The following is a 65,085-nucleotide window of genomic DNA, read 5'->3' as shown; positions in this document are numbered from 1 at the left end:
TAAGCTTCGCTTATGTTTTTCTTGTAAGAACTTAAGGTACGGAGTGTTTAGAATTCAGTCCTGCTTGACTTTGTTGTAAGGATTTTTTTGAAATGCATCACATGATTTTATAGGTTACTTTACTTGGTAATAAACTTTGAATCTCGGATTACCTTTTTTTAGAGCCCTTGAGACACCGTTTGGCATTGCGTTCCAAACGGTGTTTTGCCTTAATTTAAATTTTTTTTTTTTTGCTAAAATTGAGTTCGATTTGTACTTTTTAGATTGTTTTGATGTGCTGATGTCAAAAATGATTTTTTAAAAAATGAAAAAAATCATTCACATGTATTTCGACACGAAAAGCTATTTGAAAAGCAATCGCTACCACACTGCCAAACATGCTCTAAATCGACGACGGGCCATCTTAATTCTCTTGAGAGAGGCTCTGTACTTTTTTCTTTCAATAGTTTTTATAGTTTTGTTTTTTAAAATATTTTTTTATTTAAATATATATTAAAATAATATATTTTTTTATTTTTTAAAAATTATTTTTAATATTAACATATTAAAATAATACATACTCTGTAATGCACATACAGCATGTGATTAACCTGCATATAATAAAATGGGATTTTTCATTCTCAAGAACAGAGATAGACTCAAGATCGACCCATTGCTAGTGGGCTAGTAGTGAAAGTTTGAGATTTAAACTCATAAATATTTTGTTAATTAAATTTTTATATAATATATATAAAAATTAACTTAATTTAAAATTTTTATTATTAAATAAGTTCATGATATTATTTATATTATCTCTAATAAATATTTATCATCTTATCATCTAAAGGCATTTATTGGCCTGCGTTATGTTATTGTTTGGATTAAATTTTTCTTAAATATAAAAGTAAAATATTTAGGTTTTATTAATATTTTTTTTAATTATATGAGAGTTGACCTAGTGTGACCTGATAGACTTGACGAGTCCAAAGACAACCCAAACAACTAGTAAAAACATAGTTTGACTAAAAAAATTCAAGATAACATTTTTTTTTAAAAAAAAAAATTTAAGATGATAATATATTGAATTGATCTTAATTGATAGCCCTATAAAAAAATCAAAAGAAATTGTGAAGCTTAATTCCTAACTAATCTAATATTGAAAAATAAAATTAAAAAACAAAATAAATTGAAAATAAAAACAAAAAAACTAAGTCAATCTGTTAATTTACAACCTGGATCACAAAACCAAAATATCTCTATAGGAATCAAATTCAAGCAAATTATAAATCCTTATAACACTTCTAGATACTTGACTCATGTCTTTTTCGTTAGTTAATTTTTTTTTAAAATAAAACATTTATATACACAAGCATTTTCAACATGTTTTTGTAGTTAATTTTTTTAAAAATGAAAATCAAAATATATTACGCATACATGCAATCAAATAAAAACTAAGTATGTTAATAAAAAAAAAAGCATAAGCAATAACTAAAAGTAAAAATTAAAAAATTAAAAGACAAATAAATACCAAGATATTTAATCTCGCAAGCCAAGATATTTACCAGGTTGTGTTTGTTAAATTATTTGTTAAAATAATTTTTTTATTCAAGTAAACAATAATAAAAATAGAGATATAAATTAAATTGATTGGATAAAATAAAAGGGGGTAAATACTATGCAGCTGAACATATTATAAATATTATCTGAAAATATATATTTTTTTTAAAAATAAAGTTTATATATACAAAAGATAAATATATATATATATATATATATATATATATGAATCATAAAAACTCTTCAAAGTTTAAATGCATAACAAAAAAATAATTATAATTTAAAAAAGACTTTATAAACAAAATAAAAGAGAAGGAGTATTAATCTAAATATAAAAAACAACTTAGAGGAAAATATCATAGAAAAAAGCATTAATTTTTTTAAAAAATTAGAAAAATAAAAAAGAGGAAGCAAAGGCTAGAAACTGCTAAGCCTGGATAGCCAAACTAACCCACTTAGCTCATTTTGTTAAAGCTCATGCGTAAGCTTGTCTTGATAGGCCTACTTGACTGGGCCCTTATATTTTTTTGGTTGCAACTGGGGTAAACAACATTTCATCCACCTCAAGATTTTTAGAAGAAGAAAAATTAGACGACGTGACACTTGCTGAGGCAGATGATGTGTCGTTTGATTTGCCCAAAATTAGCCATGTGGTCGGAAAATCAGGACCTCAATTTTTTTGACCAAAAAACCCTTTTTTCAACCTAGTTTTAACCAAAAAAAAAAAAAAAACTTAGAAACCGTGATAAACCTATCCATGGCCTAAAAAACTAAAAAATCATCTTAAAATTTAAAATCAATCCGAAATAAAAAATCAAACTAAGCTCATATCTATTTTTTACGAAGATTAAAGGTAAAAAAAAACACCTAATATGAACTCTTATCATCAAATGGAACCATTTGACATAAACATCGACTGTTTTGATGGCCTAAATCAGTGTCAACGATATTTTTCTCTTTCTACAACTACAATTCGGCAACCTCTCTCTCTATTCTCTCAACCAATGACTAAAAAAATAAAAAATAAATAAACTTTTGTATCAAAATTGAATTTGAAAAGCATCGAGGCACTGAAATCATATAATTTGTGTTATTTTTAAAGTTAGAGGACCAATGTGTATATTTCTCGAAACTTCTAGGAACCACTCATGTTTGATGTCTTTTTTTATTTTAGTCTCTATTCTTCTAATTCTACTTTTGACTACGAAATTAGAAGTAATTGGTCTTAAATTAGGATTAAATCGCCTAAAATAAAACTTTGAGAGCCAAAATGAATTGTCAAAAAATAAACAATACCATCCATAATATTTTGTGAGGGGTTGAATAGTGTTGGTTGCACAATATTCACCTCACGCGTTTTAGTTTTTAAGTTAATTACCCACTATTTGTTCCAAACAAGTCTGTTAACGCAAATTATCACCTAAAATATTCTCTATCTCTTTTATTTTTTTACATTTTAAAAATGTTTTTAAAAAATAAAATTTCTTTATTTTTTCTTAAAATTATTTTTTTATCTTTTCAAATCATTTTAACATATTGATATAAAGAATAAATTTTTTAAAAAATAAAAATAATAATATTAATATTTTAATACATTTCCAAACAAAAAAAAAAATTTAAAAAATTATTATCACAACACCACACTACCTCGTAATTAGGATTATGCTCTAACAACTGAGCTATGCGAAGTTTCAAATTTAGCTCCTCTTACTTTGATCATGATAGTTGTGTTTCTCTCTCTTTTTTTCCTGAGTAATCAGCTGGACTCTAATCAAGAAAGCCTCCTTAACCTAAATTACCCAGTCGTAGTTAGTTTATACACATCTTCTATATAGCTTCGAACAATTTGTGCTTTACCATGCAGGTTTTATAGTATCAGGTTTCCCTTCAGTTTTGCCATGCTTACTTCATCAATTTATCTATGACACTTGTAAGCATGTACCGATATACACATGTAGAGAGGCTTCGACTTCTAACGGTTTAATTCAGTGATAAGTGATTCTCCTTTTGAATCATTTTGAAAGTTGGCATTAAATGATTTTAGGTGCAGCTTCAAGAGCTTGACAGAAGCAGTTAGCATTGCCTTTGTCTGCAGCTAATTATCATGCAATTACTTTGTTTCGATCGCTTGTCCATCCCTTGAAAATATAGCAATCCTTGAATGTGTTGTGCTACGAAGATTTCATGGTACCATCTAGTGTCCATCTATGAAAAATCTGGAGATAAGTCGGTGCAACTTTGTCAAAGAACCATCTCAATCCAATAACTTAAGCTGTTAGATGATGTTTCAGGATATAATTTATATTATTCTCTAACACACCCCCTCAAGTGAAAGCCTTTTGAGCTTGAAACTTGCACAGGCCCACATTATCTTGTGCTTAATTTTTATCAAATAAATGGGGATGGTGAGATTCGAACTCGTGATCACTTGGTCATCAAGACTCTGATACCATGTCAAAGAACCATCTCAACCCAATAACTTAAGCTGTTAGATGAGGTTCCAGGATATAATTTATATTATTCTCTAACAAACTTCGAGTACCCGATGGATCTCCACGTCCACAGAGCCTCTCTTAGTGCAGGGTTCAGCACCCTTTTTCATGTTACTGTTTCGGATGAACATCTTCGAGCTTTGTCAATGAAGTTAGATTCTACTTCGAGGTGGCGAGAAAGTATATTCTTCAAAGTTCTACCGCAGGATTTAATGTCTCTACAAGATGTAACTATCAAATTTCTTCGCTTTGATTCTTTCTCTAATGCGGATATCTGCAATCGCGTATTGAGAATTGTCAGATATGCTTAAGTAATACAAATGAGCTTCAAAATTATTTTTCTGATGCCTTCTTTTATTTCTCAGTTGCTAGATTACACACCTCCCCTCCTGTTAAAGAAATATGAGATGACCTTGGCAATCTTCATTTCCTTTTTGTTTCCCCGTAGTGAACACAAGTAGGATGGGCTCCGGGAGTTGGATGTCCAAATATATATCGTATCAGCTCTTGGGCAGTGGGCTAGAAAGGGTAAATGCAACTGTCGTCCACGATTCCTATGTTCTCAGCAATGAACAATTCCTTGTTTTTGGACTAGTAATCTTCCTGTCCAGTGTTATAACATACAGAATATGAACTTGTGATCATCATGGTTAGAATATTTCTCCAGAATGGCTAGCTGTTTTCATTCATCATATATCCAGAGACAGAGAGGTCTAAACTACCCCAGGAAATACAAAGCTACCTATTTAAAGCTTTTGTTTCAAACAAGCTCTGAAGGGCTATAAAAAGAGTGAAATACCAAGGTACCCAATTAAAGAACTACACATTAACAGAAGAAATGTCCACTTATGCACCACATTTTGTTTCCAGAAAAGGCGTTGCGGGAAATGTCTACCAGGGCCTTGAAACTATATGGTTCGGGCATGGGTTTCTCTTGTAAGACTTTTCTGTTCAGCTGAAAGTTCTCCTTCAGCAGTCCATGCATGAAATTACCATAATTAACCTAATAGTGATGAGTAAAAGAGAGCAGCAAAGATGCCAAAGGTCAGTATCCCACCATGGAGAAATTTCATTATGAGGAAAATATTCATGTTACACTACCCAAACATACAACAATGTGCTCCAAAATGATAAAGAAGTCAATTATACCTCAGTTTTTCCCAGATTGTGTTCTATTTATAAGAAATGAAAGTCAAAATCTAGAACAAGTAGATTAAAAGAAACCAGGATTCTCCCCCTCCCTTCTTTCAGACAAAAAACTTCACATTTGTTGGTTTTCTTTAGTACTTCATAATTGCAAACCAACTCATACCATAGAGATCAGTGTAACTGCTGACATTTGCATGATGATTTTCCACCAGATTTTCTCAAACTCCTAAGCATTTCAAATAATCCAATTCCAAGTAATGTTCTAAAGGCACAACATGACATGCCCCAAGCAAATTACTGCATTCTATATAAAACTCAACATCCCCACAAATCCTGTTACCCCAAAAAGTGCAAAGCTTTCTCAAACAATTAGGTCATTTCATCTCCCTTCCTAGTTCCTACATCAATGAATGGTAAGACTATTTCAAAGTTACATACCCTGAGAACAGAATCATCCAACATGTGTTAAAATTGACACAATAACAAGCCACCAGTTCCAATGTTGAAATTCAAATCTGATAAAGGAATTTCTTTCACATAGAGGTTTGCTTATTCTAATAACCACTAACGCATGGAAAAACAATATTTACAGGAGAAAACATAGCAACAAGTTCACAAGAGAACATGGAACATGTCAAACACAAGTGATAAAAAAAGTTAAGCAAAACACGGTAACCAACACCATTTCCCATTGTGATGAGCCTTGCACAAAAATAAAAACAAATATGCAGCTCAGCATGCATGTTTGGAAAACTTCATCCAAAGCCAATGAGAGCCATCTTGCCCCCTATTACCTACATGTAGTAGCTGCCACATCAACCACTAGAAAAGCAGAGTCCTTAAGGCTCAAGTTTTCTCCCAAACCACATCTCTTTTATATGCTTCACTGCACTTTCAACTCCCTCATCAACAAAAGAAGAACTCAAAACCACAGAAATTAGAAGGTTCTACATAAGCCAAATCTTAATTTACAAACTCTTCTCCCTTATTAATAGAAAGGATATCTGCCAATGCAATTTACTGATCCACCATAACAACAAATTTCACATTTATTACTTCCCAACCAACACTTATCAGCCTAGATTAAGCCTTCGAAACACCAAACCTTGTCCTTTCAACACATATCCGAAAAGAAAACATCAAGATAGAAACTTCTATTTATGTTCCAAAATTTGCCAACAGAAATATAAAAGAGACTAGAATTCATTTGAGTTCGCAGTTAAAAGCCTCAAAACATCAAGCTTTTTATATATAAAAAGGCAGATCAAGTCCTACATTTTCTAACATTTACATCTCATTGTTTCCAATGCAGACTGCCAATTAGTAAGTAAATCAAGAAAAACACAACTAAACAAAGAAAAATCATGAATTCACAAAAACACACCACCCCCATAAAAGAAATACCATTCAATGACAAAAGAAAAACCCACCAAAAAGATGTGTTAAAAAGAAAAAAGAATAACACCATGTTTGCGGGTGCTAGCATTGATGCGTTGGATCCAAAAAGAATGCATGTCTTTGTTACAGCTAGAATAATAACGGTCACAGGATTATTCTGTTGCTACTAGCAGAATGCATGGCACGTGAAAGTTAGTTAGAATCAGTTAATTGTTAATTTTTAGTAAGCATGTAATGAATGTCAAGCGGGTATAAAAGGGGGAGCAGTTGACGTGTACACCATGCAAAGTAATAATAAGAATTCATTCTTCTGAAATCTCAGCTTCTTCTTCTCTGTTTCTTCCATTTCTTCAGTCTTGTTAAGCCAAGCTTAATAATTGGTATCAGAGCATGGCAGAAGGCAACAAATTCAAGGCATAGAACGAAAATTACAAAAAGTTGGAGAATCAGCTACAGAGTCATCACCTAGAATGGCAAGAATCTATGGTTGAAAGTAAGGAACGTTGGCTGGAAGAAGGCACCAAGATTGATCAGCTGGTTTTACAGATGGAGACAATATCCACATAGTTCCAACAATTCATTGCTTCTCAACCAGCGAGAAAGGACATTGGAACTAGTTCTAGAGGCATTTTGACAACCCTATGCACTGATAAGGAAACAGGAATGTCAATTTCAGCCGAGAGAAACGCTCCAGGACATAGGAATCAATTTAGAGGTGAACAAATATTGGGGCAAGAACTTCATAAGATGGGATACAACATACCATTACCAAGGGTGGAGATGCCAACATTCAGAGGAGAGAATCCTCAGGGCTGGTGGCAAAAATACATAAAATACATCAAGCTGAACACGATACCTGCACATTAGTGGGTAGAAGTGCTCTCCTATTACTTAGAGGGCAAGGCAGACATCTGGTTCGAAGGATTAGTAAGGGAGAATGAATCTTGGATGGACTAGGAAGAATTTGCACAGATTCTTTACAGATGGTTTGGCAACAGAGAGGACAGTGTGGAAGAATTCAACAAACTAATCCAAGATAAAATTATGGATGACTATATAGAGCGATTTGAGGAGCTAAGATCATTGATGAGTGCTCTTAATCCATCCCTAACAGAATCCTATTACGTCTCTATCTTCATTAGTTGGCTGATGGAGGATATCAAACCAATGCTAAAAATCTTGAAACCTTCAAATGTGTTAATGGCATTTGAACAAGCTAGATGGCAGGAAGAGTCTAACAATACATTAACTAGGAGGTCCAGACCAGTGTAGCGTAGTAGTACTATATTCAACAATGGAAGAATGGCAAACAATGCTTCATCCACTATTTTTAGTCCAAATCAGATGGAAGGGGGAAGACCTCACTTAGATATCTTATTTGAGTAGAGGAAGAGGCTGGGGTAGTGTTTCAAGTGTGGGGATAAGTACACACCTGGGCATTGATGCAGTACTAAAGGCTTACATATGATCAAAGGGGTAGAGGAAGAAGAGGATGAGGAAATCAAGGAACTAGAAGACACAATGCATGATGAATGCAAAGAAAGGAGATTGATAGATGAATTTGGAATATCACTAAATGCATTGGCAGAAAATGATACCTATAATACTATTAGAATTAGGTGAAACTATCAAGGTAAGGACCTTATAATTCTCATAGATAATGGGAGTAACCACAGCTTCATTGATGAGAGAACAATTACGGAGTTAAATGTTACCAAAAGTAAAACCACGTTAATAGTAGTAACTGTGGTTAATGGAAATGTTATATTATGTGAGATACAGAGCCCTGATTTTACTTGGTTTATGCAGGGCTACGATTTCAAGGCCAACTTGAGGGTGCTAAAATTAGGCAGGCATATAGTGCTAGGTGTGGATTGGTTGAAGCAGTATTCTCCAGTGCTATTTGATTTCATCAAGTTGCGGTTATCATTAAAAAAAAATGACTGAATGATCGAGCTAAAAGGAATAGTTTAGAGTTCTGACTTACACATGATAACAGCAATTAAGGAGCAGAACAACTTCAAAGATGTGATTGTAGGGGTAATTGGTCAGTTTTTTGCTATAGACGTGGAAGGGGAAGAAAAGCCAACCAAAGCTGCTGTGGAGATTGAATCCTTGTTAAAGGAATTTGTAAGACTTTTTTAAGAGCCACAAACTTTACCACTAGTAAGGAAGTTTGATCATAAAATTCTACTGAAAGCAGGTTCCTAGGCTATCAACATTCCACCTTATAAAAGTTCATTCATCCAGAAGGGTGAGATCGAAAAGCTAGTCAAGGAAATGCTTGCCAATGAAGTGATACAGCACATTATTAGTCCTCTTGCCTCTCCAGTTTTGCTTGTCAAAAAGAAGGATAACACATGGAGATTCTGCATCAACTATCAACAACTTAATGAGGAGACCATTAACAAATTTCCTATTCCTCTTATAGATGATCTCCTTGATGAGCTGCATGGTTCTAGGTTCTTATCCAAACTAGACCTGCGATCAAGATATCACTAGGTCAAAATGCATGAGGAGGATATTGAGAAAACAGTGTTTAGCACGCATCATGGGCATTACGAGTTTAGAGCCATGCCTTTTGGACTCATAAATGCCCCGAGCACCTTCCAAACATTGATGAATAACATACTAGAACCCTTCTTGTGAAAATTTGTACTGGTCTTCTTTGATGACATCCTTATTTACAGCTCAACCTTTGACCTGCACCTTGCTCACCTCATGCAAGTGTTGGAAATGTTACATGCTAACTAATTATTCGCCAAGAAGTCCAAGTATGCATTCGGGGAACAACAGGTATATAATATTTGAGGCAGTGATTTCCATCAAAGGAGTGGCCACAGATAGGAAGAAGATTGAAGTTGTAGCCAATTAGCCTATTCCATAAACTTTGAAGGAATTAAAAGGGTTCCTTGGCTTGGCTGGTTATTACAGGAAATTCATCCTACATTTTGGAATCATTAGTAAACCTCTTACTAACCTGTTGAAGAAAAACAATTATGGATGGAATATACAAGCTTAACATGCATTCACAGTTTTGAAACAAGCCATATGTAAGGCCCCAGTCCTCACATTAACTGACTTCTCTAAGACATCTATGCTAGAGACCGATGCCTGTGACTATGGCTTGGGAGCTATACTAAGCCAGGAGGGTAAACCAGTAGCCTATTTTAGCAAATCCTTAAGTTCGAAGTACTTAAGATTATCCATCTATGAGAAGGAGTACTTGTCTATTCTTATGGCTGTGGAGAAGTGGAGGCACTATCTAGAATAAGAACAATTCATCATCTAAACTGGTCACGAAAGCCTGAAATATTTGTTGGAATAGAAAATTCACATTGTAATTCAAAAGAAGGGCTTAATGAAGCTACTAGGATTGAGGTAAAGATATTGTATAGGAAGGGAAGGGAGAACATTGTGGCTGACGCATTGTCTATAAAAAGCAGTTGTGAACTGTCTACTAAGGGTAATGAGACCCTGGAAGCTATCACCAATATACTTCCTGCATGGTATGAAGATGTTTATGCATCCTATGAGAAGGACTACAAGTTACAAGCCATTATTCTTAACAAACTAACAGGTGCAGCAGGGGAACCCGACTTTACTTACAAAGAGGGAATCCTGCGATACAAGGGCAGGATAGTGGTTAGGCAGAGAGGGCATCTTAAAGCTCAACTAGTAAAATACGTACATGATTCTTATGTTGGTGGGCATGCTGACATTTAGAATACCTACAAAAGGTTGAAGACAAACTTCCACTGGTATGGGATGAAGACTATAGTTAAAAGGTAGTGGAAGACTGTAATGTGTGTAAGCAAGCCAATGTGGAAAGAGTGGTATATCCAAGACTATTACAGCCCCTACCAGTTCTTGGAGGTATATAGGAGGTCGCTACCAAGAATTTCATAGAGGGGTTACCAAGTTCAGAAGGAAGAAATGCTATCTTAGTGGTGGTGGACAAGTTCATTAAATATGGACACTTCATTGCACTCACACATCTATTCACAACACAAGACATTGCATAATTGTTCCTAGATCATTTCTACAAATTCCATGGATTACCTACAGTTATTGTCACCGACAAGGACAGAATCTTCACCAGTGTGTTTTGGAAGGAACTTTTCAAGAAGTTGGGGGTTAGGATGTTGATGAGCACCACCTATCATCCACAAACAGATGGGTAGATCGAGAGAGTGAACCAATGTTTAGAAACAAATCTTCGATACATGACCATGCATCAGCCAAAAAATGGTTTTCAATGGCTATCATTGGCGCAATGGTGGTATAATTCTAGCCATCATTCAACCCTGGGCATGAGCCCTTTTCCAGGCACTGTATGGTTATGCTCCTCCTTAGAGGGAATGGTTGGCACAAAAACCTACTCTAGTAGGTGTAGTGGAATAGGTACTGCAGAAGAGGGCAAACATGGATCACACGCTGAAGAAGTAGCTGGAAACAACAAGGAATAAGATAAAGCAAATTGCTGATAAGAATAGAACAGAAAGGGAATTTGAAGAGGGTGATTGGGTTTTTCTTAAACTGTAGCCTTCTAGGCAAAACAATGTGGCCGTAAGAAAAAACCTTAAGCTCAATCCCAGGTACTATGGTCCCTTTTAGATCAACAAAAGGATTGGGATGGTGGCTTATGAGTTAAAGCTTCTAAAAGGAAGTTTAATTCATCCAGTAGTCCACGTGTCTTTACTGAGGAAGAAGATTGGAGATGCAACCATAGTATCGTCCAAGCTGCCAGTATCAGATAAGGAAGGGCGGATGCAAATCATGCCTTTATCCATATTGGACAGGAAGTTGATGAAAAAGGGTAATGGAGTAGCCACTGTAGTTTTGGTTTAATAGTCCAACCTCTATCCAGAAGATGCCAGTTCCCAGACTGCCAAGCAATTTTTGAAGCGTCTTAATTGAGCATTCTTGTAGACAAGAAAGCATTCAAGAAAGGAGTATTGTCACAGGATTATTCTGTTACTACTAACAGAATGCATGTCATGTTGAAGTTAGTTAGAATAAGTTAGTTGTTAATTGTTAGTAAGCATGTAATGCATGTCAAGCGGGTATAAAAGGGGGAGCAGTTGACGTATACACCACGCAAAGTAATAATAAGAATTCATTCTTTTAAAATCTCAGCTTCTTCTTTTCTGTTTCTTTCATTTCTTTAGTCTTGTTAAGCCAAGCTTAATAGTCCCTCTTCTTGTGGCGGTGATGGAGTAGGACTAAGAATTTAGAGAAGATGACTAACGGGATGAGAGAAGGTCGGTGAACCAGACGAAAGGAATAAAGAAAGAAAAAGGACTTGCTTAAAAGGACAGAATAATATCTCTTTTTTCATTACTTCATTCTTGCAAAGGCCCTTATATATAGGGACTGTAGAAGGCGAGAGTTAAGAGTCTTTTAGAAGCATGGTTGCGATTACTTTTCAAAGTACTTATCATACTAAAATGCATCAAAATGATATATATTTTTTTAAAATTATTTTTAAAATCAGCACATCAAAACAATTAAAAACATATATAAAAAATTAATTTTCAATAAAAAAAATTGAATTTTTTGGAAACGCGGGTTGGCCCGCATTTCTAACGCTCCATAATTCTAGTGCCTTCTTAGAAACAAGAATTACAATTATTAAAAAAGTGCGTGTATTAGGGTTGGTCAAATGGTGTATTTTGCTTGTAACAGTAATTTCTTCCTTTAGGTCAAACGGTGTGTTTTGCTTGTAACAATAATTTCTTCCTTTGTTGATTTCCCTTTGTTTAAATCTTCAAACTGAATTCACCTGTAACAAATCTCCCCCTTCAAAATCACCTTATCTAGAGTTGGAAATTTGAGTTTTACTTTGTTTATAAATTCCAATGTCGCATCAACAGGAGATAGCCCTTGCTAGTGGATTAAGATTTACGTTGCAGCTTATTAACCTCTCTTGACCATCTTGGGATCTAGGATTGCTTGGAGTTGTAGCACGGGTTCCCTAGGACCATCAGGTAAGCCATCATGTACCATTTTATTTCCCACACACCTCTTTAGTTAAGACACATGGAAAACAAGGTGGATTGTTGAAGAGGGAGGAAGACTTAGCTTGTATGCAACTTCCTTAATTCTCTCGATTACTGTATAGAGGCCATAATACTTAGCTGCTAATTTGCAATATTGGTGGTGATGGACCAATTTATACCTGTAGGATTGTAGTTTTAAGTAAACCGAATCACTTAGTTTAAGAACTATGTCACTTCTTTTTTTATTAGCTAGCTGCCTCTTTTTGTTCTGTGACTTGATTAAGTTTTACTGGAATGTTTATAGCATCTACCCTTTTTTGTTGAGGTAATGATCGACCTGTCTCTATTAGTGAACCGTTGGGAAAATATGGAATGTGAATGGGGGGAAACCATATAGAATTTCATAAGGAATAGATTGAGTTGCGGTGTGGAAGTTAGTATTGTACCACCATTCGCTCAAAGCCAGCCATTTACACCATTACGAAGGGATGTCCCCTATCATGCACCTAAAGTAGTTTTCTAGGCATTTGTTGATGATCTCGGTCTACCTATCTAATTGAGGATGATAGGAGGAGTGATAGAGGTTGACTCCTTGCAAACTAAATAGCTCCTTCCAAAATTGACTTAAAAAAATAGAGTCTCGATCGTGTAGTTTGTATATTGAATCCATGAAGGTCTGGGCTATTGAGATAGCAGTATAGGGGTGTGAAAGTGCCATAAAGTATGCATACTTGCTGAATCTATCAACCACCATGAATATAACTTATTTTCCTTCATATTTAAGTATGCTAGTTATGAAGTCCACGTTGATGTTTGTAACTGGGATAGGCAATGGTTGTAGTAATCCTAGGTTAGCTACATTCTCTTATTTGTATCTCTGACAGGTTGGGCATTCCCTTATATACTATTTGACTTGTTTTTGTTATTTCTTCCAATATAATATGATGGCAACCCTTGCTGCAGTGACTGTAGAACTAGAGTGTCCACCTAAAGATGTATCGTGGTAAGTAGTTATAAGCTACTTTTGGACTTCCAAGTTGTTCCCTACCACCAATTTTCCCTTTCTAAATAAATAATCATTACTCCACATGTAATGAAGATGTGTAGTAAGGTCCTTAGTTAAATCTTGAATGATTGATTTCACCTTGCTATTTGTCTCCTAAGACCTCTTGATTTATAATACTAAGTTAGTGGAAATTGTGGACAAGGCTAGAGCATTAAGTCTACTACTAGCAACTCTAGAGAGAGCACCAACTATTACAGTCTTCTTTCCCTTATGAAACTCAATTTCATAATCAAAATCAAGTAGTTTAGTCAGCCATAAATGTTGAGAGGAAGATGATATTTTCTAATCCAACAAGTATTTAAGACTAATATAGCCAGTTCTGATCTTGAAGGGCCTACCCTATAAATATTGTCTCCACTTGGTTACCGCTTGTAGGATTTTAAACATCTACCTCTCGTAGGTAGATAACACTTGTTGTCTAGGCCCTAAAGCTTTGCTGATGTAGGCAATAGGGTGCCCCTTATATATTAATATTGCCCTAATGCTCGGCCCTGATGCATTAGTCTCAATGATAAAAGGTTTGCTCAGGTCAAGTAGAGATAGGACTGGAGGGTTAACTATCATTTTTTTTAAGAGATTCAAAGGCCAAAGTGGCTTCCTGGTCCCAACCAACTGCATCTTTTTTTAAGAGATTGGTTAGGAGTTTGCATATAATGTCGTAGCCTTTTACAAACTTCCCATAGTAGCTTATGAGTCCCAAGAACCCTCTTAGTTGCTTAATATTATGTGGTAGTTGCCAATTCTTAATAGCCTGTAACTTCTCAGCATCCATAGCCATGCCTGTTTTAGAGACATGGTTCAGGTACTCCACCTTATCATCACTGAAGACATATTTGCTTTTGTTTGCCATTAGTTTGTTTGTCATGAGTAGGGTTAAAACAACATATAGATGTTCTAGGTGTTTCTTGTGGGATTTACTGTAAACTAAAATGTTGTCAAAAAACACTAAAACAAACCTCCTTAAATGAGATCTAAACACCTCATTCATTAAGCTCTAAAAGGGGCAGGAGAATTAGTGAGACCAAAAGGCATCATAAGGAATTCGTAGTGCCCATTTTATGTTCTGAATTTGTCTTGTGGACATCCTTAGAGCTCATCTTGATCTGATGATAGCCATATCATAAATCAATTTTTAAGAATACATTTGTCCCTGTTAACTCTTCTAGCAACTCATCAATCAAGGGTATAACGAATTTGTTCTTGATTGTCAACTTGTTGAAAGCTCTATAATCAACACAACCTTTAGGAGAAGTCTTTTTTCTTTACTAATGATGTGAATGGGCTTTGTCTTGGCTGGACTATGCTGGAATCCACCATTTTAGAGATCATTCTTTCCACTATATCCTTTTGTAGACTAGAGTACCTGTATAGTCTAAGGTTAACAAGTTGAGCCTCCTCATTCAATAGAATAGTATGGTCTTCAAGTTTAGTAGGGGGTAAACCAGTCAGAGGTGTGAACACATTCTAATAAAGGTGAAGTAGATTTTGGAGAGCTTCCCCCTCTTTTTTTGAGATTTTTTCCCTTTGATAATGTATTTGCCACAACAACAATCTTAGGATTGATTATCAAGCTACAAAGGCTAATACCCACTATACATCCCATATTATCCAGTAATCCACTCATTTGTCCAAATTGAATTGATTGCAACTTCATAAGCTTCTCTCCCCTTAGTGTTACTCTTTGTCCTTGTTAGTCAAAACTCATCCATATACTCATGTAGTTGCATGCAATGTCCCTTAAGGTGGCCATCCATTGAATATCTAAAACCATATCGCAAGCATCTAGCTCCATCACAAACACATCAGCCACACAGTGTAATCCTTGTATTTTCCACTTGAAATCCTTGCAAATTGAAGTCCATAACATTTTTTCCCAATTGACAGCATTACTTGTTACGAGTTTAATGGGAGTTAGTGCACACTGTAAATTGTTAGCCACCCATTTATTCATGATGTTATGATTGCTACCAGAGTCAATCATGATAAAGATGGGTAGCTTATGCATCCACCTTGTCACCTTGAGAGTATAGCAACCAATAACCCTTTCCAAGGCATTCATAGAGATGTGAGGATTGGTGATTTCAAGATTATCCTTCTTGTTGATAGCCTCTAACTCAATTTTTTCATCCTTCCCCTTATCTTCCACTATGCAAATAGAGTAGAGCTTTTGTTTTCCTGCACTTGTGTCCCAAAGTGAATTTGTCATCACATAAAAAACATAAGCCTTTAGCAGGGGCGGAGCCTTTTACAGGCTAAGGAGAGCTGTAGCCCAGGTTAAAAAAACTTAATAACCCACTTTTTCTTTTTATTTTTACACAGCAAACCTATGTCCCACTTTCCCTATCTTTTACACAGCAAACCTAGTGTCCTACTTTTCTTTGCAACACAAATTAATTAGCAGCCATCAACCGCCCACTTTACTTTCCCTACTAATACTAATTAATTTGCCACCACATTCCCTTGCAATACTAATTAATTAGTTATATTTTATATCAAATCTATCTAAATATATATAATTAATTGGTTCACATGTCTTCCAAATAACTTGGGGTTTTAGATATTTTTTCTTCTCAACAATATATAATTTTAGCTTGGATTTTGAAGAAGAATCTATATAGAGAGCTGCAAGAGTGTAAAATCATTAGGTAAGAATTTACAAGCCCTGACTTTTCATTTTAAATTCAATGTTTCACATTCATTACAGTAGATTGTTAGTGGGGTAAATAGTAGACTGTACCCTAGAAATGGATGTATGCTAACACACTAGTAATTTAGTACTAATAATTTACTGGTTATTTCAAAGTTAAGTTCTCCAAATCTCCCAGTAGTTTGCATCACTAGTTTATCCTTGTATATTTTGCATTTCATGAATATTATATTGTGGCATTAGTATCTTTTTATCTTACACTTGACTTTCCTAATCCCTTTTTTCTTGAATAGGTTATAAATTATAATGGAAAATCAAGGAAACAAGAGAGGAAAAACTATGTTTTCATTCTTTAAACCAAACGAACAACCTCCTTTCAAATCTCAAAGGGTTGAAATTGATGTTAATACTCTTGAACGAGATCCTGGGTTGCGAATTCCAGTGTGAAAACATCCTATTAATCAACAAGATGAAATTAAAAGAGCTTATATCAAAATGGGTCCATATCAACCTAAGTTAGTGGAGTATCCAAGGATTGAATCAGGGAGATAGTATCGTCGATTTCATTACACTTGGTTTAATCAATTTCCTTGGCTAGAGTACTCTCCATCAAAGGATGCAATATTTTATTTTTCCATGCTTTATCTTTGAAATCAAAGTGCCTCGTCATCTCACATTCACTACTGAAGGCTTTAGAAGTTGGAAGAGGGTTAATGATGGGGGTTAGATGTGCACTTTTGATGCATGTGAGAAGTCCCACTTCACCACATAATAATGCTGTGAAATCTGCTAAAGATTTAATGAAAGTAAGTAGATATATTGATAAAGTGTTGAATGCACAAATTGTTAAAGAAGTTCAGAAAAATCGGTTGAGACTTATGACAACAATTGAAAGTGTTCGATGGCTTAACTTACAACCATGTGCATTTAGAGGTCATGGTGAATCTTTAGCTTCTAATAATCAAGGTAATTTTTTAGAGATGATAAGACTAATAGGGAGACTGAATGTTGACATTGATGATGTTGTCTTAGAAAAAGCTTTGAAAAATACAAAGTATACCTTGCCGACTATTCAAAAAGAGATTTTGCATATTCTCATGAACAAAGTGAGGAAAAAGATTTGTGAAGAAATTAGAGATGTAAAGTTTTGTATTTTGGTTGACGAAGCCAAAGATGCATAAAATAAAGAACAAATGGCTATTGTTTTGAGATTTGTTGATATTCAGGGTTTTGTACGAGAGCGTTTTTTTAGTATTGTGCATATTTCAGATACTACTTCTTTAACACTTAAAAAAGAAATTTGTGATGTGCTCGCTCGATATAACTTGCATATTTTCAATATGCGAGGTCAAGGGTATGCTAGCAATATGCGTGGCGTATGGAATGGACTACGAGCTCTATTTCTTAGATATTGTCCTTACACATATTATGTACATTGCTTTGCTCACCGACTACAACTGGTATTAGTTACAGTAGCTGAAAATGAAATTTCTATTTGATTATTTTCCTCAAAATTAACAACCATTATCAACCTTATTTGTGCTTCTCCCAAATGTCATGCCGAGTTACATTATGCTCAGGCTATAGAAATTGCATATATGGTAGCTACTGGAGAACGTGAGACTGGTAGAGGGGCTAATCAAATTGATAATTTACATTGAAGTAGAAGTACTCACTGGAGCTCTTATTTTGATTCTATTTGCAGCTTAATAGATATGTATAGTGCAACTATTATTGTGATTAAAAGTATGGTTCAAGAAGGATCTTCTAATTCTATACGTGGAGAAGTTGGTGATTGTTTGATTGTGATGAAATCTTTTGAATTTATATTCATCTTATATTTGATGCATAAAATAATGGGGATTACTGATTTATTTTGTCCAGCTTTGCAGCAAAAATATCTTGACATCTTAAATGCAATGGATCTTATATCAACTAATGAAGCATTGCTTCAAACTTTGAGAGATGCTGGATTTGATCTTCTCCTTGCAAATGTGCAATTTATTTGCATAAAATATGAGATTGACATACCACATATGAATGCTTCGTATAAAAAGGCTATAGGTTGTTCATGTCAACAAGGTTCAGTTACAGCTTACTAGCATTATCATTATGATAATTTAACTCAACAATAGATTTTTAGTTGGAAGAATTAAATTCTAGATCAGTGATGTGACAATGGAACTCCTTGTACTTAGCTCTGCTTTAGAACATAAAGACAACTTTAATGATTAAATCATTTAAAGTTGATGTTATTTATAAGCTTGCTGAGAAATTTTATCCTGAAGATTTCAATGAACAAGAGATGTATTATTTGAGATCTCATCTAGAGCATTATCATATTGATGTGATTCATCATGAGAGCTTTCAGAGCATGTCTATCATTTCTGAATTATGTCGAGGATTAGCTTAAACATATAAGTTGCAACACTATCATTTGATTGACAGGTTGATTCGTCTTGTTTTAACTTTGTTTGTTTTCACTGCCACCACAGAGCGAGCATTTTCAACTATGAAACATGTTAAAATTATACCTCGCAATAAAATAAAAGAGGAGTTCTTAGCAGATTTTATGATGATTTACATCGAACGAGAGCTTGTTGAAGATATTGATTCAGATTCGATCATAGATGAATTCTATTCTATAAAACATCAAAGGATGCAGCTTTGATAGTATAATTTATTTTTATTTTTATTTTGAATTTTATGTACTTTAAATTTTATTTTTTTATGTATTTTATGTTATGTATTTGAATTAAAATTGTATTGTTAACTTGACAAATTTATATATCCGAGTGAATGATTGATCTTAATAAATAATTTATGTGTATTTGTATCATAGCCCAAGACATGAAAAATTCTTGGCTCCGCCCCTGGCCCTTAGCCCTTCTCTCTTTCATTTTTGTGCTCTTGAGTGTTCTAGTGGGTCTCGTATTAGAATTAACAGGGAACCAAGTTTGAAGAGTAGGTAGTAACCCTGAAAGCTGAGAGGTCGGTAATGAGAGGTTTTGAGAGTTATAGGGTTTGTAATGGGTCTGTTGTTGGGGTGTCCTCTTATGGTTGTTGCTGTTAAAGGATATGGTGGGTTTTTTGCTAGTGTGTTTATGGGATTTCTTGTAAAGATTAGTATTTTCTTGCAAACAAGATAGGTTATAGGCTTGTTTAAGGGATTTTGGTTGAAACATCTTAACCAAGTTCTTTATCTCTGTCTCAAGCCCACCCAAAAAGGAAACCAAAGCATACCTTTCATCTATCTCTGCACAATTATAGTATATCAAAGTCCTTGATGTAAGTTTCCAAGTAGCCTTCCTGTTTCAGATCCTTAAGCTTCTCTAAGGGGTTCTTATGGTTGCCAAAACCTTTCATAGATTGCTCCGACATATTCATCCTATGTCACTAGTCTACCACCATTGCTATGCATGAAGTTTTGATATCAATATAATGCCATGCTATCCAAATAATAGGATGATAGCTTAAGTTTTTTGAATTCATGAATTTCTTCTATCTTGAAGTATTGGTTGTATTTATACAACCATTTGTGAATGTCTTCCCCTTCAAAAGATGGGAAATCACGCATTGGCTTATAGAACTTGTAATGTCCACCATAGTGCCAATCACAATCGTGGCTAGGCCTTCCTGATTGGTGTGTAATTGCTTATGGTTATTATTGGTCTCTCCTACAAGTAACTACAGTCTTTACAACAAGGTAATCTGCTCATGGAAATGTTCGAGATTGGCTCTTCCAGCCTTAGTAGTCGGGTGTCATTAATTGATTGATGTTGTCGTTACTGTTCCAACATCCTTGTCATCTTATCATTCCATTAAGCTTGCTCCCTGTTGGAATTTTCCATCACGCTTTGTAGTTTCTTTGAATCTTGGGACCTAGTGTTAGGAGCCATTGCTCTGGTCTGAAGAAACATAGATCTGATACCACTTGGAGCAGGATTAAGAATTTAGAGAAGACGACTAACAAAATGAGGAAATAAAAAGGACAAAATAATATTTCTCTTTTTTCATTACTTCATTCTATTGCAACGACCCTTACATGTAGGCACTGTAGAAGGTGGGAGTAAATTATATTGCCTTCATAGAAACAAGAATTACAATTATTAAAACGACGCATATATTATGGTAGGACACATGATGTGTTTTGCTTGTAACAATAACTTCTTTTTTTATTGATTTCCCTTTATTTAAATCTTCAAACCAAATCCATCTGTAACAAGCAATCTCTATAAAAACACTGTAAGGCCTTCTCAACTCTTTCTCTAGCTATCCTTATACAATTATTTGCTTTTCCTCTGAACCTTTTTGCTAGTTTTAATATTTCATTCTTCTTTATTTTTTCTTCTCTTCTCTTCTTACTTGTGTTGTTGCTGATTATGATGTTGGAAATGGGTGGTTTTTCTCATCGTGTTTGTGGGGTTGTAGTTTAGCCGTTGTTTTTAAGGGTGTTTTTTTTTTTTTTTTTTTAGTGGCTTAAACTTGTAAGTTTCAACCATAGTTTAAAACCTGGTTTGGCCCTACGGGTAAATCTAGGGCTGGATTCAGACCGAATTTAAAAAAAATAAGAAAATTCAAAAACCAGGGTGACCTGGCAGGTTGACCTGATTGATCCAACAAGACCCAGTAAAAGACCTAGTTACAACCCATTGATTATTTTTTTTTTTAACCAAAACATCTTTTTGATTTATAACAAAAATTAAGATATACCCGATCAAAACCCAGTAACCTTGGCAAAATCCATGACCCGGGCGGGTCTGATTGATCACTAGGCCGAGTTTAAAAACTCTGGTTTCTAGGGGTGATCATTTTCGGTTCGGTTCGGTTTTTACATAAAAAAATTAACCAAATCAACATTATTAATTTTAAAATTTTAAAACTGAAACCGGTTTGAACTTACCGGTTTCGGTTCGGTTCGGTTTTTGTTGTTCAAAAACCGGTAAACCGAAAGCAAATCTTGGTTTCTATTGTTCAAAAAAAACAGATCTGCCCACAAACTCCAAGCAAATTATAACATAATAAAATAAAAAACAACCCACAATATGTAGAGATAAACTTGAATGGAGTTAGAATCTTAATCATCAAAAAGCCATCTCTTTTTTTATCTGCCCATCTACCCGTGTAGTTTGATTAAATAAAATGTTGATGCAGGGGTGAACTTAAAGAGATAAGAGATAGAGAGAAAGGAAAGGGAAGGGGGCCTACGGGGAGAGATGAGAACCAAAGAGAAAAAAAGAGAAAAAAGGGAGGGGACTCTGAGAAGATGATGAGAGGTAGAGAAAAGTGAGGGGGATTATGAGAGGGAGAGAAAAGGGGGCTGTTAGAAGATGATGAGAGGGGGGAGGGAGGTGCAGTAAGAAGATGATGAGAGGGGGGCGGCGTTTGCTGAAAGTTAGTTTAGGTTTAGGGTTTTTTCTATTTATACTTGCTTTTTTTTTTTTAAGTGCTGGTATGGTTGAACCGGTTCGGTTCGGTTGAATTGGTTTCGGACTTTAGAAACCGAAACCGAACCGAACCGGGATTTTTTTGTGATTTTTTAATCGGTTAATCCGGTTTTTTTTTGTTCGGTTTTTTCTGTTATTTTTTTACCAGTTTTTCTAGTTTAATCGGTTTATCAGTTTTTTTACTCGCCTCTACTGGTTTCAACAACTTCCTTAAACAAAATGTACAGCTAAGATTAAAATATAACCATGTAAAAATTACAAGGACTTATAACTGAAGTGCCTTTAGAAACCAGTTTGATTCAGCCATGTAGCTGCAGTTAAGGATGTTCACGGTTCGGTTCGGTTTAGACTCAAAAAACCAATTGAACTGGATTATTATCTGATTGTAAAAAATTAACTGCACCGGACCGGAAACCGGTTCAAACCGGATTGGACCGGTTTGGTTAAAACCTGGTTTTTTTAGGAAAAAACCGGGAAACCTAATCCCATCATATATGAGTTTTTTTTGTCCGTTTTTTTTTTTTTTTAAATTGGTTTGGCCTTACATTAAATTAAGCTTTAAAATTCAAAGCCAACTGATGTTCAGCTTAATCCTGCGTAGTTTTATTATGTTTCTCTTCTATACATGGTTGACTTTTAATATGAATTGACTAACTTTTAATATGAAATCTGGACATGAATTAAAATTCCACAGAGATGCATATTGGCTGACTTTTAATATGCTTTCCAAAGTGCTAAATCAATGCAATGTAAGATGCATGATTAAATTTAAACACCTTAAATTAAAAGTCCGTTCGCACTAGAAAAGTTAACATTAACAAGCAGATACATTAGCAACCAACAATAAATTATCTAAAACATCTGGCATAGTTTGAACTTTGAAGAAAAAAACCCAGCAGGCAGCAACATCAGCATGGCAGCATCTAAAAATTCTAGCACCGGAAGCATCCAAAATTTTCAGCAAGGATAATGACATAATGCTATAAAAAACCACTAGCAAATTAGCAACATATTAGAGTTCAACTATTGAAAGAATTAAGTATGCAAAATTTTAAAGGGAATTAACAAGGCAAAGTAAATTAATTACCCAAAACAATTATATTCCAAGATTGCACCAAGCCACCAATAATACTTACAAACAATCAGTTGAGATTTTTAAACTTTCACCAAATTCTACAAAAAACATAAATTAAAATGTTAGATTAAACATGTGTAAATAAACAATATTTTAAAATAACTATATTTAAATTTATAAGAGAAATTACCTAACTCAATCATCTCAGAATTTTCAATATAATCCATGAAGGTTCTAATGTCGATTGGAATTGGTGCTAAACTCAACCAATTCTGACAACAAACAAGTGTTTGCACTGTCGATGGAGATAAAGAGCTTCGAAATGGATCTAATATACGACCACCAGTATTGAATGCTGCTTTAGAAACAAATGTAGATACCGGGATGGCTAACACATGTTGTGCCACCTTTGAAAGAATATTGTATTTTGTAGCATTAGACTTCCACCAACCCAAAATATCTAATTTAAAATCGTTCAGATCCTCACAATCATCACCCAAATACCTCTCAACCTCTTTTTTTTTTTTTGACATCGCCTTCTTCCTCTAAATGTTTTTTGAATTGAGAAGGTAAGTCATCCAACATATCATCATTTACCACCATTAAATCAACATTAACATTTTCATTTATACTAGTTCCAACACTATTAACAACCTCAACATTCTCATCAACATTCAAGTAATGCTCAAACAACCTTAGCAAAGTGTCTTTAACCTTAATTGTAAAATTTTCAGCCTCTTCAACATCATACAATCTTCCAAAACAAAATCTCACATACTTCAATTTGAAATGTGGATCTAACACAACAGCCACATATAACAAAAATTTTTGTGCATCTTGATCCCCCCAATACGTTTTATACTTTGCCATCATATTCTTTGCCATTTTACTTACATAAACATCTTCACTTCTACACAGTTGAGATATGCTTGTGTGCATGGAAATCAATTCATGAAAGAAAGAATTAGATGTCACATACAACGAGCCTTAAAATTTCAATGTAACTGTGTAAAATAATTTCAAGAACTTGACAAAAGATCTAGCCTTTTCCCAATCTTCTAAAGCAGGAGGACCTAAGTTTTTTTGTTTTCCTTTTGAATCAACCTCAAAGTAACTCAAATACCTAGGATCGGTTTCTTCTAACCTCATAAAAATCACATCAAATTTAACAGCCGCATCTAGCATCATATATGTAGAGTTCCATCTAGTTGCAAATCCAAGCAAATAGATTTTTTTACTCCCAATTTTCAACCTCTCTGCACATTGGTTAAAAACAAGTTGTTTAGAAGGAGAAGATCTAACAAACCTTACTGCATTCCTAATTTTAACCATTGAATCATCAATATCTTTCAACCCCGCACATACAATAAGATTAACAATATGTGCACAACATCTAACATGCATGCAGTCATTTGACAATATATTAGTTGCCCACCCAATTGTTACTCTTTTCAGATATTTTATTGTCAAATTATTTGAACTTGCATTGTCTACAGTAACTATTAAAATCTTATCAATTCCCCATTCCAATAAACAACTCTCAATCGCTTGGCCAATGGTTTCACCTTTATGATTAGAAACTTGACAAAAGTTTAGAATTCTTTTATTCAAGTTCCAACCTTCATCAATCCAATGAGCAGTCAAACACATATAATTAATATTTTGGATTGATGTCCAAGTATCAGTTGTTAAACATAAACGTTGATCCTTAAGAGCTTTCTTTAATTTCTCCTTCTCAACTAAATAAATCTTCAAACAATCTCTCCAAATCGTCAAACGAGAAGGAACATCAAATCTAGGCTGCATTACTTTACAAAATGATTTAAATCCTTGGTTTTCTATGAAGTTAAAAGGTAGCTCATCAAGTATAATCATTTTTCCAAGGGCTTTTCTACACTCTTCATAATTATAGCTCACTGCCATAACAGTCACCAAATTTCCCTCTCCATTATCACCCCCCTCTATTTTAGGCTTAGGTTCTAAAACTAGAGTTTTTTGTTTTCGATCAATGACAAAAGGAAATTTTTTGCATACACCTAGATGACTCCACATGTTACTAGTTCCATTAAGCATAGTATGACATGCATAGTCTTTTCCACAATACTTACATACAGCCCTAGGAGTTTTAGAATTACCATCTAGTTTTTTAAAGTGATCCCAAATTTAGGATGTTTTTCTTTTATTACATCTAGAAGGTGGATTACCTTCTTCAGTGTTGATGTTTATAATGGAGGTAGTGACTGGAACTGGAATAGGCAAAGAATTTGGTCCTGAACTTGAAGGATTTGTCTCATTTGATGTAGGATTTTCCATATTATCCATCTGAAATTAAGAAAACAACAACATAAATCAACATTTGATTGCAATTAAGAATCAAGTAGAAGTTGAGAATCATGTTAGGTTCATATAATTGCAAAAAAACATCTATCACCTCTCTATTCTAAAAAACTTGCATGCTGTAATGGACCAATTTCTATTCTAAAAATGAAGGAAAGAGCAAGCAAAACCCTGAAAGTCAGTGGCATTTACATGTGCTGATCCAACACATTTTACTCAATCAAGGCCTTGGTTCCATTAACTTATTCGGATTTTCATTGAATTATTTCACTCCCCCATATGGATTCTCACGCAATCTCTCTCTTATATAATTATTAGCACTTAACAGGACTAAACATTTACACAAGTATCAAGTATGTATGCAACACCTAATTACCAAATTCTAATAGTGGAGTGGAGGGAGTTGTGGAGTTCCCATAAAAAACCAAACATTTATACAAGTATGTATGTTTGGATCATACATGAACCGTATATATCTAAACCAAACCCCTCTACTAATTCCCATTAAAAAAGAATTGACTTGTCGATAATACAAACATCAAATTATTCCAAGCAGGGCAGGATTCAAAGTTTTTGTTGAATGCATGTACATGATCCACCAGAAACAGAAAGTGATGCAGGTTCATTTAAACTCAAAGAAGACAACCCAGTGAAAAATTTGAATCAAGTATGAGTCATTCAAATCTAAAAATCAGAAAGTGATGCAGGTTTATACTATATGACATCGAACTATCGAAAAATCAGCTAACTTCCAAATCCAAAATCATTTAACAGCACAAAAACATAAATCTAATCTAGAATGAATAATTAATACAACAAGTTAATTGCTAAGCATCAAACACATTAACAGTTAACACTACAGAATGAAAGTACTAGGAATATAAGGGGAAAAAACCTAAAAGCCAATTTCCTTTTCGTTTTTCTTTTCAAAACCTTATACTGTTCTTTCCACTTTCCAGATAAATAAGGCAGTCATCAAATTCCCCTAGAAAATATTCATAATATGCTAAGATTTTCAAGGAATAACCATAGAAAGTGGTTACAATTTTCAAATATTACTAGAATTTATGTAAATTAATGTGAAATCTGCACTCTTGTTATGCAGTACTGAGATTGATCGTGGCTAGAAGGCTTAACAAAGCAAAATATCAACAGATTCAAAACAATCAAAATAAACTGATACATATTAAAGTTAACAATGCTTAACAAAGCAATTAAGAACTCAATATCAACAGATTCAACAAAAATCAACAGAAAGAAGAAAAAGGCCGGGGAAGGAGGGGCAAACCTGAAGAAATATGTAAAAACCCTAGCTGCAAAAGGATAGAAAAAGAAGAAGTAGAGGTCAGAGATCTCGAATGGAACAAATGTTACAATACAACTTCCAAGCACACGAAGCCCATAATTAACACATGGATAAGCATTAAACTTTACCTCTTTGACTCTTTCTGCTGCAAGTGAAGAGAGACGCCGAGGGGTTTTGTTCGAGTTTTTTTTCAACTTCGAGTATACTAGATGAGTAGATCGATGCGGAGATGAGGGTTATTTACTTGTTGATCGGCTAGAGAAGAGAAATATACAGGGGGCAAGAGGTAGAGATGAAGAAAATTGAAAGGGAAAGTAGGAAGGAGAGAAGACTTTGGTCTGGTGTGGGCGGCGGTTTAGAATTAAATTGTAATGTGATTTAGGTTTAGGTTTACTATGCTATTTATACCAGGTCATTTTTAAATGTATTTTATGAGTGACTGTTTCGGTTCACCGGTTTCGGTGGTAAAACCTAAACCGAACTGAATTGGAAAGATTTTTGGTTTTAGTATCATCGGTTTTTTCGGTTATTTGATTTTTTTTAAACACCCCTAGCTGGAGTAGAGTTGGGGACTCACACTTTTTTGTATTAAACCAATAAAAAAGAAGCTTTAAATAAGATAAGACATTGTTTGTGTGTTTCATATGAACCTTGCTGACTCATCGGAAGCTACCTATACCATGGTGACACTTTCTGGGACATTATATTTTAGTTTGTCTTTGCAGTATTGTGTTGTTTTGTCGGTGGATGACTACAATGCCTTTGTGGGATTATCAATCTCTTTCTTGCTTTAAGAATTTTAAAAGCATCTTTCAGGTTAGTGTTTCTTTTCTAAAAAGGTTGTTTCTTTCTGTTTTGTTCTTAGTCTTTAGCTGTTAAATTGGATTATCTTATGTGGGTTTGCTTTGTTGTTTTTTATGTTGCTGGCTTTGTAGTTGGTGTAGCAGAATGTGACTAATTTGTTTTGACTTCTTTTGGGTTTCTCTACTAACAGAAAAATATATGTAAGAGACATTTATATTGCAGTTCTGTGAAATTAGGAGTGGGTTAATTTGGACTTGTGTGGTGAGAGATCACATCATTGTTGATGCAGCAATTTGAGTTTGAGGGTTTTGGAGTTTTGAGGGGAACGAGGAAGTCTCTACTTATGCTTGCTCTATCTGTGTTGAAACTTGAAATCTGCAATCAAAAGCAAATTAAAATTTAATGTAATAAAACCACTGAAATGATGAAAACATTGAAAAACTCAAGCTACTTGCTATTCACTGCTATTAATTGGAGAGGTTTCAGTATGCTTGCTGTTAATTGTCTGAATAGGGATTAAGGGAAGGCCTTAGTTGAATCCTTCCTCAAAATATTATGTATTTTCTGATGAGTTGCCGATGTCCTTTACAGCTTCATACTTGGGCATTTATTTTATGTCGTGTGGGTCTTGGTCGTTATTTTGTTTGATTAGAAACAGCCATTCTTGGAGGAATACTAGATCATGAACTTGTAACATGCTCTCTTGATTACAATGCTTGTAAGTCTCAATTAGGTTTAATACATCATAAGTTGAATCGTCGTTTTGACCCTCGCCTTGTTTGGTGAAGTAAAATGAAAAGGATAAAGTGTTGTGTGATGTACATGTAGCATTCAGTTAATTTTACTACATATGGTTGTACTGTAGATTTACTGTCTAGGCTTTAGTTGAGTAGTCGAAGTGACAAATGAGGAGCTGGAGCCCATTGATATGAGAAGTAGCTCTTTAAATGGGTTAATCTGCTATCTCCAATTACTCAGAGATGCTTCCACATCTTCGTTGAAAATGTTAGATTTTGCTAGAGGTTTTCAGAACTCGTACCCTGTAGGGAGATCTACATAGAAGCAAGTTGGAAGCCCTTAGGAAACAGTGCAATGAATTTTCTATATCATGGGGATTTTGTGCATTGCAGCTTAGATCGAATCTCTAGTTTCTCAGAGATGCTCCTGAATGAATATCCATGTCTATGGTTAATCACTTCAGTTTTGGAGAGGTGGCAGTCCTAAATCTGGTTTTAAGATGCCGGTGACGGATAATTGTGTTAAGTTAATAGCTCAATGAGAGGATAAGGGAGGATAAGTGTAGCGGTTGTGTGCATACCATGTGCCACCTCTTATGGTGATAAAACAGCGTGCATTTCAGATAATAAGGGAGGATAGGTGTAAAGTCTAGAATGAAAAATCTGGGTGCAGCTGTTGCACTTCTTGACAAAAGAGAGTATACCCAGTGCACAGAAGTTGTTAATGAAGGAATTGAACTGCGACATATAATGGCCATTAAAAAGAGCAGATAAGCTACATGCCAGCTATAGGTTTTACCGTATCCAGTACATTGTCAGCTATATTTAGTTTTGGGAAACGGGAAGCAAGGTTGTGTTAGCAACTGCTTGTAATTTATGGGAAGTTTGATTATCTATACCAAGATACCAATAAGCTATCTGCACAGGACTATGCATATATTAGTTGATGGTACTATTTTAATAGTTAATTTAATTCTAACAATGACAAAGTATGAAATGGTTTTTCCCATGAACTTCCATTTACCTGTATTCCATGACCTACCTGGTGATGCATTCTATTACTAGACTCCCAAGTTGTATGGCATCTGAACATAGAGGACTCCTGATAAAGAAGGTCCTAAAACTTATCTTCATATTCTGAACTCCTGTTGCAAATCTTACTCTCCTATGTTGCAGTTTGAGATGATGGAATCCTTCATGAAAAGTCCCGTTGGTTGTCCTCCAAGTTATTAATAAAAAGATCTTCAAATTCATTGGTTACTGTCAATAAGTTAATCCACAATATTTTTATCTACCAGTGTTTTGGATAATGCTTTAATGAATAACATTATGGTGATGGCATTTCTGAGTAGCATTTTCTGGAAACAAGTAAGAAAGTGCTGGATGGATATCAGCCTTGACATTTCTTGGTTTGATGCTGTGATTAATAGTTTTTATTATTATTATTATTATTATTATGTACTGTGCCTACAGTTTTGGGTTCTGATTAAAAGTTCTATAATTATTATATATGATGTTTTACCCTGGTATAAAACTGGGTAGAGTATGCAGTTAGGGTAGAATGCTTTGCTTGCTTCCAAACACTTCGTATAAACTCACAATCTGCTCATAAGTGAATCCAAATCAGGCCAATTTATTAAACTTATTAAATTGTATGATCACTGGGATCTTCATTTTTTTACCCTGATTATTGGTTTGTTGGGTTATCTAGGATGCGACAGTCAACAGGCTGGAGATTAATGCAAATACTTGTCAGTCATTTTCACCAGTTGACCTTCCACTATTAGAGAACACGAGCGAAGAGGTATAGTTGTTACTTTTAGATCTTCATTTAGGTATGAAGGTCTCTCTAATAATGTGAAGTTTTGGGTTTGTGTTGGGAATGCTAGTGGTTTTATTTTTCTGATTCTTTTGAGTTTTGAAAAAGCTGTTGGACTTGAGTTTCTCTTTTTTATAATCATTAGAACTTTCATGATTATAGAGAACCGTTATGTCAATTCAATTTTGCTGTGCATATTTCAGCATCATTACAGCATGCCTATGTAGTGCTATTTTTTGTTTAGTGATGAAGAGAGTCCTCTCAAAATCCATGATCTAGAACAGATAATTCTGCCGCCAGTGTATTTATGATGTGAATCTTTGAGAAGTAATCTTGCTGCATGCGTAACCTGGGTTTCTTGCTTTAGTCTTTACTGTTCGTATGGATGGTGATTTATGTTGCTTGAGTTGCAGATGCATTGAGAAAGGTGCTTATACCTTTCATGAAATTCATAAACAGTAAAATAAAGGCATAATATTTATAACTTCCTGATAATTTTTACTCTAATACCTGTGGTCATATTTCACCGAACAAACCTTATGTTACTTTCCTAATGTCCCTTTATTTGGAGCTCAGAGTCTGATATGAGATAACACTAAATGGTTTCATGGTGCAAGATGAAGGAGGTCCAGATGAGGGAGGTCCGACTTGGTTCTGGTACACATACTGTGAGGTCCCATGGAGCTACAGTTGCAAAGACACACATGCATGATTGGCTCATGTTTGTGCTTCTTGTCGTGATAGAGGTCATCCTCTATCTTACGCCTCCATTTTACCGATATGTTGGAAAGGATATGATGACAGATCTTAGATATCCTTTGTTAGATAATACAGTGCCTGCTTGGGCTGTCCCGGTAAGTATCCTGGCTTCTTTTGCTAAATAAAAACATACACTGCAAGTGAACCAAGTGAGTAACAACAACATTGATGGAACCCTTTCTCTTTTCTGATGATTAGATGTATGCTGTTCTTTTGCCTGTGGTGATATTCCTTGTCGTCTACTATCGTAGGAGAGACGTCTATGATCTTCATCATGCCATACTTGGTGATCATACCCTGTCCTCTCCTTAATGTTTATTTGTTAAAGATTTCTTTTATCCAATCTGCTGGAAGAAGTCTCATAATGCATTATGTGTGTTCACTATAGCAGGTCTCTTATTCTCCATTCTAGTGACAGCTGTCATTACAGATTCAATAAAAAATGCAGTTGGTCGGCCTCGACCTGATTTCTTTTGGCGTTGTTTTCCTGATGGAAAGGATGTATGCTTCTATGGACCTGCAGTTATTTGATACTTTCTACTGTGAGGGTTGATTTAGGTTCACCTCCTTTCCACATTTCATCACCTTCATGGTTACAGAATTTAATTCCTGAAACCTTATTGATCTACAGGTTTATGATCACTTGGGAAATGTGATATGTCATGGTGAGAAAAGTATCATAAAGGAAGGGCACAAGAGTTTTCCCAGTGGGCACACTTCCTGTAAGTTAACCATTACAGATAATTGCTTCACAAAACAATTAAGAAATTAGTAACCACAAAGTTACTTTACACTTAGTCATGAAGAAATATTTTAATTTCTGCATTGAAATATGGGCATTTTGCTAAGGTAAGCTGCAGAAATTGAACACTTAATACCAAAGCGAAGTTGGCTCGATACTTTTGGTAGCCGTTTTAGCTTAGAGGAATAATGATTTCCATTTCCAGGTTCCTTCGCTGGTCTGGGTTTCCTCTCACTCTACTTATCTGGAAAACTAAAAGCATTTGACCGTAAGGGCCATGTTGCAAAACTATGCATTGTCTTCTTACCAGTACTAGCTGCATGTCTTGTTGCCATTTCCCGAGTGGACGACTACTGGCATCATTGGCAGGATGTCTTTGCAGGAGGTCTCTTAGGTGTGTGCCTTCTCATTGTTTATTTACTCATTTAAATGAAACTTCCTCATTGTCGATTGGATGATTACCTTGGCTAACCATTGCAGAGGCGCCTTTTGCAGGACTTGTGGTCGCCACATTTTGCTATTTGCAATTCTTCCCCCCACCATATCATCCTCAAGGTATATTTGCTGGCAAATTTTATATGGCTCCTTCACTTTTTGTTGAACATTAGAGTCCAGGAAGGATGTTGCTTGGAACATTGTTGATGTACTTAGCTAGAGAATACTTTCCTTGAAGTATATTCTCCTTGTGCAGGAATATGATTTTGATTAGGCACCTAGGTTACAACTAAAGAAATTCATTTAATGTACCTGTTTGAGTATACGGATCTAAAACCAGAAAATAGCAGCAGCTGTACAGCCTATGAGCAAGAACGCTCCGCGAAGCATCTAATGCTGGAACCAAAAAACCATAACCAGCTCTGCCAATCTGGTTGCTGTTCGAAAGCATGCTGTCATATCCACCGCATAGCTAATTCCCAAGTTATATTGTTATGGACATGGAACTTCGCGTGTTTAAGTGAGCATGCAACATTTCTAGTTGCATCCTGCTCAGTGATGGTCTTAATTCTTGACAGGTGTCGGTCATCAAAGCTGACTTCCTTAATGAATTGGCATTCTGTTGTCTTCTCTGCAGTGTCATGCTCATCCAATCTTCTGCATGCAGGTTGGGGACCTTATGCTTACTTTCAGGAACTTGAGTCACGTGCCAGTGCACAAGCAGATGCTACTGTAAATCCACTCAATGCACGGCCAATGGATTCGCATGTTGAGAACCAGGGAGACGATAAAAATGGATTCTTAGGGCTAAATCTTGCACGTGACTTGACTACGACTGTTGAAGATGTTGAATCAGGGAGGAGGTAATTATGGATAGATGCATAATTACCGGCCAAAGTTGCTGAAAACAATGTGTTCATATTTCTCGTTTCCTGCAGTGTTCTGTAGTTTGCTTTCTGGGGCTTGTAGTTGTAGCAGGACTGCCCTCCTGCTTTGTCTTTCATTAACGAACTCATCCATTCCTCATAGCACATGCTAAATGTAAATTGGTCAAAATTACGAGTAATATATACCTTTTCATCTTTGCTTCTGTAACATCCATTGTTATCACACCTGGTATGAGACATGACTCATGCAAGATACGAGTTGCAAATTTATCTGGTGAATCAACCCAGTTCTATCACAAAAAGACTTAGTTTCATGTTTTAAAAAACAAAAAACCAAGTTGTTTTAGATTAAAAAGAAATAAAAATGATATAGTTTCAAATGGATGGCGAGTTGGTCTATAAAGTTTAATCAGTAAAGTCATTAAATAAATTAAAAACAAATATAATCTAGACCACTGAAAACTCAGAGTCAACAAATGATTTATGTTTGTTTGGAATTCTGCTAAAGGTTATAGTTTAAAATATTTTTTATTAAGAAATATATTAAAATTATATTTTTTTTATTTTTAAAATTAGCACATGATTTTAAAACATAAAAAAAAAATTAGTAAAAAAAATTTAAATTTTAAAAAAATTAATTTCAACTGTGATCCCAAATAGATTGTAAAAATATATTTGTATTTAGAATCGTAATTGCAGTTGAAATTATATACAATTTAATTATTCAAAAAACTCAATTACAAAATTTAATTTTTTTTTTCTATTTTTTTTTTAAATAAATTTCATACACAAAACTCAACTTTCATAGCAAAAACAAACACATATCGAGATTAACAACTGTCACCGGTCAGTTCCTGAATGTCTAACAAGTAACAAGTGAGAGGGGCTAAGAAATTAAAAAAGAAAAAGAAAAATAATTTTGTAGAGCCCTAAGTTCTGCTAATTACGATTACGTGACTTGCACAAGCCGATTGTGAAGAGTAGCATCTGAACCGTCCACGTGTTCGTAATGAGCCATTAAAGGCACTGATGAAATTCTCCAATAACCAAAACCCAGATTAGTCTTCGATACCGAGGCACAAATTTTAATCCAGAGAAATTTCAATGGCAGAACCAAAAGCAGACCCAAAAAGTCCTTCATCATCAGGTATTTTATTTCACAATAAAGATTAATTTTGTAGATTTTCTTGATGGGCTTTGCTTGAAGCAGAATTTTGATGTAAAAATTTTCATTTTTTGGTGGTTTTGATGCAGCAGAAAAGGATGTAAAAGCAGAACCAAATGTGATGGAAGAGTTAGAAGCAATGACTCATAGTGGAAAATCTCCACACCATCATCAAGAAACGCACGGAAGAAGTGACGATATTGACGAGGATACTCCGATTGATGAAGTTAAAGGACCAGGTGTGTTTGGACGAATCAAGGAAGAGATCGAGGCCCTTGTTGGGGCAATCCATTCTAAGAAGGACAAGAGTGATCAATCATCTTCTTAGAGAGGAATTTGATTTGCGCTTTTACTTTTAATATGTGGAAGAAAAAACTTTATCTTGTCTCTGTTTATTTGTTTCTTGGTTCAAGCTTCACTTTTTGAAGAAGAAATTTTGGTTTCTGTTTGATTTCTTGTGTTGGCCTTTTTGCTGTTTTTTAGCTGGCTTTATTTAGCTGGTGGTGGCTGCATTGACCCTGGTTTTGGATTTAAAGATAACCTCAAACTGTGATCATGAAAATGGTAAGATGTGATGCTAAGAACTTCAAAGCCTGCTTTGAAGCTTCTAATGCTTGAGTGGAAAAAGCTTGTAGACTGCTATGACAATTTGGTTGGTGTTTGAGAGCATATTGCATATCTACTGCATAACCAGTTCCCAGGACACGGGAACTAATCCATTGTATTCTCAAGTGAGCATGCAACATTTCATGTTGTATTCTGCTCATAGGTGATCGTAATTCCTTACAATTTCCACTAATCAAAGCTGGCCATTATTGTGGATTGACACTCTGTTTGCTTATGTGATTATAATAGTGTTTATTACCAGATGTCCGGTTTGTATTTTGGGGACCTTGTGCTTACTCCGAGCAGTTTCATGCTTTGCACTTGCTTCTGTAAAGTGAGAAAAGTTTCGAGTAATGCAGACATCTCGAAACCCTTTTCGTTCTCGAATCTTAATGCTATAATGTTTCTGCACCTGGGAATCGATTCTCAAACTTGAAGCATGTTATTCGAAGGTGTAGTTTGCAAGAAACGGGCTATGGCTTTCTAGATCCAGGCTAGTTTGCCCGCAGATTGAAAGAACTTCTTGCAGGATTATAAAAAAGACAGGCTACTTGAGTTCGCTAAAGCATTTGTCAATTGTATTTATTTCAGTTCCATGACCTCGGAGGATTACTTGTCTTCTCTTGACAATTTCCTATTTTACATAGTTGAGGTATCATGCAATCATGTCAGATTGTCATTCTTGCGAATTCCAGAGGATGATGAGAGGCCCTTTGAATTAGTAACTCTTTTGTTGCCAATCATTTTCAATTTGTAGCTCAAGTCAATGAATTTGAAAGAAAAATGAGTGCAGATCTAAACAAAAATTGAGTTTTTATTTTGGTTGCTGGTCAAACCCAAAATAATACTACAAAATGTAAACAGGTAATTAACAACGAAACAACAAGAAAAATAAACACAAACCCCAAAAATCACATCTCTTTTCTTGTTAGAATCCGACCTCCGAAAGACTCCAAAGAATCCAAACTAAAACCATGTCCAAGACCATTACCATATCCAAACCCGAACCCAACACCACAACCCATACCAACCCCAAAAACTAGCTTCGTATGGTTCCATGGCCAGCCACCATACCCGACTCCACCCACCAAGCCGAAGCCTGCTCCAATACCACACCCGATTCCAACACCACCTCCAGGATCCATAATTGTTTCCTCTAATTTCTTGTAGTTGTCCTGTAGGAATTCAGGTACTGGGAATTGATTTCCATTCTTCTTCTTTCTGCCATTTGTGTTCCATTTCCAAACGAAGTTGGAGTTTTTAGACTCCGTGTGGGTTTTGGACTTCGGTTTCATTGCATGAAGTGAGAAAAGGATAAGATTTTTGTCAATTATTGTACTAGGTTGTGGGGGTAGTGCTTGTACACATATATTATACTATTTGACTTTATCGGTTGTTTCTTTTTTTAAAAAAAAATAGATATGCCAACTATTTTAATATTTTTTCATAAAAAAAATAAAAATTTAAATTAAAAACCGATATAAATATCTAATTAAATAAATCGATATCAATCTATGTAAATAAAAAAAAATCATTAACAATAACTACAAATAAAACTATAAAAAATAAGAGATAAATTTAGATCAAAATATTTAATCCCGTAAAATGATACATTTACCTAGTTATGTTTATTGAATTTTATTATTAAAATTAATGAAAGATAATTGAAATAGAAATTTATTGATTGAATAAAAGAAAAGAAAAGAAAATATGCAAGGCCTAACATATTAGAAATATTATTTAAAAGTAAATATTTTTTTTAAATAAAGTTCTTCTATATGAAATAAAAGATTATATATGAATCAGAATAATATTTTCAAAACTTAAATGCATACAAAACAATGTTTTTTTTAAAAAAAATATTTATAAAAAAAATTGTAAAATTTATAGCCTAGATCATAAGATTGAGAAAACCAATAAAAAAAAAATTGAAGATAACAAAAAAACCAATTTTTTAAAAAAAAATAATATAGGACGATGAAGAAAAAATGAGCCAAAACAAATATGTTGACCCACATTAACTTTTTAAAATTATGAACCGAGTCATTAGATCATAAGCATTATAAATAAAAAAAATGAGAAGCCCAATCCCTAGCAAATCAAATGCCGGAGGATGAAACTGAGAAAAAAATCAACTACACAAAAGAATATATTAAAAAATATATAATTAAAAGAATGAGGTTAAAATTGAGATAAAAAAAAAATTAGAGGGCAACAAAAAAAAATTCAATTGGAGAGTTAAATTGAAAAGAAAAATAACTTTAATAATAGAAAAAAACAAATCAAAAGAATAAAAGCTAAATTGCAAAAATCACACACCATAAACTTTGATTAAATGATAAAATTAAAAATTAATAAAACTTTAATAAAAGAACTAAGGAAAAAAATTAGAAATAAAAAAAATAAGGACTGAATTAGAAAAAAAATATATGATAAATTATAATTAAAGGACTGAATTGAAATCAAATAAAATTTTTATAAAAGATGAAGAATAGAAATAAAAAAAATTGAAATTGAAATACTAAAAATAAAGAAAACAAACATATACTTTTTTCAAAAAAAAAAAAAAAAAAGAAAAAATTATCATCGGCACCGAACTGCTCACCAATTGCTGTCAAGCACAACACCAGAAAAGGACACAGTGGCGCTTTCAACACTATAGCAGAAGGGTAGGTTCAACCATTGCGAAGCGTTGCAATCATCGTTCAAACATCGCACACACCTATCACATGCTAGTAAAATTACTTATCCAACGTCAAATTGCTTATCTAAAATCAAAAGGATCAAAATACCCTCAATAAGTATGGAATTTACAAAAAAAAAAAAAAAACTATACAAAGGATTAAAATACTCTTGAACGCATGCTATTTTTTTTTTTTTTTGTCTATATATTTCAAAGTCACTGGTCAATAGTTTTATTTTGTTTTTTAAGGTAAATAAGTTATTTTATTATTTTAAAAATTAAAAAAGATGTATTTATCCTCTAACAATTCTTTAATGACCAATAAACTATTAGAAAAGATCAAATTGAACCAGCATGAAGGCTTCTATATTTTTCACTGAATTGCAAAATAGTAATTTTTTATAGCAATGCATGATAATCTATAACTAGTGCTACGGTAAAAAGCCCTCACTCTATATATTTTTTGTAAATATAGAAATAGAATGATAGATACAAAATAAATAGATAAAAAAATGGGGAGAGTGCCGTTTCTTTAAATGAAAAACCCTTAGATAAAAGGGAGTAAAATTTTAGAATTTTACTTAGTTTACTAGGCCAAAACATTTTTAATTGGTTGATGTGGTGGATTCTACTTTTTAAATATATATATATATATATATATATATATATATATATAATTTATTAATTTTGATACGAATAGTGTGTTTTAAAAAAACACACAAGAATCTTTAAAATTCATAATATTCGATTTTTAATTGGTTGACGTGGTGGATTCTATTTAATAATTCATAATATTCGATTATAAAACGCACAAGAATCTTTAAAATTTTGGGCTTGGCCTATTGCTTGATGAAAGTTAATTTTGATAAAATAAAAAAAAAAAAACCTTTTTTAAATAAAAATATAATTATAAACTTCTAAAATTTTCATTGTTATGGTTCCATCATTATGGATATTCGTTTCTCTCCTCTAAAAGGAATGAGAAGTTTAATTCTTCATACTCTAAGATAAGATAATTATTGTGCGGATTTTCTTGTCAAATTAGGTGCTAAAGATTGGACGAAGCTTCGTATTTGGGATGATCTCCCTGCATGGTTATCCTCTCTTCTGCTTACTGACTCTATAGATATTTATTTTTGTATTTAACATCTGCCTTTTATTTTGCTTGTATATATAAAAAAACAAAAAGACTACCCACATGAAATTAATTCAAAATAATTAAAGGAAAGTGAGGGAATAAATAATTTTGTTTTAAAAATGTGATGAGGTGTTTATATGAGAGTTTAATAAATGTTATGTTTTAAAATATTTTTTATTTAGAAATGTATTAAAATAATATTTTATTCTTATTATTTAAATTTAATTTTTTACTTTAGCATATTAAAATGATTTAAAAATACTAAAAATTAATTTTATAAACAAATAATTAAATTTTAGACAAATAATACTGTCACATACTCTCAAAGTATGGTTTTTTATTTTATATATTTTTTGGTACATAAATATGGATTTTTGAAAAGAAAAGGACATGTAAAGTTTGACTTCAAAAAAAACAAGCAAGCAAGCATCATCCACAGCTTCTCTTCACGGAGCTGACTATTCATAACTTGACCCTTACATCGAATCTATCAACTATAACGTTTACCTTGCAACATTACGGCTCCCACATGCTTTGGTCACGGTTTAAAATTCAATACAGATTTTTCAGCGGCAAGATCCGGATTATAAGGGTGTCTGGGAGTGTGGTAGCGGTTGCTTTTTAAATAGCTTTTCATGTCAAAAAGCATCAATAATATTTTTTTATTTTTTAAAAATTATTTTTGATATCGTCACATCAAAACGATCTAAAAAGTACAAACCGCACTCAATTTTAACAAAAAAAAAAATTAAATTTTTCCCAAAAGCAGGTTGAACTCAATGCCAAACACCCTTATATATATCAAGAAAATTAACTCAAATTAATTTAATTTTTTAAAAACTATTTATTATAATAATATTATTTTAATAAAAAATAAAATAATTTTCAATTAAATTTTACCCGGGCTAGATAAATATGGGATCAACCTACAAGTTTATTTAAATTTTATAACTAATTCAATTATTGATTTTTCCAGAGACAACTTATATATTATAAAATGAGCTCATGTTCTTTGACTCATAATTAATTGAAAAATACTAGAGCATCGCGCAAATGCAACATTATAATAAAGAAACAGTAACCAATCGCGACTTAATTTGAGTAAAAAATAAAAGTCACAAGAAGATATTCATTTTTTTTACGTGGAAGAATATTCTACCAAATTATGCATACGTTTCTTCACCATATATATATATATTTAACTAATTTTTCCAACACGTATAAACATCACATATACAAAATTACTTTTTATCCGCAAACAATTCAAGAGAGAAATATCAGTAAAGCTATAAGTTTGACCGGATATGTATTGTTAATTATTGCCCTTCAGCAAAAGTCAAAACAAACAACCATTCATATTGGACCACATAATTGTCATAAATTCAACTTGAATATGATCTCAACAGCCTTTTTTTGACCTTCCTCGATATGTTTCATGTGCAATGACGAATTTTCAATGTTCAGCTTCACACGCCATCCGGATATTTCACGAGCCCTCCCCTCCTTGTATAAATTATACTCTTTTCTCACCATTCCACAGCACAAACTCACGACTCCCTCCTCCTCCAATCAAGAAAGAAGAAGAAAACCCCCAACTCCCTTCTCTTTCTCTCGAGCACTAAACATGGAACTAGCTCCTAGCTTCTTTAATGGTTCCTGGAAGAGACACTGGAGAAGAAAGCGGTACCAGCGACTCGACGGTGCGATCACGGCCCGGAAGAAGACGAACCTAGCAAGATTTGGAGGCAGCCCACGACGGACATGGAAGATAAAAGCAGTGCCCAAGTTACGAATCTTAAAGAATATTGCTTCTCCAACTAAGCTCTTGAGGAAGCTCAAGAATGCTTATATTAACATGATCCTTAGCGTTGCTGGTAATGCCGACGGAACGCATGTTTTTGGAGACAAAAGGGTTCCGAGAGGCAGGCAAGTTAAAGCTATTTACCCGAGTGAAGATTTTGAGAAACGATTGGTGTATGAGATTTATAAGAATCTGCTTGCGACTAGAGAATTATCTACAATGTAGGGTAATATTCAAGTGGAAACCCACCTCTAATTTATTTAATATTTTGTTTGTCCATATTTTCTCAAGGTTGATAAAAAATAATAATTGAATATTGTAAATTTCGACATTTAATTATACTTTGACTACTTATGCATATAATTGAAATACTTATATATAGTCAAGGTAACTCAAAAAGAAGAATTGATTGGTGTCTTAAAAAAATAACCTCTCCCATATTTCTTTCCTTCTGTTACCTTTTTTCTTTTTTTGGGAACCAATACAAACCACTTTGTGTTTTCATTGAACAATTTTTATATGAGCAATATATCAAATAATTAGTTACAAAAAAATTACCGAAAAGAAGACAAAAAGTGATTGATAACTTGATCATGGGAGAGATCCAGCTTCTTTGTCAAATTGATTAGTATTTGTAGATTGGTCATGATGAGAGTGGTGAATTTAAGTTTTTATGATTTTTTTTTATTTTCTCATTTTTTAAAATCTCCTTCGCTCAACATTTTCCTTACTCTTTTTTTTCTTTTCTTTTTTAAGGACAATAGCAAAAATTAGGAAAAAGCCTTCTTCCCTCTTTATCTGTAATATTCTATATTAGGGCATGTTTGTTTCCTGGAAAGTGGTTTCCGGAAAACCACTTTCCAAACTTTCCAGTGTTTGTTTTGTTATTACAAAAGTTGGTTAACAAAAAATATTTTTCAATCAAAGAAAAATTTGACTTAGTTTCCAAGAAAGTGTTTTCCTGAAAAATTTGGGCAGAAAACACTTTCCAGAAGTTGTGAAAAATTTAGAAATGTCATATTATTTGCTGATTATATCAAATTTGATCTTCAAACTTTTGATTGCTATATATATTTTTGTTTTGAATATTTATTTTTCAATTTCATCTCTTAAAATTTAATTTTTATATTAATTTTGGTTCTTATTTTTATAATTGTTATTTGCTATCCCTTATCTTTTTTTTATTAAAATTTTTTATCTATCAACAACAACAACAAGAAGATGCTTATCCACCAAAGACCGCCGCTCAAAAGGTGGAAGGTCGTGGTCAGAGGTCTGAATACTCGCCACTCGTGCTGCCCGGATCTTCTAATTATCCGAGTATTACAGCTTGTTGTGGATAGATTGGTTATGGAGGCTGAGATCCAAGATGCAGAAAAGCTCGCGCGTTGGAAAGAAACACAAATATGACCTTATATTATGAATCTGTTTTCTTACATTGGGAGAGACAGTTATGTTTGCAATCGTCAATAGATAGACGGTAGGTGGGTTACTCTATGCCACGAGCAGGGTTATTTTTTCTTAATATAAAATAAAATTCCATGCAAAACTTGAAATTTAAAAACAAATAAAGATTTTGATTATTGAGTCCGTAAAGTTTATAATCCTCAATTAATCAATTAATATAATAGTTGATCAAGTTTAAACTCGTGTCATAGCTTTAATCGAGTTTAATAAATTAATTTTATTTTAATTAAATGATAAAAAAATAAATAATAATAATAAATAAAAACAAATATCATGATACTTGAAAAAAAAATTTTGAAAATATAAAATTAGATATAAAAAATGTTACATTGGTAGACTCAAAGTAACATGATAAACATATAACTTAAATAATAAGAGATGAGCCAACGCAGGTTAACCTGTGAAACTCGTGGCTTAGGTTATGCAATTAGAATAATCTGTTATAAATTTTTTTTCAAAGAAAATAACAAAGCCAATATTTAAAAAAAAAAAAAAAACCATTGTCAAACAATGAAATTGGAAAAGAAAATTAAAAAAAAAAGAAAAAGATATCGACTTGTGTTAATTTTTCAAACCCTTGACATGAAGAAACTTAAATGCCCAATCCCTAATAAATCAAATGTTGAAAGATGAAATCACGAAAAAAAATCAATTACACAAAAGATAGATAAAAAAAAAAAACATGGCAATTAAAAGAATTGAGGGTAAAAATCAAAATAAAAAATAAATTAGAGAGCAATCGAACCAAGAAAACATTCTTGGTTGAAGGGTTAAATTGAAAAAGAAAAATAGCTTCAAAAAAAATTAAAAAAATAAAATTCAAATTGAAAAACACAGTAGACCATAAACTTGGATTGAAGGATGAAAATAAAAACCAATAAACCTTTAACAAAAGAGCCAAGAAAAAAAATTAAAAATTAAAAGAATAAGGATTAAATTGAAAAATAATAATACATGACAAATTGGAATTTGAGAGATTAAATCAATAAACAAATAAAACTTTTATAAAATAGTTGAAACTAAGATATCAAAAATAAAAAAGATTAAACTATATATTTTTAGGGAGGAGAGAGAACAAAAGTGAAAAAAAAAACTCATTAGCAACAAACTGCGCTACCTATACCGACATGCATCTTACTAGATTGAAGAGGATGCAATGACATTTTCAATTATACAATAAAAGGATGAATTTAGTAATTATAAAGCATCACACGTGCCACCCACATGCTAGCACATGAACATCATACGCCAGCAACGTTTTAATTAAAAGAATCAAATTATCCCTGATGGTTATGGAATTACTAATAATAATAAAAACATAATGAAAGGATCAAAATCCCGTTTATTTTTTTAGGCCAAGAGTAAATGTCTTTTACTGAATTTCAAAAAAATAAAAAATTTAAATACTGTTGAACGACAGTTTTAAAAAAATTGATATAAAAATTAATTAAATCATTTTACTCTTCTTAAAAAAAATTAAAAATAGTCACGTATACTGCCATCCAAATATTATGACTAATGCACTAATAGTTCTCTACATATTGTAACGTTTTTGTTAATAAATATAAAAACATGAATTGTTTTTTAATTGTAGCTCTAAACATTATTATTATTATTATTATTATTATATATATATATATATATATATATATATATATATATATATAAAGTAATGACATTTTTCCTATATTGACTTCCTCCTCTGAACTTCAAACAAACGGCCTCAATGACTTCTTGTATTGGATTTATGAAAATTTTCAATTCATAAATATCTCGCAACCAGAGGTACTTATACATAATTATGATATGAATAACTTACGCAAGTTTCTAAGAAATTTTTTTGTTTATTCAACACAGATTCTAGAAAGAATCCAAGTACCATTAAATTACGGAGTCGGAAGTTAATTTTAAGAATAAATTGTGCAATTACCACATAAAACTAAAAAATCCTCTGAATTGACACATAAGCAAAAACTTCTGGATAAATAACACAGCTCCATCATATTATATTTCAAAAGCATGGCATAGTTAAACTATTTTTTTTTTATTTAACTGGTTATCAATTAGTAAAATTAATTAATTAGTTCCAAAATTAATAAGAAAAATCTTAAAATTATCAAAACTAAAAAGTCTTAGTAAGATTTTTAATATTATAATTATTTTAAGCTGTTTATTTTGGTTTAATGTAATTAGATCTCCTTTTAAATTTAAACTTATTTTACTGGTTCATAAATATATTTATTAAGTCATTCATGTAATATATTTAAAATATATTATTATTTAATTATAGTAGTTTCACACCTGATTATTTAGGATCATTTATTATTATATAAATAATAATTTTTTGATATTTTAATTGAAATAAAAAAATTAATTTTAAGTCATACAACTTAAAAAAAAAAACTTAATCTATTAGTTTCTATGACTAGATCAAGTCAATCAATCACTTAAAAAAAAAAGAACACAGGTTGATCATCTCACGTTTCTAAAACATAATATAGTCAAACTATTTCATTAAATTTTTTGAAACGGTGTTGATCTTTTAGATTTTTATGTGTGATGTGATAATTTTTTTTTTTAAATCCTAATTTCAATGCGTGGCTGGGAATAATAGTCTAAATCAATAGAGAGTACTGGACCATTAATTATGGACAGCTGTCTAACCTGATTTTGTTGACTAAAACAGTATGCAACGTACAAGTGATAAAATGTGGACAATATTCACCGTATGTTCCGAACCAAATTAAATATACATACTGTATTCATCCTTCTTTATGAAAAACTAATTTTTTTGTAATAAAGCAAATAAAAAAAACCTTAGTCAAACCACATTAATCTGTCAATTTAAATATCAATTAGAAGAGGAAAAATATCAATTTAAATAACTTGTCAAAGTACAAAAAAAATAGCAATCAAAAAAATAAATATCAAATCTGATATGAAAACAAAATCAAGGAAGGATGAAATCGCAAAACAAATCTTAAATAAAATAGCAATTAAAAGAATATGGATCGAGTCTTACATATGAAAAAAATAATTAAATGAAAATAAAATCATAAAAAAAAATCAATCTAATAAATTATTTTATGTAAAAGAAATAGTAATTAAAAAAAAACAGGGACCAAATATTTAGAAACAAAAAAAGTGAAGGGTTGCTTGAAAATTTTGAAGTGTAGCACAAAGATTGAGGAAAAGAGAGAAAAATATCATCATCATCAAACCAAAAACTTGTTAGTCACACATACCGCCGCATCATAGAGAGGACTCCATGAGGATTCTAACGCCCGTTGTGGAATGCGGTGTTTGGTTTTTGAAAGATGCCTCTCGTGTCTTTTAAAGGGCGAGGAGGGATACCACACACTGACTTGTTGCATGCACACATCTAGCAATTTTTTTTAATAATATTTGTACTATTAAATTACCAAATAGCCCTTAAATGAAATGATTATTACAAAAAAAAAAAAACAAAAATTAAGATGAAAACACCTTATACTCAAGCATGAGATTTATTTTTATTTTATTTTAAAGGTAATTATATCATTTCATTATGCTAATAGAACTGAAAAAATTAAAAAAAAAAAACCTCCAAGACGTCATTTTAGTTTTTTTTTTTTTTTTTTGGCTTGTTTTTAGGGTAATTAAATCAATGCCCCCAATCAATTTGATAATACCATAAAAAAAACTCATGAAAATACTATTTTACATCTCAATTTTCACTCTCTTGATTGCTACTATGAATGGCAAAATCATAAGTGCATTGTAGCAATCATAAAGTGCATTGAGTATTGTTTTACAGTAAAATATTGAGCAGGCTTAGTTTTTTTTCAGTGAATAGTAGAAAATGAAGTAAAAGGATTCAAAATTATTGAAAAATAATATAAGAACAGAAAAATAGAAGTTAGCCCACTTCAAAGGGATGTAATAAAAATTATAAAAAGGAATGATGGCAAAGATCTTTCCAGTTATTTATTGGATTCTTATTCTTCTTAGACCAATTAATAGATTCACTCAGTCTATACTTTCCAATTTCTCTCCTCTTACTCGTCATTCCTCCAATTCCTCATGACAAACACAAAATGTCATAAAATCAAGCTCGTGACTCGATCGATCGATGGCGCAATCACAACCTGGAAGAAGACGAAGATCATAAGAACTGGAGGGATCCCACGTAGGGTTTGGAAGATCAAAGCAATGCCAAGTTGAGAATATTGAAGAATATTGCTTCTCCTGAGATGTTGCTGAGCAAGGCCAAGAATGCTTACGGTGACCTGATGCTTAGAGCTGGTAACATGAATACTGCAGGAAGACAAGTTAAATTTGTTTATCCGAGTGAAGAATTTGACAAGAGGCTGCATGCAGGTTTATGAGATATACAAGAACTTTTTAGCAGATCGTGAGTTATGATCTACCCAGTAGAATTTAATTATTTTTTATAAGTATTTGCCTATGGTTCATGATTTATATGTTATGTACTTACTTTTTTTTTTTAATTTGATCATTTTACATTGAATTTTTATAGTATTGAACTTGATGATTTGTTATGGTTGGCTTGATGTTTAATTATTATGATGTCAAGAAAAATAATCCTGAACCTTCTTTTAATTTTAGATTTGACAAAATAAAATAAAATTTGGTTGATTTAAAATAATTAAAGCTTTAAAAATCAAATTTGAGACTTGAGAAATACTAAGGCCTTTTTTGCCAAATCAGAGATTATATGTTTAGTCTCCTTTTCAGCCCTTTTTTGTGATTTAATTTCTTCTTGTTGTTGTTTTTTTAATTTGATCCTTTAATACATTATTGATGTGGAATTAAACTTGATGATTTGTTTTTTTTGGCTTCATATTGATTACTAATAGTGCCGAGAAAAGATTCAGAGCTCAGTTATTTCTCGGTTTGGTAAGATAAAATGTAATTTTATTGATTTGAAATAATTAAATCTTTAGGGACTAAATTTGAAATTAAAAAAATATTCAACTTTTTTTTGTCAAATCAGGAACTAAAGTGAAAATAAAGAGGGAAAGTGGTTGGCACATGTAATATATGCGTTCGCTCATGAGAGAGGTTATCACATTATGGTGATGTGTGCAGCTTCCTCCAAGAATCAAAGGTGACCTTCCTTGAATTGTCTTGGTGAGGGCTCCCATGGATGGCGGCGTGGGTTGATGGCTAAGCTCCGGTGTAGTTTGATGATCCATTTTTTTTTTCTTCTTTTCCTCTTTTTGTTCAGTCTCCTCTCATTGACTCTCTCCAAAATAGCAAGGTAGCTTATCATTTTGTTTTTTTTTTTTTTTATCAAATTTGATTCTTATTTTTTTAATTACTAATTTTTTGCAACAATTATAGTTTGGTATCATAATTTTTTGTTCAATGAATCATGGGCACACGAAGCAATGCAATATTATAAAAAAAAGGATAGAAATGCAACATACAAGGGGGCATGGTTTACTATGGATTACAATAGTAACTTGTATTTTTTTTTTTAGTCCTTTAATTTTTTTTATTTTATTTTATCCTTTCACATTGAGTTCATCAAGGGTTAAGCTTGATAAATTATTTTTTTGGTCTAGAAGTGGAATTCTCACAATGTTAAAAGTAGGTTTTGATGTTGTGTCAATGCTCAGTTTGGCATAATTGAATTTAATTTTATACATTCAAAATAATTAAAACTTTAGGGATTAAATTTAAAATCAAAACAAATATTCAGCTTCTTTTTTTTGCCTAGTGGTACATGAGTCGCGTTTTAAAATGTTTTAGTCCCTCATGTTTTGTTTTTACATTTCTTATCCCGATTCCTTAAGGTTTTTAGCTACAATTTAGTGACAGAAAATATTGTTCTAGATGTCATTGAATTCCTTGTAACAGGAGGGGTCATGTTATAGTGTTTTAGCCCTTTGTCTTGCAGGATAAAATTTATTATGTCTTTTCATATTTAGACAAATTAAAGTCTGATTTGAGATTATAATTAAGTTTATTAAGGTTTTAATGGTGCTTTTTAGATGTTTTTAGGTAAGTAAGGGTTGAAAAGAAGGTTTCTTAGATGATAAGGGTTAGAGCCTAATATTCCAACCACCTAGGGTGCTCGACAATTATATCAGCCAGTGACGTGTTACTTGTTTTAATATTTTTTAGGAAACGAGTAATTATATTTCAAAATTATTTTTTATTTGAGTTTAAATTATCTATTTTCTTAAAAAAATAATAATTTTATTGCTATATAATTAATAAGAATTAAAGAGGTTCTTATTATATAAGATCAATGATCTTAATATGTATATATTTTTTTAATTTTTTAGCTCCATTTCTTAATTAGTTTAATCTTAACGACAAAGCTTTTTGATACATGTATCTATTGACAAATATAATTATGACTTAGCATTTATCAAGGCATGCATTAACTTTTTTCTTTGAGATCAAATTTTTTATACGTTTTGAAAAGCATGTTGTCATCAGCTGCACATTCTTTTATACGGAAAAAAAAAATATAACATGGCACACCTATCAAATCTTTAACTATAAAACATAAATAAAATGTCATATATTTCATAAAACATATACCTTGAAGTTTGTGATATGTGAATATGTCTTGCTGTATTGAGTCCTTGAATCCTACTCATATATTTTATTTCCTCATTTCAAATTTAAAATATGAAAATGAATTAAAAAACAAATCCATGAATTTGGAGGACAACGAAAATCTATGGAGTGGCCCATGCTGATAAGAGATTATAAAAGCCATGTTCTCACCAAACGGTGTGAATTGGGCTTAGATTAGGCTTTAAGGCATTTCGTAAACTATTTTGTGTCCAGATTAAATCAGTACAGCCCATTTTTCTAGGTACGAGATACATGTGTTTTGGTATATTTTCCAAATTAAAATAATTCCCTTTTTTTCCAAATTAAAAAAACATTTATTTATTTATTATTATCTTAAGAAATTTTAAATAATAAGTAATAAGAGTAAATACAATTAGTTAAAATAGAACAGATCTGCATGTTAGTTGGAGTGAGAGTGCTGATAAAAATATTAAAATCATATTTTTCATTTTCTTTACAGTACTCTTTAGTAGTTATTTGTATAGTATATATGTTATTTTTTTCCTGAACATTGAATATATTAATTTATAAGAAAATTTAAATATATAATATATTCAAATAACTGAGAATTTTTATTATATTAACTTTCCCATGTTTGAAAAGTATTATTATAAGTTAAATAAATGAAAAGTATTAAGTCAAGTTAAGGGGATTAACATAAAAAAATAGAAAAAAGGAAAAAAAAATAAATTCTTAGTCACAATGGTTTTCATTCAAAGGAAGAAGAGGGGACCATGGTTAGTTAAAGTAGTGATAAAGAAGCAACAATACTAACAAAAACCAAATTGTTAAAAAACCTTACTTAAAATAGACATACAAACCATAGCTTAATCAATGGCCATGATTTATACCCAATTATATTCAAAACCTTCAAAATTCATCCTTCACCTCCCTCCCTCCCTTCTTTGCCACTCCACCACCACCACCACCCACATCTCCTCCTCTTCCTCCTCCTCCTCCTAACCACCTTTCCTTTTCTATCTAACTAATTACAATATATATAGTACTCTCTCCCATTTGCATCCATTGCCTATCTCCCTCTCCACTTTTGTTTTTTAATTTCTCTCTCTAAAACTGCTTTCTGTTTCTGTTACAGTTTCTCTAACGGTTTTTCACTTCCCCTGGCGGGAAACACATATCTTTTTGAAAGATTTTGCTGTCGTGTTGCTGCACCGTTTTCTCTAACTACTCCCGACGAATAACTTGCATCCACGTGTTGAAAAAAGACAGATTATTTCACCAGGACTAACAGGATTGGTTCTCACAAATTACCCATCATGATTCGGTAAGTACCAGATTTAAGAGCCGGCTGGTGCGTGTTTATATATATATATATATATGCTGTAAGGAAGCTTCATTTCTCTCTCTCTCTCTCCTCTCTATCAAGAAATGGAGAAAAAAGAATCACCACCGTCTGATTCAAAAACAGCTGCACAATCACAACCGTTTGATTGCCATCGAGCAAACGATCACGATCAATTCGCTTCCAATTTCACCTCTCTCTACCACTCGATTTTCCCGCCAAAACCTTCACAGCTCCCGAACTCGCTCTCTTTCACCCCCTCCACCACCGCCTCGCCTTCCTCCTCCTCCGCCGCAGATGAAATCTCCACCGAGAACCGCCTCCGCCAAGCTCGACTGATTCTCGAGTACCAGGACCTCTGCGATCACTACAATCTCTCTCTCGCGCGCCTCCAAACCCTAACTAATGAACTCGAGTTGATTCGTCGAGAAAATGCAGATCTCAGAGTCGCAAATAGTGAGCTCGTCAAGCTTATCAGTCTCTCTTCTGAAGCCGCCGTGATGCAGCATCAGAACCGTACTTTTGGAAACAATCGTGATGTTGCATTTGAGAGAAGGAATAATGCTAATAACGTGGAGAGAGAGAGAGTGACGTTGCCGAAGAGTATTTCCGTCAGATCTAGTGGTTTTGTGAAGGTGAATCAACCGGTTTCTGGTAATGTGAGTAACAATGGAGGCGGTCGCGGTAGTGCTAGCAGTAACTCAACTCGGTCTCGTGTGGCGAGTCAACTCGATCAACTCGTTTCTGGATCGGTTAGTTGAGATTTCTTTGAGTTTTGCTTAGCTTTCAAGTTTCCATTGCAATGCAACGTAGCACGTGAACTGTTTGTTCGTTTCAGTTACTGTGTCCAGTTCGTCCGGTTATGCTATTTAGAACTGCAGTTATCAGATTTCATCCTCTCCTGTTCGCACTGTTATCTTGAAATTCACAATTTATTAGTCTCTTTTATTTTCTTAATTGATGGGTTTTATTTATTTTATATTAGCTAATAATAGCCGTATATTTTATCCCATCATCGGTTCTATGTTAGTCCAGATTGGATGTATAATAATACCTTTCAATAATATTATTTTATTTATTTTTACAACAAACTACAAAATTAATTGAAAGAAGGGTAGACGAATTAAATATTAAATTGTAATGTACATGTATTTAAAGCTTAATTTGTACAATAAAGTCTGTTACCAATAATCCAGAAGAAGAATATATGCACAATTAAAATTGGATAATTTTTATTTAAAGAGTAGTACTGATTTATTGGTTAATTAATCACAGTAATATAAATTTTATGCTCCTTGATCCTTTCTAATACTGGTCAAGGATTGGCTGTGCAATATTTTATGCCAATAGTATTAATCTGATCGAAAAAGATATTCGAATATCATCCACTCCGACAAATTTCTTGCATTAATTAAAAAAGATCATCATTTTAATTTATTGTGATTGAAAAGGGGTTTTATATAGTGCATGCAGATGCAGCAGAGGGTGTACGTGCCAGGAGGAGGGAAAAAGAGATCGGAGGAGGAAATAGCCGCTGGAATGGAGTTGGAGGTGTTTAATCAAGGGATGTGGAAGACAGAGCTATGCAACAAGTGGCAAGAGACAGGCACATGTCCTTATGGTAACCATTGTCAATTTGCTCATGGCATCGGCGAGCTACGTCCAGTTATCAGGCACCCAAGGTACAAGACTCAAGCTTGCCGCATGGTTCTTGCTGGCGGGGTTTGCCCTTATGGCCACAGATGCCACTTTCGCCACTCCCTCACCGACCAAGACAGGTTACTGCTGGGTCCTCGTTGATCATCTAAAAACTAAATGTATGGATTAGTTGGGGCCTTTGAATATTTGATTGGTTGAAAAATTAAGAGGGATCGAGGTGTAAAGATTAAGCAAATGGGGTTATGTATATAAACCTAATCATCAGTACTACTGATATTCATGCATCATATAATAGTAGTAATAATAATAAATAAAACAATATATGATAATAAAATGTCGGAAAACATAGGTATATAATTGTATCTGATAGAGATTGAGAGCGATGAGAAAACTGGGTATCTGTTTTGTTGTAGGAAATATTTCAAGTGGGGCTTGGAGGTGTTGTTTATGAACAACCAACCACCAACCTATATAAACTAGACCAAACTATCCGAATTAAGCTCTGTAATGATGATTCTTTGGCTACGCAACTTTCATGATTTCAAGTTGGTTGTAAGGTTTTCTTTGCTTTCTCTGTCAAATTGGTTACGTTATATATATATATATATATATATGCATACACTCGGATGCTGACACACACGCGCGCGCTAGGATAAAATGTCATTGTTCCATGCATGTATATATAGTTTGTTAGATTTGGGATGCTTCTGTTGAGGCTTCAAGTTTAAGATACATATAGAGCTAGGCAGTCTAGTTGGAAGAAGCAGATCTCCTCAATCCTTGTATGAGTCTACCATTGATACAGAGAGGACGTCGACTGGCAATTGAGCGCTTAAAAGAGCAACATCTGAGGGCTACGTACCACTGTGACATTAATTGACTCTACATATATAGGAAGACATACAAGTTTTAACTGGATAATATTATAGTATAAAGAGGAGAGGATCGTAATCCATATTAATGTCTTGCAGGTGAAGAAACATAAACATCAAGAGTAAATATCACCCTTTTCTTTTGTTTGGTTTTCAGCAAAATGCAGTACTGGGATCGATGTTTGAGTCCCAACAACCAACTCTTAGTTAGGCGAAATAAATAATGATTATAGAAGGAACATGCTCTTCTTCCTTTTTAGTTCAAACAAATATAAATCCATTTTAAAATTGTTTTATAAGTACACTTTTTTTAATATATTTAGCTCTATTCTTTTAAATCAAATATATCACTGTTTATATATATTCATCCCTTTTATTCAAAAATCTTAGCCAAACACAGCTTAAAGAATTAGAGTACTTCACCTTCTCACAGAGATACAAAAATACATTTAAAGTAAATACCAGCTGGGTGGGAAGGTTAAGGGCACGAATGACAGAGAAAAAAAAGGAACGCCCTAATCAAGGAAAAAAGAAACGTAAAAACTAAACTTGTGGGCTGTAAGAAAAAGCCAAATTATATGATGATACTCTCCTGCATTAATTTTATTCTTCGAGATATAAGTAAAATTCAACGGAATTTTATTTTTTTTGCTTCACATTATTTTTACAAGTCAAATTCTGCATTGTATGATGATACCAACCATTACGCCTATCATTTAGTTTGTATGATCCATGTTTGATAACTTCCCCGAATTCATATATAGGTTTTTTTTAAAAAAAATTTCATCTTTCTAAACATAATTTCTGTGGGTGATTTATAATACTTACTTGCATTCATGTTAATTTATTTTTATTTTTATTTTTACTGATTTAATTATATCTATATATACTTGGTACCTCATCCTCGTCATATTCAGCATTCAAGAGCAGTCATCTATTGCTTCTGGCAAGGATCAAAAGAGTTATGAAATCTGACGGAGATGTTAAGTTTTGCATGTCCTTTATGTCATTTTTTATGACTTACAATGTTTTTTTGTAAGAAAATCAATGTTTGGCATAATTAAGTTCTATTTTATTTTTTCATGGCTAAATTCTTATTTCAACCCAAGGCATGGTGATAAATGTGATCAGCTAAAAGGGTGTTTTTAAGAAAAGAGAAAATGTAATTTTGTGGATAAATATTTGAGAATTAAACAATATTTGAGAATCACCCACAGAAAAATATTGTAAACAATATTATTAAGAAAAGAGAAAATGTAATTTCAACCCAAGGCATGGTGATAAATAGACTCCAAAATTTATGTAGAATTAATCAACTAAAAAAACCTACTATTCTTCTTAAAAAAGAAAAAAAAATATTTGAGAAATTAAAACAATAAGAAGGTCAATTTTGTAGATATCTAGTATGAAAAAAAATAATATTAATGATAAAAAAAGAGGATTCAAACCACATTTTTTAAAATTCTTAAAATGGACCTTTTCGTATAAAACTATTACTAATAATCATCATGTTTCATTATGTAAAGGATCTACATTATGAGATCCCCACTTTTCAACAATAACAAAATAAAGAGGTTGAAATGTAAATAATAACTTAATAACAAAACAGAAGGTTACGAAAAACTTTCAAAATTTCTAAAAGGAATTTACATTATAAAGTTTTTATCATATCATATTTACAGGTGTTTGATGGTTAAGTTTAGCACAATTAAAAAACACATCTAATGATATGTTCAACAAAAATCACAATAAATAAAATTTATATAAAACAATTTTGTACGGGCAGGTTTTTCTTTTCTTTGGAACGATACTAGAAGACTGTTTTTATAGAATAGTTAAATCATTAATATCAATAATTAATATTTTATTATATTATATAAATGTGTGTGTGTGCGTGTGTGATCTTCACTGTCCTGCTCATGTTTTTGATATGATATTACTAGATGATAAGCGCAGAAACTCCTCTCTCATTCTCGAAAGCTCGTGAGCTCTTCATTCTCGAGCTCACTCAGCGCGCATGGCTGCAAACCACTGATTGCAAGCGTCGAGCATTGCAACGATGAGACATTTCCAGGGCCATAAGGCAAGAAAACATGCTGGATTTCTTGAATCGTGTGGTTCCTTATGATCACGAGCAGGTGCTTTCTTTTTCCCTTGCTCATGCCTGGAAAATGCAGAAATAAAGGTTTGGTAGGGGTAGGGCACAAAAAAAAGTGATGGAACCAGGTGAAGATAGTTGAGAAGGGCTGGAAAGGGAGATTGTGAGCTAGTGGAAGTTGTGGACATGAGGTTTCCGGGAAGAAAATTGATCTGTCTTGATTTCTTTTTAAGATTTTGATCGTGTTTTGTTCCTAGTATCTCTCAAGCCAATGATATTCAACAGTTCATCCCTTTCCCTTCTATCTCCACTCTCTCTTCATTTTTTTTTTCTGGCTTAATGTTCAATGGAGTTGACAAGAGTTTAAGCTTCATTTCATTTGTTTATATTTCACCTCTTTCCTTTCCTTTCCATGATCTCCTCCTCTCGCCATTCTTTATTTGTTTCTTTCCCTTGTTCATCTTCAATGCTGCAATGGCGTTTACTATTTATCACTGCTTTTATTTGATGCAGTTATCATTGCCACTACTCTAATGATCTTACCAATGGGTCTCTGGTTCATCCAACAATGAATCCAATTTATATAGCTCCATAATTATTCACCTATGCATGAATGTGCCAATGAGCTAAAAAGGATACACTGGCTAGCAGAAAAAAAACAGATGCAGCGAAGTTAAAGCTTGCTTCCGAATCCATGGAGCTCTAGCTCTGTTGTGCTTATTAATAAAGCATCCCTTTTAACCGAGGAAGACACACTTCTTTCATTATCAGCTTTTGCCAATCACTTACAAGTTAAACAGCAGTGTGCAATGGAATCCGGTAGGGAATGATCTCTGCTTTTACAATCATCCCATCATTAATGGATAGCTAACCTTCAACTATAGTTTACATGTTGCGTCAATGGATATCGAAAAAATCATCTCAAACAAAACCTGCAAGTCTCCTATATGCTTTATTAGATGGGGGAAAAAATAAGCATGCATCAAAATCAAACCTACATTGTGTCTGCAAAGTAATCATCCCTGCTTCATCTCTTTAACCAGTCCAGAACTCCATGGGGAGAAGAAAAGAGTACATCTATACTGAAAAAGACTGACAGCGAGACAGTAAATATGCAACAAGAAATACCACCATCCAATTATAGATCTGCAAAAAAACTACTTGCAGCGCCATTAGCACTCTCATTTTTTCTCTTGGCTCCTGAAAAATTTAGGAAAATTAAAAGCAAATGCATCAGATTCTGCAGGCACCGTACTTTTAAGGTTGCTGCATAGCATACTTTAATCAACAGATTCACCGATGGCAGGTTAAAAGTTGACAGAAAAATAAAGGCAGAAGCAAAGTTGGGGTTTGAGGCAGTTGAAAGTAATATGGATAACTATGCAATATCAAAATAGATTTGAGAGGTCAAATGTCATCTCTTTAATTTTCAAGTGCCCATGATTTATGCAACTTTCGCATTTGAATTCAGTATTTAAATGGAGTAGGTGGCGTCTATTTCACAGGCAAACCCTAACTAGAGGATAATCAAGTAAAACAGATGCATTGTTCCTTGTGCTCTCACATAAGCAATTATATTAGGTTCAGTACATTTTTAAATTTGTGAAGGACAGATCAACAGCAGTCAGGACACTATCCTAACTATCAAAGTTTGCTCAACCTAGCAAAAATAATGGCTTGAATATCAGCTATTCATGTGCAAACTTCAGAAAAAAGAAGATGGTTATTCATATTTCTGCAATTAAATCCAGGGTACCTTTTCTAGACTTTGGAGGTTTAGTATCCACATCCATCTCATCACTATCGCTGTCTGATACAGCAGCTTGATCATTTTGAGCATTTACAGTATTTTGCAATAGATCATCCAAATCCCACATCTGAATGACACAAGGACTGGAGTCAGGACATCACAATAAAGGTTCCACAGAAGGTGTTAAATGCAGAAATTTTGTGAATAGGAGTACAAACATTCATGTCTGCATGCATATGTTTAGAGACATGTTTGTCTATATTTGTAGGTAGATAGATATATATATATATAGAGAGAGAGAGAGAGAGATCCACCTTCAACACTTGATCATGTGATATACTGCCAAGAAACTTTCTGTCATGAGAAAAGGCTGCAGATTCCAAACAAAATTACACCCTCAGCAAGCTTGTTTTGGCAATCTAAAAACAAGTCCAGCTTTTTAGACAATCAACAGTGGAAAATGGGATGAGATGGTACTAGTGACTCTTAAATAAACCTCAAACTTTGATGCGACTATATACACATGAGCAAGTTTGTATTATGTGAGTCAGACCCATGACAACCTAATCAACCCAAGGGTTGTAAATCGGCAAATCCATTTATTGGGCTCTTTTTAAATTAGAAAATCATTTATTGGCACCACATATCAATCAGCCCTGCACTTTTACTCTGTACTCTTATGCAGTACCTTTTCACTTCATCTTGTGGGGTACTTTTTTATTTATTCTTCTCTTAAGTCATGAAACAAATCACAGCAATTCTACCTATGAAACAAACAGTTGCCTGCGTAATCAACAATCACTTCTTTTCTCTCTTCATTCTTAGGCAAACTCTCTCAGCAGCACTGATGGGTTTAAGAGAGCAAAACCTTTCAATTATTTTGCCACTTTACAAAATCTGGGAGTCAGGTGGAGGATTTTGGAAACAAAATTCTTGTTGGATTATATGACTCATGAAAGATAAGTATTAGGATTGTTGATTTCACACTTGAAGCAATTTGTTTTCATGAGTATAATATCCAACAGCATATAATATCAAAAACAAAAAACGAAAAACTTTCATTGGTATGAGAGGCAAAGAGAGGAATTGATAAAAAGTAGAACTCCATAAGATTAACTGGCAGTTTGCTGTTGTATGGCATCAATGCATGTTTTCCTTTAATTTAAAAATAGTGGATCCCATGTGTAGTGATTTATCCCATTAAAACACTTGAAATAACCATGTTGGCCACAAGTCAGCCTCACCTAAGAAAAACTCTACAGTAACACAGAGACCAGTTCACAATTGTACAATGATGGAGGTGCAGAAATAGCACCATGCTGAAAAGTCTCCATGGCATGTCAATCCAATCACAACTTCCATCAATTACAATAAATATAGTTAATATAAAGCTTCTATTGAGGAAGAGATATATACAGTACCAAGATGCTCAATAGGATACTCTGAATGTTCAGCAAGCGGCTGGATGATTCTATTAGGTAATATGCCTAGCAGACTGAAAAAAAGAGTGATGATCGTTATTCAAAATTTGGATGAAAACAATCCCTTCCTATCTTGTACAACTCACCTTATAAGTCCATTCTCAGATCCAGTAATGACCCTGTCTTCATCAAGCTAAAAGAAAAGATTTAAATGTTCAAAGCAAAATCCTAGATAGTAAAAAATCCAACCAAATAAATAAATCAATCAATCACACCTTCAACAAAGCATCAATGGAGTTTGGGGAAAGACCAGTAAAGCGATCACTGAAAATCAAAACAAATATTCAGGACACTCCACCAAGCAATAAATCAATATTGTGTAGAGAGAATTCAATTGAAAATCTCCATTCATGAACAGAGACTTGCACACTGTCCCAAGGCTTTCTAGTATTTGTACTTTTCAAAAAGGATACCTGCAATCCTTGAAAAAGCCCCATGAATACAGTAGCAGTGTTCCATTTTGCGAACCACATATAACTTTCCGACCATTCTGAAACAAAATGGTACAAAATAGAACAGGAATTTAGCACAAATAAATTATGAGAAACAGCTTTCAAGTATTTCCTTTTGCAGCAATTTTACAGCAAAGTAACATATGAAAAAATGCACAGACAGACATTTGAAACTCATTTATTTTCTACAGTCCTGAAAGTCCATTATGCAGCTAAAAGGTAAGATCTGTGGTGGCAAAATAACAACGCCATCTACTTGAGATTTATTTCTCAGAATCCCCATCTACTTAGGATTTATTTCTCAGAATTCCCAGCTCCAAGAGTCGAGTGCTCTATTGGAATATGGGAGTTTTAGGCAGTCTATCCCCACAAATCCCATGTCATAAATATACATTAGCCAAAACAATTTGCTAATAAGCTCACAAAAGGATAAATATATGCTTCTCACAGCCACAGAAGCTATTTGAATATCATGTAAATGTTTACCTTCATAATAACAACAGACAATAGCTCTTCTTCAGAAAATTCAGATTGAGATTGGATCTGATATAAAGGTAGAACAAATTAATCAAAATGCACAGCTCTGCAGTATTTTGCAAAGGTACTATTTTTTCCTGAAAGAACAACTTACTTTATTACTGCGAAGGTTGCAAACAGAAAGGGTCCCATCTCCACTAAACAATACATAAGACAGAAAATCATAAGAGTTTTGCCTGAAGTATCAGCAAACAAAATGCAAACAAGTTTTTCCTGAAGTATCAGTAAACAATGTGAAAATGAAAATTACAAAATCCCGTGAGATGCTCACTTGTGTCATAAGAAATTATATTTACGCTCCGTTTGTTTGCTGGAAAGTAGTTTTCTTTTGGAAAGTGAATTCCGGGAAAGTGAATTCCAAGAAAGTATTTTCTGATGTTTGGTAGTGTAATGAAAAATGAGTTGGAAAACATTTTCCAGTGTTTGGTTATGTCATGGAAAATGAGCTGGAAAATAACTTATTAATATTTTATTTTTCTCAAGTTTATTAAAATAATGAGGAACAAATCTTACAAATTAAAAAGTTGAATGAGAATAAAATTGAAAAAAAAATATATAATTTCATAAATTATCTCAAACAAAATAAATAATAATCAAAATAATAGAGATCAAATCTAAATTTTTTTTAAAAAAATGAAAGATGAAGAAATTAAAATAATAATAATCAATATTTCATAAATTATTTCAAATAAAATAAGTAACAATCAAAAGAATGAGGACTAAATTTGATAGATAAAAAATTTTAATAAAAATATGATAAGGAAAAAGCAAATAACAATTATAAAAATAAGACCAAAGTTAATATAAAAATAAAATTTTAAGAGATGAAATTGAAAAATAAATATTCAAAACAAAATATTTATAGCAATCAAAAGTTTGAGGATCAAATTTGATATAATCAGCAAATAATGACATTTCTAAATTTTTCACAACTTCCGGAAATTGTTTTCCCCCTAAATTTTTCAGGAAAACACTTTCCTGAAAACCAAGCCAAATTTTTCTTTTACTGGAAAGTGTTTTCCATTGACCAACTTTCCTACTGGCAAACAAACACAAGAAAGTTTGGAAAGTGATTTCCCGAACACCATTTTCCGGAAAACAAACACAACTAAAGGGAAAACACTTTCCTGAAAACCAAGTCAAATTTTTCTTTGATTGAAATTGACTGGAAAGTGTTTTCCGTTGACCGGAAAGTGTTTTTCATTGACCAACTTTCCTAATCACAAACAAACACAGGAAAGTTTGGAAAATAGTTTCCTAAAAACTACTTTCCGTTAAACAAACATGGCTTGGATGAATCAACCAATCTTTTAGAGAAAGAACTAGAAAGAAGTAAAGAGGAACCTGACAACAACAAATCACAATTTCTTTAGCTAACAACCCCCTAGTCAACATAGTATAAATGAAATGAATCATAAAGCTCCTACAAGTTCCATATGTTTTCATAAAAGCTTTGTAATCCCCTCAACCTCTTAAAGCAAAATAACAATAGTGGAGATGTAATTACAGAAGGGATAAAACAAGTTATAACAGTCTTAAATACCTTGTTGACAACAGTTTCATGGAATCAGATGCAAAGGTCATATCTGAAACATAGTCTTCATGGGCATTAAAAGAATTGCAGCAAGAGCGTTGCCTGGTATCCCATACCTACAATGAAGAACAAATGACTGAAAGAATCAAAATGAAGGATTTGCAATGTAAGATGTAAAGAATTCAATGAAGAGTAAGATTAGGGGAATCACAGAATGTGATGATGAGCAAAAGATTATGAAAAAAATCTGGTCCTATCCAAGCTCAGGACATTCTCATCCAACAAATACTAGAAGGTTCATTGTCGCAATACAATGCATTTTGACAAAATAATTAGTTTAGAAAATAGGATAAATAGGAAACAGGAAACAGCAAATTGCAAGAGGCATGTATTGTGAGGGCATAATCCAGATAACTACAGAGGCTACAATAGAAAAGACTAAGATGCAAGAGGAAATAAAAGCTTTGTCCATTCTAAATCATCATAACCTTTAAAAATAGACATAGAAAGACATGAAACATAGTCACCTTAATACATCCTTGATCATCCCCAGTTGCAATGGTTGACTCTGTGAGGTTTATCAAACTAAAGATCGCATCCCTGTGAAAGAAAAAGGTTGCCCTATGAGAATTACGAGCTAAAAAAGAAACTTTTGTGAGAGATGGGGCAAGATCCATTTCATCAACCTTTAAAAGAGGTGAAAAAAGAAAATTAGTAACCTACTCATGAGCATTTTCAAGACGAGCGATTGGTGACCCAGTTTCTAAATCAGTTGCCAGAATGGAGCGATCACTAGAACCCGTGATAATTGCTGAACTCAAATGCACATAAGTTAGTACTGTTAAAAGTGAAAAAAGGAATAGCAGCAACTGGTACAGTTTGAATTTTGAAAGGCTAACAAATGAATACTGGAAAATCATAAAGTGAAAATCAAAATACAGCACCTTGTCCATCATTGATGAATCTAGCAGCTCTACAAGACTCACTATGAGCATGAATTTCCAACAATCTGATAAGAGTTTGAATTACATATGTTGATTAAAATGCAAGGTCACAAAACAATTAAAAAAGGGAAGATGATTTTTTCCTTTGCATTATAGTACCTTTGTCGCACGGAATCAGCATTGAAACGGTATCTATAACAAGAAAGTTCAAACGATCAAACACTAAACCAAACATAAACTGAAAGCAATTTCTAGAATGATAAAAAGTGGACAAAACCAGAGCAAAAGAAGAGTTTACTAACAGGTGAAGGTCGCCAGAGATCAGACCTGCAGTCACTAGATTATCTGAAGGATGGAAATCCATGGTAAACGGAACTTTTCCCAAGTCTATCTCCATTTCCCCTCTCTTTGTTCCTATATTCTTTTATATATACTCAATGCCAATAGATAAAACCCTCCGAACACTGCAACAACAAGCACAGTTATTCAGCACAATCCCTCCACAGTGTAACCCACACATTACACATATTTAACAAAGCAAAATGATCATTCATGATACTCAGAAATCGCCTTCCACTTTGTACTGCAAAAAATTAAACAAATAACAAGCAGTTGAACCAGATATACTTTTCTTTTATTTATTCCAAATTTACCGGGTTCGAGCTCAAAGCTTTTATCTTTTTATGCAAATTAACAAAATAACAAATGGGTTTTCTACTTTATTTGTCAAAATCAAATGGTCAAAAATCTACTTACACGCATAATAGACATATGAAGCTCATGCAATGGAATGTATTGCAATATGGGGCATACAAGAAATCCATGACCACAAACAATACTATGAAAATATCCAGTTTTTTTTCTTCTAGCAATAAAAAAGGTGCAAGAATTAAACCGGTCTATTAGGGCAGGAGCTTGATTTGGTGCGGCGGCGCACGGGTCGGGGGTCGGGGAAGAATTTGGTGAGAACTGGCAGGCAGAGAAAAGGAGTGGCGGGAGGGGGTTTGTTAGGGTTTATGAGAGGGAGGTCCGAGTGGAGGAGGTGGTGGGGTCTTTTTTTTTTTCGGTTTTATTTGGTCGTTGATGATTTTAAGCTAAGAAAAAAAGAGAGAAAATCATCATTACAGAGAGGGAGAGAGAGAATTTGATCTTGCTAAAAATCGTCAATTTTGCGTCAACGATTTTTTAAAAATGGTGTAGTTTAATAGAGTTTGTAACTTTCATCTATATATATATAGTGCAATAAGGTTTTTTAAATCAACGTAAATTTTAATTTTTGGAGCAATTTTATGGTATTTTTAATTGAATAATAGATTTAATTGACATGATATTTTGCAAGTGTTTTTAATTAAAAATAATTTTTTTAAGTTTAAGAATTAAAGATAATAACAGATACCCACACGTTACATTTTATATATTTATATTTTACTCGTTAATTTTTAAATAAAAAATAAATTTTTATATTATTTTCATTTAATTTTGAGTATTCATATGAATATATATTATCTAAATATTATTTATTATTTAACACAAAAAATTAGTAACATTTATATTTGAAATATGTGTGTGTATTAGGCTAGATTTAGGTCATGTTTAATAGCACATATACTATATCTATTATTTTATTGGATAAAATAACTATTTAAAACATACACATATACTTGAGTCAGTTTAGATTAATATCCATTTATATTGGATTAAGTTAATATTGTTGTTAAGAATCCATAATACAGCCAGCCTATAATCGAGGATGGTTAGAATTTGAATCAAATAATAACACATATTTTTCGAGCAAATAATACATTATCTATTTTATTAGAAAAATTAGACATATGATATATCATGAGTTTATTTTAAAAAAAAAAATATAAGGTAGAAAAAGGAAAGGATTAGGAACATGAGCTAGGTATTTTAGGCCCAAGTGTTTACTATGCTATTTTTATTTTATTTTTTTGCTATTTTTTTGGGTCAATATCACCTCTCTTTATATAAAATTTTTAATTTTTTAATTTATTTTACTATGAATAAAAATAATTAAATAATATTTAAAATACCATCCAATTTTTTCATAGTTTTCATATAATAATATTAAAAAATACTTTATGAATTATCATTCATGTAACTGATACGCAAAATTTATAAAAATATATTTTTATAAATATTAAATAAGAACAAAATATCTATTTTGTTATTTTTTATATAATTTTTTTTAGATTAATTGATCTTTTATTTTTCTTTTTATCTTTTATAAATTATCGAGTTATGAGTTTTTTTTATTAAACCTTGATTTTTAGATAATAATGATTTTTTATTTATAAAAAAATTATTCTCATATATATATATATATATATATATATATATATATATATATATATATAAAATGAGGACTTAAAGGTTTACTAGTATTCTACATAAAGGTTTCACTCACAATATTTGTTGAATGAGGACTTAATATTTTTGGTAAATATTAGATTGAAAATCTTCTCGATATTTATGATTTTGTTATTGAAAAATATTATATTAAAAATTTAATACTCTTAATTTTATTATCAATAGATATTAGATTGAAAATGAAACTTTAAAGTGAGGGTATATTTTGAAACGAAAAAGCAGAACGTTACTATCTATTAATATTTAAAATTATAGCTCACCATGAGTCTATTATCTCAAATACTATGAGTGAATTCATCATGATTTTTTTTTAAAAAAAAAGAATTTTTGAAATATTGGCTTTTAAAAGTATTTTAGTTTGGGTCAAACCTTAACCTTAATGAGTTTTATATACAAATTATAAAATCTAAAATGGATGCATGCAATAAGAAAAATACTTTTGATCTTTTCTTTTTTAAAATACAAACTTAAAAATACTAAAATAACATCAATAATTACCAAAAGCATGTGTAAATTTAAAAAGAATGCAAGAATGTTTTTTTTTATTATTATTGTTAGAGTGTTGGCCATGTGCAAAATATAACTATGATAATTATTATTTTATGTTTTGAATTATGAGAATCATGTAATTACCAATGAAATGAATGGAAATCAAACAAGGTTAATTATTAACCAAAGATATTATAAACACATACAAGTTCTAATTTCACATGCATAAAATCACAATAAGTAATGAATACAAACATATGCACAATGCTGAAATAAAGTCTAAGCATGTTATTCCACATAATCCTTATACATGAGAATGGGTATACATTATTAAAATATTTAGCCAACATCATTCCAACACAAAATCTATTCAATAAATATTGCGCAATCCCGAAATCTCCTCATAAAACATATCAATATCAATAATAAAGCAAAATAATTATTCAAGAGAGGTTTAGAGTTCAAAATAAACCTTTTAGGGGTGCCCAAGGAGGACCAAAAAGGGCTATAATAGTGGTAAAATTCTACTAGAAAGAAGAAAAACAATGGTGGCACATGGTTGAAATGTGTCTAAAAAAGTTGTCATGATTGGGGTGTCGTTGCAAATGTCACCGACATTTAACCGATGTGTGGATGGCTTTGCAGGATGCGTTAAGCCATCCTCTTTTATTTGGTGACGGTGTAGGTCACCTCCCGTAAATGGGAGAGATTTTGATGCTAGGAAGTTGCAACGGTTTTTTTTTTCTCTTTTTTGATTTTTTTAACTTTTAGATTTGATCACACCGAAGTTATTGGGGTATAAGACTTATATGTATGTGTAATGGTCTTCAAGAGAAGAAAAATGGTTGTGGTCTTGCCTTGTTTAGTGGTCGAAGGAGAGAGAAATTGAAGATAAAAGTTTTAAGGGTTATTGTTTCTCTCTTTGATTGACAATGATGCAAAGGTAGCTACTTTCAATTGATGAATCTTTAGATTGCTGCAAGAAGAGGAGAATAGTGGTAGTCTTATAAAAAAAAAAAAAAGAGTTTGGAGGTAAGAGAAATCAAGGGGGGGTTTCGGCCTTAAACAAAAAAGACAAGGTTAGGTTTTGTTTTGTGGGAGAAAGGTAAGAGAAGATATATAATGTTATTCTAGGGTTTATTTCTCCACATTTAAGCTTATATTCTCTCAAAGAATTTATGGTGACCAGGGTTTTGGTGGAAGAGATGATGGATAATATTTTTTTTAGTTAGGATTTTGGTGGAAAGCATGATGAATAATGTTTTTTGTATGGTAGTGCCCCTTCTGTTCTTAACAATTAACTCATTTATTTATACTCCATAAATTTTATCTTCTCTCCAAGTAACTGAATTTTGTTTTAGTTCTTTATTTTTCTTGTTTTGCACTTTAATCTCTAGTCCATTTTACTTGGTTTTTTGTTTTCTTATTTTTTTTGTATTTCTTTTTAAAAACAGCATTAACATTATTTTGATAAGAAAAG

General features: G+C 32.7%; 5 protein-coding genes across 16 annotated transcripts; 4 read left to right on the top strand and 1 right to left on the bottom strand.

The window, feature by feature from the left end:
• Positions 1–27,077: 27,077 nt before the first annotated feature.
• LOC118056051 (lipid phosphate phosphatase 2) lies at positions 27,078–32,841 on the top strand. Of its 8 annotated transcripts, none has more exons than XM_035068152.2 (10): positions 27,078–27,271; positions 29,708–29,800; positions 30,439–30,669; positions 30,773–30,860; positions 30,963–31,075; positions 31,206–31,296; positions 31,522–31,710; positions 31,812–31,871; positions 32,080–32,329; positions 32,419–32,595. In XM_035068152.2, exons 1-10 carry the CDS (start codon positions 27,203–27,205, stop codon positions 32,450–32,452), a joined length of 1,218 nt encoding a protein of 405 aa, XP_034924043.1. In that variant the 5' UTR covers positions 27,078–27,202; the 3' UTR covers positions 32,453–32,595. The 8 variants fall into 8 exon arrangements, with proteins under 8 accessions (XP_034924043.1, XP_034924042.1, XP_034924048.1 ...); XM_035068151.2 differs by having other exon boundaries at positions 30,433–30,669; XM_073408835.1 differs by lacking the exon at positions 27,078–27,271 and adding an exon at positions 27,284–27,459.
• Positions 32,842–33,559: 718 nt separating this feature from the next.
• Positions 33,560–34,254, top strand: LOC118056056 (uncharacterized). Of its 2 annotated transcripts, none has more exons than XM_035068162.2 (2): positions 33,560–33,785; positions 33,893–34,254. In XM_035068162.2, exons 1-2 carry the CDS (start codon positions 33,743–33,745, stop codon positions 34,129–34,131), a joined length of 282 nt encoding a protein of 93 aa, XP_034924053.1. In that variant the 5' UTR covers positions 33,560–33,742; the 3' UTR covers positions 34,132–34,254. The 2 variants fall into 2 exon arrangements, with proteins under 2 accessions (XP_034924053.1, XP_034924054.1); XM_035068163.2 differs by having other exon boundaries at positions 33,567–33,785; positions 33,896–34,254.
• Positions 34,255–39,854: 5,600 nt separating this feature from the next.
• On the top strand, positions 39,855–40,256 carry LOC118056038 (uncharacterized). Its single transcript, XM_035068133.1, has one exon. It carries the CDS (start codon positions 39,855–39,857, stop codon positions 40,254–40,256), a length of 402 nt encoding a protein of 133 aa, XP_034924024.1.
• Positions 40,257–48,999: 8,743 nt separating this feature from the next.
• LOC118056066 (zinc finger CCCH domain-containing protein 14) lies at positions 49,000–51,638 on the top strand. 2 transcript variants are annotated; one of them, XM_035068172.2, is made up of 2 exons: positions 49,000–50,150; positions 50,863–51,638. In XM_035068172.2, exons 1-2 carry the CDS (start codon positions 49,485–49,487, stop codon positions 51,196–51,198), a joined length of 1,002 nt encoding a protein of 333 aa, XP_034924063.1. In that variant the 5' UTR covers positions 49,000–49,484; the 3' UTR covers positions 51,199–51,638. The 2 variants fall into 2 exon arrangements, with proteins under 2 accessions (XP_034924063.1, XP_034924064.1); XM_035068173.2 differs by having other exon boundaries at positions 49,002–50,150; positions 50,872–51,638.
• Positions 51,639–54,948: 3,310 nt separating this feature from the next.
• On the bottom strand, positions 54,949–61,909 carry LOC118056026 (WD repeat-containing protein 55). Of its 3 annotated transcripts, none has more exons than XM_035068117.2 (16): positions 61,621–61,905; positions 61,028–61,189; positions 60,885–60,917; positions 60,726–60,790; positions 60,505–60,592; positions 60,309–60,381; positions 59,791–59,897; positions 58,342–58,384; positions 58,197–58,253; positions 57,672–57,748; positions 57,474–57,522; positions 57,345–57,391; positions 57,199–57,272; positions 56,092–56,147; positions 55,784–55,904; positions 54,949–55,227 (listed from the first exon to the last, which is right to left on the bottom strand). In XM_035068117.2, exons 2-16 carry the CDS (start codon positions 61,120–61,122, stop codon positions 55,166–55,168), a joined length of 1,047 nt encoding a protein of 348 aa, XP_034924008.1. In that variant the 5' UTR covers positions 61,123–61,189; positions 61,621–61,905; the 3' UTR covers positions 54,949–55,165. The 3 variants fall into 3 exon arrangements, with proteins under 3 accessions (XP_034924008.1, XP_034924009.1, XP_073265043.1); XM_035068118.2 differs by having other exon boundaries at positions 61,482–61,623; XM_073408942.1 differs by lacking the exon at positions 54,949–55,227 and having other exon boundaries at positions 56,092–56,196; positions 61,621–61,909.
• Between the last annotated feature and the right edge of the window lie 3,176 nt (positions 61,910–65,085).

Source organism: Populus alba, chromosome 4 (genome assembly GCF_005239225.2).
Source record: "Populus alba chromosome 4, ASM523922v2, whole genome shotgun sequence".
Lineage (NCBI taxonomy): Eukaryota > Viridiplantae > Streptophyta > Magnoliopsida > Malpighiales > Salicaceae > Populus > Populus alba.
The sequence above is the reverse complement of the archived record's forward strand: the minus strand, read 5'-3'. Positions and strand labels throughout refer to the sequence as shown.

What these genes read in the sequence shown, in the direction of transcription:
- LOC118056051 (XM_035068151.2), top strand. Translation starts at nt 27,203, where the DNA reads ATGACTACAATGCCTTTGTGGGATTATCAATCTCTTTCTTGCTTTAAG. An exon ending in TCTTCATCATGCCATACTTG is followed by an intron (nt 30,861 to 30,962) that starts GTGATCATACCC and finishes TGTTCACTATAG; the next exon opens with CAGGTCTCTTATTCTCCATT. An exon ending in ATGGTCTTAATTCTTGACAG is followed by an intron (nt 32,330 to 32,418) that starts GTGTCGGTCATC and finishes TTCTGCATGCAG; the next exon opens with GTTGGGGACCTTATGCTTAC.
- LOC118056056 (XM_035068162.2), top strand. Translation starts at nt 33,743, where the DNA reads ATGGCAGAACCAAAAGCAGACCCAAAAAGTCCTTCATCATCAG. An exon ending in AAAAAGTCCTTCATCATCAG is followed by an intron (nt 33,786 to 33,892) that starts GTATTTTATTTC and finishes GTTTTGATGCAG; the next exon opens with CAGAAAAGGATGTAAAAGCA.
- LOC118056038 (XM_035068133.1), top strand. Translation starts at nt 39,855, where the DNA reads ATGGAACTAGCTCCTAGCTTCTTTAATGGTTCCTGGAAGAGACACTGG.
- LOC118056066 (XM_035068172.2), top strand. Translation starts at nt 49,485, where the DNA reads ATGGAGAAAAAAGAATCACCACCGTCTGATTCAAAAACAGCTGCACAA. An exon ending in ATCAACTCGTTTCTGGATCG is followed by an intron (nt 50,151 to 50,862) that starts GTTAGTTGAGAT and finishes GGTTTTATATAG; the next exon opens with TGCATGCAGATGCAGCAGAG.
- LOC118056026 (XM_035068117.2), bottom strand. Translation starts at nt 61,122, where the DNA reads ATGGAGATAGACTTGGGAAAAGTTCCGTTTACCATGGATTTCCATCCT. An exon ending in CGTCTTGAAAATGCTCATGA is followed by an intron (nt 60,382 to 60,504) that starts GTAGGTTACTAA and finishes TTTCTTTCACAG; the next exon opens with GGATGCGATCTTTAGTTTGA. An exon ending in CCATTGATGCTTTGTTGAAG is followed by an intron (nt 57,392 to 57,473) that starts GTGTGATTGATT and finishes CTTTTCTTTTAG; the next exon opens with CTTGATGAAGACAGGGTCAT.